Source organism: Juglans regia, chromosome 10 (genome assembly GCF_001411555.2).
Source record: "Juglans regia cultivar Chandler chromosome 10, Walnut 2.0, whole genome shotgun sequence".
Classification (NCBI taxonomy): domain Eukaryota; kingdom Viridiplantae; phylum Streptophyta; class Magnoliopsida; order Fagales; family Juglandaceae; genus Juglans; species Juglans regia.
In genome coordinates, this window is record NC_049910.1 from 19,279,151 (window position 1) to 19,351,239 (window position 72,089).

General features: G+C 37.7%; 3 protein-coding genes across 3 annotated transcripts in view; 2 read left to right on the plus strand and 1 right to left on the minus strand.

Annotated features, from left to right (window-relative positions):
• Positions 1-29,259: 29,259 nt before the first annotated feature.
• Positions 29,260-33,118, plus strand: LOC108996647 (60S ribosomal protein L11-like). Its single transcript, XM_018972657.2, has 5 exons — positions 29,260-29,439; positions 29,553-29,660; positions 29,810-29,852; positions 30,732-30,927; positions 32,625-33,118. The coding sequence occupies exons 1-5, from the start codon at positions 29,437-29,439 to the stop codon at positions 32,818-32,820; spliced, it is 546 nt and encodes a 181-aa protein (XP_018828202.1). The 5' UTR covers positions 29,260-29,436; the 3' UTR covers positions 32,821-33,118.
• A 17,643-nt stretch (positions 33,119-50,761) lies between these two features.
• LOC108996646 (aspartate aminotransferase, mitochondrial-like) lies at positions 50,762-57,277 on the plus strand. The gene is made up of 10 exons (XM_018972654.2): positions 50,762-51,052; positions 51,646-51,731; positions 52,990-53,196; positions 53,294-53,399; positions 54,038-54,142; positions 54,241-54,413; positions 55,870-56,029; positions 56,457-56,552; positions 56,668-56,762; positions 56,855-57,277. Exons 1-10 carry the CDS (start codon positions 50,879-50,881, stop codon positions 56,925-56,927), a joined length of 1,275 nt encoding a protein of 424 aa, XP_018828199.1. The 5' UTR covers positions 50,762-50,878; the 3' UTR covers positions 56,928-57,277.
• A 9,422-nt stretch (positions 57,278-66,699) lies between these two features.
• LOC108996645 (shaggy-related protein kinase zeta) overlaps positions 66,700-72,089 on the minus strand; it is a 6,645-nt gene continuing 1,255 nt past the window's right edge. Inside the window, exons 2-12 of the mRNA XM_018972652.2 lie at positions 71,603-71,695; positions 71,231-71,290; positions 70,871-71,143; positions 70,674-70,748; positions 70,541-70,597; positions 69,166-69,306; positions 68,996-69,046; positions 68,820-68,915; positions 68,461-68,544; positions 68,078-68,179; positions 66,700-67,198 (exon numbers count right to left, since the gene is read on the minus strand). Of these exons, the coding sequence (XP_018828197.2) occupies positions 67,103-67,198; positions 68,078-68,179; positions 68,461-68,544; positions 68,820-68,915; positions 68,996-69,046; positions 69,166-69,306; positions 70,541-70,597; positions 70,674-70,748; positions 70,871-71,143; positions 71,231-71,290; positions 71,603-71,695 (1,128 nt within the window). The 3' untranslated portion in view covers positions 66,700-67,102. The remainder of the gene's footprint in view (positions 67,199-68,077; positions 68,180-68,460; positions 68,545-68,819; positions 68,916-68,995; positions 69,047-69,165; positions 69,307-70,540; positions 70,598-70,673; positions 70,749-70,870; positions 71,144-71,230; positions 71,291-71,602; positions 71,696-72,089) is intronic.

A 72,089-nucleotide genomic window follows, 5' to 3' on the forward strand; every position in this document is an offset into this window, starting at 1 on the left:
GAATTTTATTGGTTTTTATAGTGTGTTATTTGAGCATCGGATATGATTTTTTTATGTTGCATATTTTGGTTTTAAGCATAAGAAATGAGGTTTGATAGAATTGCAATAAAAATAAAGTGGTTTGGCTTATACATGTTTTGGCTTAAGCCTGTTTGAACTAGGTGTGATGTGTTTTAAATTTTTTTAATTAGATATTTGAATTTATGACAAAATTTACATTCTTCTTGTAAATTATGGTGAGTTCTTGAATTAGGATGTGAAATCCTTAAATTAGGAGTAAAATTATCATTTTCCCATGTAGAGGGGTAAAATGATAATTTTATTCTAAGTTGGTATTTTTATGTTTCTAAGATGTTAGTAAGGAGTTTCTACTATATAGAACTCTCCTCTTACAATTTCCTGTAATGCACGAGTTTAATTCATCACGCTACGATCACTGTAAGTTAGCTTCTAACTTACTGTCATAATAGTGTATGTGTGTTGGTAAGAGAATAATTGTTCATGTTCTTATATATGCCATGATATGTCATATCACTACATGTATGTCTGTTACACGTTATCTTATGTCAAGAAATGTTTATTTGTTACGCATTATATCATGTCACTAAATGTTTATCAATTGCACTTTATATTATGCCATGAAATGTTTATTTATGACATATTATGCCATGTCATGAAATGTTCATCTGGCATATGTTATATCATGTCACGAAATGTTATCTGTCACACACTACTTCATCTCACGAAATGTTCATCTATTTCATGTTATGCCTTGACATTCATCTCACGTATATGGCATGTTACAATACGTCAGCTCCTCTGTGCTTTCATTTCATGTCACATTATATCTCAAGTACATAGTGTGTCTCGAAAATAGTTTTTCTAAGTCAAGTAAAGTCTGTTCACGACCCGAAGTGCTAGGATAGGGTAATATCCTAGTAGAACTCTTTTGTTCACATTAGCGTATCTAAATTAGTGTGAAATTCTCTTGGTTAATAAAAGTACCATAACAAAACTTCAAATGAGGCCTAATTAACTGGTCACCGGAGTGAACTAAGACACCAACGCCAAAGTGCCACCCACACATTCAATTTCATGTTATACGTACTCGTGCGGGTGCGGATACCTATCACCGGATATGTACATTACATTTTTCATAGCAGGTGCAGATACTTATGAGCTAATATGTATATTACGCACTCACATCTGGTGTAGATACTTGTGTTGGGATGCGGTATCGGCAGGGGCACATGGCTCAATGGGAATTTTGTAGCAGCCATATGTTCACGTTTATTAATCATGTTTAATTATTAAACAAGATTCCAAGTTCATGTCATTTCATGTTCAATTTCAAGTTCAAGTTTATGTCATTTCATGTTCAGTTTCAAGTTCAAGTACATGTTCATGTTCATGTCATTCCAAGTCCAATTTTAAGTTCAGTCCATGTTCAAGTTCAGTTTATCTCACGCCAGTTCAAATCATGTCAGTGCATGCTATGTTATTCATCAAGTCATGTCAAGTCCCAAATACCATTCCCCTTAGAATGGTAGACCATGTGTCAGGACCAAGAGACGAACCGGAGGCTGACCAACTGGAGACGGTTGATTAGGCAACAAACGCATGATGCGGAGCTCATAACGCATCCATGCTTTGATTTATAGATAGTATTATGGCACCCTTGGCAGAGTTGCGCGAGCTACTCAACGGATTAGCTAATAGATATTTTCATTTACGCTTGTACTTAAGGAGCCCTAATCTCGTACACTTATGATTACAGATCTTTTGGACTTATGATGTAATCTTGAGTGTTTATCACTTTAAGTTTATGATTTTTATGTTTTGATGTTTTGGGATATATCTTGTTTGGTGCATAGTATTACTCAAAGAAAAAAATTATCTGCTGCGAATATTGCATATTGCTAGATGCATGCTGCGTACATTTCATCTTTAATAGTCATAAAGGGGCAAGTAACCTTGTGTTGCATATCCCGACACTTTAGAGTATGTCCAATCCCAAGCAGAAATCTGGGGGAGTCACACTTTTCATGAGTGATGACGTTCCAATGTTTGATGGGCTTCAGGCTATGAATAATTTTATTTGAATGTCTTTAGACTATATATCATTTACGTGGCATAATTTCATTTGGAAGATAAATTTTAAAATTTGAATCTTACGAATCAAATTATGCCATGTGAGTAGTGTGTGGTGTAAACGCCTTCAATTAATAGTTCACCAGCAAAAAGCAACCATGAAGCACTAGGAGCATGAGATCAGTAGTTAATAGTTAGGGACAATTTTCTAGTAGCAGTGAAGATACTGGCAAAAGATTTTTGAAAGCTTTGGGGTCTAGTAGGAAGATATTTTCCTTGCAGATGTATGAGAAGAGCAGAAAATCCTTGTGTTACCACTGTGATGAAAAGTGGAACCCAAGCCATGTTTGTAAAGACTCGAATGTGTACCTGTTACAGGTAGATGAAGGGGGTGATGGGGAGGAGTTAATTTTTTATAGTGTAGTCAGTGAGTCAGTGTTGCAAGAAGAAGAAGTAGAGGCGCCTGAAGATAAATTACATATTTCAACTCATGCAATTTCTAGTTCACCAAGTCCTAATACTATGAGATTAATGGGGATGAGTGGAGTTCATCCTATAGTGATTCTGGTTGATTCAAGAGGTACACATAACTTCGTAGATCCAAGGGTGGCACATTTAGCAAGATTGAAAATTGAAGAGACTAACAGGTTGCAAGTAAAAGTTGCAAGTGGTGAAAAGTTGTTGAGTACAGGTAGGTGTGAGAATATTGTTGTTAAAATTAGGGAAATAATTTGGAAAGAAGAATGGCAAAAAAGGGTAGCCAAGTAGTGATCGAGGTACTAGTGAAATGGTTGGGTACTTCATCAGGGGACAGCACTTGGAAAAGTCTATGTTGAGGGACATTTACCCACACCTTAAGGGCAAAGTTCTTTAAGGAGGGAGGGTTCAGAATGTCATGATGGCCTATGAATCTGTAGCTAGAGGAGTCTCAGGAAGGTTATCAAGTAAGGGAAAGGAAGTATAGAGGCAAGCAAGGAAGAGTAGAAGAGTTCATAGCCACTACCTTGTGGATAAGGCTCTTGTAAGCAGGGGAGAATTGTCATCGGTGCGGCTGAAGTAACAGAAATTTAAAGAGTTAAAAACGTGAATTGAGTTTAGTTAAACGGTGCGTTGTGGAATGTTGTATCTGATGTAATTGTAATTAGTGAAAGAAAAATGCTACTCGAAATCGCCTTGGGGAACCCCCACTGCATCGTGCAACGTCGTTTGCACTCTGTCTTCGTTCCCATTTCACCCCCATCCCCACGAATGCTACTCTTCACTCTGTCTCTATTTTTTCATCTTCTACATCCACACGAAGCCCCATCGTCCTCCACGAAGTCGCCGCCCCATGAAGTCGAAGCCCGCCGCAACCCAATCTTCGTCTTCTCCACAGTCAATTATCGTGTTCTCCACAAACCAATGAACCCACGAAACCCACGCGAACACCTGAAGTCACTGTCTTCGTCTCCTCCTGTGTCCCCAATCTTTTATTTCTCTATTTTTTTTGGTCCTTTTTTTTGTTGGGTGTAATCTTTTGTAATTGTCAAGGTGAACCAAGAGGTTAATGTCTATTAATATTTATGTAGTGTAAATTTTCTACCCTGCCTCCCGAAGAAATACTCCCTTCGTCTTCCCATAGAAGAACACCAATGACCTTAGTTCAAGATTAAGAATTAGAAAATGAAAAAACCCCATTAAAAAAAAAATACCAAGAAATGAAGAAACCCCATTAAAAAGAAAATCGGGACCTACAGTTACAATATGATTTACGATGTGGAAAATGATGCTTAGGAGGAGATGCTAGCAGGATGGAGAGAACCAGTGGCAGCCATGGATGAGGAGGTGATGTACGCGTTGGATGAGGCCAAAGGTGCTCTAAGAGAGGGATGTGTGGGACAACATATGGGAATCCAAGAGTTTTTTATTTTTTTTAGTGAATTTTGGACTCAAACAACGAGTTTCAATCGGTTTCTGTTGAATTTTCAATTTTTTTTTTAATTTTTGACAGATGCTAACATCACGGTTACACAACGGTTCTGCACGCCGGTTGCACGTAGCAATGCTGTTAGTGAAATGGTGAGTTTAGCAGCCATAAGTGAAACGGTGAGTTTAGATGTAATTCGAACATTGGTAGAAATGGGGTGTTTTATGTGTAAACCTTGTAGACATACTGAAGTATAAAAGCGTAAGTCTAAAGCTAGGAGGTATCGAATTCGTTGTTTGTTAATTCCTTTGGAGGTGGGATTTACCTCGAATAAATTCATTTTCTCTCCAAGATTTCAGTTCTTGGATTCTTGAATTCTTATTCTTCTGGTTTTGGTTTCCGGTGGTACTTCCAAATTTGTTCTGAGTTACTAGTTGAGCCCTAATAGAAGACAACGGAGCAAAGGGAGAGAGATGCATGTGGCTTACCGAGAAAGAAACAGTGCGACGAAGCTAATAGCTGAACCAAGGACTACGATGGTGACTATATGTCTGTGCACGGTGGCAAAATGTTGAGAGAGAAGAATATATGATGCCTTAAACCAAGAAAACAAGGAGAAGGAAAAGAGAAAAGGAAATGGACATAGGCTCACAGGAATTGTGCGAGGATGAAGGGAAACTTGCAGTCGACTGATTTTGGGTGATGGTTTGGCTGGGAGGTTAATGGGTGTCTTGGTTCTCACTGTTTTGCTAGGCTGGTGGCTGATTCATAGTTGTGGGTGCTCTGTTTTTTTTACAAGGAACTAAGGTTGAAGTGATGGTGGAGGCCGGAGCAAGGAAAACTCGTAGATCTTCGCAAATCTCTTACCAAAGCATATAACATGCAACAAATCCTCATCAAACTTGTATATTAGCATGTTAGCTATAACCCAAAAAACAATCAGACCAAGATATTGTCAATAGTTTAGTCAAAATCATCAAAATATCACACATTGTCCAAACTATCGCCTAAAATGACCTCTTCAAGCTTAAACCAACTTTTCACCCATCAAATTACCATGAGAATTAACACAAAATATACCAACAGAAACTAGACTTGAATAGGAACACTTTATGTGAATGGTACTTTGTAAGAAAACACTTACAACAGTTTCAAACAATTAGAGCAAGGTAAGCTAGAAAAACTGTCCGAGAGCTCCTTTGATTTTCTCTCAAAAGAAAAGGGTTGGAAAGTAACCAAATGCAAGGGGAATAGATATGGAAAACTTTTAAACATCTGGAGGGGTGATAGGAGGTGTTTGAGACACCCTTTGAGTGATGGAGTGTCAGCCAAAACTTGGGGCAAAACCAGCCCATGGTTTTCTACCAACAACTGCCATGTGAGAGGGAGGGGTGAGGTCGCTCTTGGCCTTCCCATCAAGCACTGTTTGGGGCTGCTTTGCATAGTGATAGGACTGCCATGGCAAGGGGGAAACTTCCTCCACAAGCCTTGACTTGGTGGCTCAATTTCGTGGGTCTTAATCGAATGAGCTTCTATTTAGGGTTTCAATGGGTTTTGGTTGGGGTTTGGGTTATTAACAAGCCCAAATCCAATCTTTCTTGGGCCAATAAAATTACTAAGATTTAAAAGAATAAATAAGGATGTAATAACACGAGTTTAAGTGGTTAATAGAATGTATAAGTGATTTAATTAAGTGATTAAACACTAGGCCAAAACCGAGTTCAATTAGGGCTGGAGGCAAACTTTGGGATTTTGGGAAACCATTTAGGGTTTCGATTTTCGCCAAGTTTTTAGGTTTTCAATTGGATTCTAAGTGTTTAGGATTTCTCTAGGATTGAAACCCTTTTTGGTTTGACACAAATTAGATTGTTGGATGGAATAGGGTTTTACTTAGGTGGCATGATCACAAAACTTGATTTTATTCACATTTTTCATCTCATCGTTCCTCTTGGTTCCAAGTGTCTAATACTATTCACAAAGTGTAGCTAAGATCTTGCCAAGTGTCCAAATAAAACTTTTCTAACCTAATTTAGACATTCCATACTGTAATTTTGAAAACACTGATCTAGCTGCTAATATCTTAAGCCTACTATTCACTCTTAAAAAGGTGAAAATAACTTTACACCACAAAATCCTAAATACTCATATGAAATAAGAGCGTACTTCATTTCACGAAAATCAACTCATAAGTGTCTCAAACAATTCAAAAGGCATTTTCAAACAAGCGTTATTTCGAAAATCGAAAATATTTTATTGCACCATAAAATCCTAAATATTCTTATGAGTTTAATGCCTTAGACCGTTTCTCATTCTAACGCTTCTAGGTATCTCAAATAAATAAAATCACGTTTTGTGCACCATAGTGAGTAGCAAAATTGATTGTAATGACAGACTAAAGCTACACGATTGATTGACTCGTGAAGCCTATTCGGAGTTTTCATGAGATTCTTAAAATCTAAAGAAATTCATCCGTTGAATTTATGGCAGGCTGTTACAAAAACCAGTGTCGCCATAGCTATTTGTAGACATGGGAGGATGTGCAGGACAAGAACCATGAGCACCAAAGTGAGAAGCATTGCAAGGGGACATCCAAGCCAACGGGACAACAAGGATTCGAGAAGAGGAAAAACAGTCGCAGCAGAAAAATGCAACAGGAAACGAAGAAGCAATGCGTAGGGAAGAGGTGTAAAGGTTTGAAGGAGGACAATGGCAATTGAGAAACAATGGCTTGATCCAAAGGGAAAAACAACTCATGTTGCCCATAGCAAGGGTAAATCACACGCATCCTGTGAAACACATTAAGTGAAGGGACGTGAAGGAAATGAATCAACGGGTGTTGCCATGCACGAGTAAACCAATTATGACATGGGAAACATTAAAACTTGACAAGCGAACATATGTTAAAAAAAGAATAAGGAGAAAAAATAGGAGGGAAAGAAGGAGGAAGGAGTGAAATTCTCATTGCACATGGAAATTTGCAGGGTAACTGTTAGGCCCAATCTCCACCTTAGAAAGTGGGTTGAACCCTGTTGGGCCAACTAATCCATACAAGCACCGACTGAGTTAGGGGCAATATGCACAAAAGGGCAACAACTGGTAGACTCGGAGGCCCTTTTCTCCCAAGGTAAAGATCGGCCCATCGGGGAGAGACTAGTGGACCGACATTCCCATTCAGCCATGTCCCAGCGGGTTACAACCTGTGAGAACCAACACCATCAAGATAGGCCAACGCATCACTATTGACTTGGATAATGATTAAGTCAAGTCAGACTGGCTCCCGTTACCTCATACCCAAGAGAGGTTACCACATAAATGCACCAAAGTATCCTCTCAAGAGATATGCCCGTGTCATGCCATGTTGGTTAGAGATATGTTTTATACTATATTATAGATATTTTATGCTAAATTACTAATTAATATAAAATAAAATTTTAATTTTATTATCCATGCCTATTAATCTTATAACATAAAACTAATATAACATTTTATATAAGATAAAATTAATCTTATAATTTTTAATATAACATATAAAATTTTAATCTTATAGCATAAAATTAATATAACATGAAATTGTATCTCAAACATGAACATTAATATTAAGTTATTAATATAAGCTTACTTTATATATTTATATATATATCAAGATATTAATACATTTTTCTCATAATGAATTATAATATATATATTCCTCTTGGAGATACATTTTTACATATTTGATCATATGTACTCATATAAAAAGTTTAGCTTATATAGATTATAGTTAAATTCAATATAGAATGTATTAATTATTATAAAATAATGTATTTATATTATTATATGAATAGAATGGTAGTTTAGTACGTGTAAAATATAGATAAATCTAAAAGGACCAAGACGAAGAGAAGATTGGAGCTGTAAGTCCGGACGCGCATGAATGAATGTGATGTCAAAGGAGTACCCACCTACCTCTCAAATGCATTACATATGAAGATGTCTAGGGGTGTAAATTTAAACTGGGAAATCAGAAAACCGATCAGGACCGGATCGAACCGGACCGATTGGTCCGGTTTTAAACTAGTCTGGTCCTGAATCGGTTCCTATTTTATGAAAATCGGTCGGATCCAGTCTGGTTTCGGTTCCGTAGCTTCCGGGACTGGACCGGTTGGAAAAAAATATATATATATAAAAATTAATTTTATATATTATACAAAATATTTATATATATAATATATAATTATATATTAAATTTTTATATATAATATATATAACTATATATATCATATATGAAATAATTTTATATTATAATTTATAAATTATAACATAAAATGTTAATCTTAAATATGAACATTTGTAATTTGTTTAATCATATGTTATTAATATAATTATATATAAGATAATGTTGTTATAATTTATAAAAGAAAAGTTTAATCTTAAATATGAAAATTTAATTGATCATATGCTTTAAACATATATATATTAATTTATAAATAACATTTTATCATAAGAAGTAACACTTTATTATATTTTTTTTACATTTAAAAAAAACTAGAAAACCGACCCTACCGGACCGGACCGGAAACCAGTAAAACCGGAGGTACCGATTTAGGAGGGTAATCGGGGTGTAATCGGTTTTGAAAAATGCAAAACCGGTAAATACCGGTTCAGTCCTAGATTTTGTCCAAAATCGGATCGAACCGGACCGGTTACACCCCTAGAGATGCCCAACAAATTACCTAAAATCCAATGGCCAGAAACAAGCCAAGCAACAACAATACCAGAGCATGCCAGCAATAATAACGCTTGGATTCGTGTAAAAGACTTTGAGCAACACCGAATGGGTCAGCTAAACCAAACTGTGACTACACGTACGCAGCATAAGAAGAGAGGTGAAAAAAAATAGAATAGAATTTTTTTTTTGGGAAAATATAAAATAAAATAGAAAATGAAATATTATATAGAATTGTGCTTGGTGTTAGTCAAGGGCTCTGATACTATGTAGAAAATAAAAATAAAATAAAATATAGAAAAGAGAAGGGATAGGGAGAATGAGGAGAGACTTTTAGGACTACATCTGTGTTATTCTGAAATTTTTTGAATATATAAAATATGTCCCTATTTATAGGAGAATGAGGTTAGAGAAATAATAAAAATACAATCAAACAATGATCCTAATTAATAGTAATTAATTATTAGAAAAATAAGTCATATTTCCATATGCGAGGTCAAGAGCACGTGCACCTAGTTGGGTAAAATAGGTTTTTTACAAAAATAATATGGTTTGTTAAAAAAAAAAACTTGATTAATGAATAATTTAAAGCATAGAAACTAAAAAACAAACTTTAGCAAATATCTTTAGATAATAATAGGTCGATAAGTATAATAATTACATATTTGGATACATTAGAAAACAAAAGGAATAGAGGTACACTACACAATAAACAAAACACAAGGCCCAGCCTAAAAAAAAGTCTAGCCTATTTGCAAGTGGGAGGGCAACCTTAGGGTTTCATCTCTAACTTAATTGTCGCCACCCTTCTTCAATTTTCTTTTTCCTTTTTTTCTATTTTCTATTTTGTTTCTTCTCTTTTCTTTTCTTCATCCTCCATCGCCCGAAACTCTTCCTTCTTTGCCCGATCTTCTTCTGTCACCCATCCTCCGTGCAAGCTTCAGCATCCTCCACCTAGGCTTCGAAAATAGCTTCCTCCACTGTCCCTCTCACCCAGCCCCGACTTTGTCCACCCATCGTACGAACAAAGGCCGTACGAGCACCCATCGGAAAAAAACAACCACACATCGTATGAGCATGAACGCATGGCATCCACACACCTTCACGATGCAAATCGCACCTTCACACGGCACATATGCACCTTTGCACGACATCGCACCGCACATGGCACAAATTGCACCATCGCACGACATAAGACCTTCCCACCTCACCATTGGACTAGTGCACAGCAACGCACGGCACCATTGCACGAGCACCATCCCTGTACCATCTCATGCGGGTTTCTGCAACCCTAGCATCGGCGGCACCATGAGAGGATACACAGAAATGAAAGAGACAGATGGAGCTAAGAGAGAAAATAAATCTAAAACGAAAAGAAATAGAGATTGAAAGAAAGAACTGAGACTGGGGAAACCGGAATGTGTTCTGCTTTTATTAGATCTAATAAAACACAAAAGGAAAACGAAACCAAAAAAACTCAAAACGGGGAGGGGGTGAAGGGGTGGGAGTGTTGGCTCCTCCCCCTCAGCTCCCTCAACCTAATTTCGAAAGTGAGAAGTTGCTAGAGAGAAGTTGGAGCTTCTCTCTCTATAGAAGTATACAAGTAACGGAGTTCATTACAATATAAACGGGAAAACAAGAAAACTAACGGAAAAACAACAAAAATTCTTGTAGCAGTTAGATAGTCACTTATTATAATAGAATAGATAATAGAATATTATGAATATCTAACATATTCTAACACTAACTAACCTTTCATTTGTGAAACTTGCATCCGATCTTACATTACTCGAGCTGAACTTATCTCCTTGAATCCTAAGTACTGACTACTCTCCAATGAATGCCTAACCCATCCATTTGTCTCTCCATTTGTATCCCACCTCTTTCATTCTCTTACTACTCGAGAATCTCATTAAAATCACTGAGGCAAAACCATGCATATCGGACTAATCCCTCAACAGCTGATCTAGTAAGTTCCACATGCAACTCTAATCTTCTATTTACCTTAGGTCTACCATAGAATTCTATCAGGGACCATACCTCCAGGCCTCAGCAACCTTGAATTTTTGCATATATATATATATATATATATATGAATATTTAGCGTGTAATTGCATGCCTACAGTAAGACCAATACCCTCGTTCCATAACACAACCAGACGACCACTATACCCAATAGGATCAACGGTATGGAAAACATCATTCATACCCGAACTACACTGTTAAATAATCCTACTTTTCTTTTCGGGCCCATTTGGATACAGAAACGGTTTCATCTCATCATTACAACTTTTCCAAATTCTCACAAAAAATATAACAAACAATTCAACTTTTTCAAATTCTAAAACAATAATAATATTAAAAAATAATATTCTAACAATATTTTATTTAACTTTCAATTTTCATCTAAAACCATTTTATCTCATCTCATTATCCAAGCAGGTCTAATCTTCATTTCCAATAAGAAAACTATTATGGGTTTCTTTACTTTTACCAAATTGTGAACGTATCCAATTGTTCAAGGGTTCCAATCTCCCAAAAGTTTCACCTTAGTAGAATCATGGCTGGTAACGGGGCTCATAACCAGCCTCCACTTGCTCATCTTCATGTCCTAATACCTGTGACATTGACCCCGTTCCTTACTTTGACCCTTTCCGTTGCACCTTTGCATCCTTCATTGAAATCCCCTTTCTCTTCTTAGTACTCATGCAAGCCTCAGTCTTTACTACTTGCTTGTTCCTGACACTCCTAGACATTCTTCTCCATCTATGTCAGCCTTGTTTGCCCTTTCAGACTATAAGTTGTGTATCTTCATTCCTTATTTCATTGCTTAGGCCTGTTTCATTTCCACCATTTCCATTAGTAAATTAATCCCCTAGCCTCTTCCTATTGGACCATTTTTGCACTACTCTAAAACACATCATAGGCTTCGTCCACCACCATTATTACCATTAATGTGGGAACCCTCGGGTTGTTCTTCCACTTCTTTTCCATCTGCATGGCAGCCCATTTACCACTTGACCCCTCTTTAGTTATTCTTTTGGAAAGATTTTCTTCCAGGAATATATATTAGAACCATGGTATACAATATTTTACCATCCAGCAACTCATTAGTTTTTTTTTTTTTTTTTGAAAGGAAATCTTCTCTCACATTTCATTAAAACAAAGTTGACATACATGGAGGTGCCTCCTCCATTATTACAATGAAATTTGAAATGAAAAGAGCATTTTTTTTGCTAACAAGTGTGCTATGATATTACCATTTCTCCTAACATGAGAAATTCCACACTTAGCAAAACATCTTAATAAAACTCTAGCCTCACTCACAAACATGCTTGCACTGGACCAAGCCTCTGCAGTGACCTTAAGATCATTTATAACCTGCATTGAGTCCCCTTCGATGACCACCTATCCAAGGCCTAAGTCAAGACCGAATTTAACTGCCTGCAATGCACCATAAGACTCAGCTAGCAATAGATCAAGAAAAAGTTGTTTATTAAGCCTCAAAGTAGCAATAATCAGACCTTTACAGTCCCTAACACACATGCCAATGCCAATCAAACCTTTAAGTTTATCAATAGCCCCATCCCAGTTGATTTTATACTAGTTGGAAGGAGGAGGTGACCAGACCTCTGCTGATGAGCACATTGGTATGACTCTGCTGCCAGTTCCCTGCTCTTCCTCTCTAATCAGTTATAGGATTTGCTTGGCCTCCTTAACCAAAGAATTAGGATGATTAAATACTTTGTTAAAAACAAAGTTGTTTCTTCTCCACCAGATCCTTTTAGCTACTACCATAAACTCTTGTAACACACAATGATCCATAGAGACTGTAATGGCTTCGAAAAGTTGCAGCATTGAAACCTGAGGCAGATAACACTTTTGAAGCTTTTTTGAACACTGACTCCAAACATCCCTTACAGCTCCACACCTCCAAAGAACATGAACCACAGTTTCCTCTTCCAAGTTGCAGATGGGGCATAAAGGGTGATCAACAATTTTTTTTTTTTGAATAAACTTGATTGAGTGGGAAGTGCTTCAAGACAAACCCTCCACATAAAGACCTTTTCACCATGGGCACATTTGAGGGCCAAATCTACTGCCATACCCCCTTTAATTGGTCATTATTTGATGACTAACCCTGATCTGGAGTTTCTCTCTCCTTCACCATGTGATAAGCACTACTCACAGAAAAACAGCCATTATGAGTGCCCTTCCATATCAATCTATCATTGCTATTCAAAGAGCTTATTGGGGTTCATAGAATAGCTTCTGCCTCACCATTATAAAAAATCTGTTGCACAAGGTCTCTCTTCCAGACTTTAGTGTTTGGGTCAATTAGTTCTTCTACTGTGGCTTTTCTATCCAAGACTTTGACAGCACTGAGTACATTTTTATGTTGGGAAGCATTCAACCATTTATCTTGCCAAATGTGGATAATTTCACCTGTGGCCACCCTCCAAACTGAACCCTCAAAGATGACTAGTCTTGCTGTAATGAAGCTCCTCCATATAAAAGATGGACTAGACCTTTGCTGCTTGGAAGTCAAAATGCTTGAGATATTTTGCTTTCAACACCTTGGCTACTAAGGAGTTTGGAGTTTAAATTAATCTCCAACATTGCTTTGCAAGCATAGTTTTGTTGAAGCATTCAAGATCCCTATAACCCATGCTACTTGTAGTTTTAGCCTTTCTCATTCGACTCCAAGAAATCCAATGGATTCTGTTTTCCTTTTCATGTTGCCCCCACCACAATTTTTGTATAACACTATTAATGTGTTTCAAGAGTGAATTAGGGAGCTTAATGACACTCATAGTATAAGTAGGTAGTGCTTGAACAACTACTTTGATAAAGATCTCTCTTTCTGCTTGGGATAATGTCTTCACCATATGAATGCTCAATCTCATTCTAACTTTATCTAAAATGCCCATGAAAGCATTATGTTTTGCTGTACCAACAACTAATGGTAATCCAAGATAGTTTTCATAAGGCATAGCTGATCTCATGCCTGCAATATCGAGGATATATGATTGAGTCACCTTTGAAGTGTTCTTGCTGAATATGATAGAGGTTTTCTCAATGTTAAGTCTTTGACCAGAAGCATCTTCATATACTTTAAGCAATCCAAAGAGCCCGTTCCATTCAATAGCATTTTCCTTACAGAAAATGAGACTATCATCTGCAAAGAAAAGGTGAGAGACCCTCATCTGACCTCTGACCTCTAGCCACTGGAACCCCATGAATCAGCCCCCTCTCTTCTGCTTTTCCAATTAAATTGCTCAAGGCCTCAGCACATAAAATGAATAAATAGGGTGAGAGAGGGTCTCATTGCCTTATGCCTCTAGATGGATGCAAACCTCTTAAGGAAAACCATTTACTAGTATAGCATAAGAGACAGTTTCAACACATCCCATCACCAAATCTATCCATTGAGAACTGAACCCCAGTTTGCATAAAACAGCTCGTAGGAAGCTCCACTCGATTTTATCATAAGCCTTGCTCATTTCTAGTTTCAGTGCCATGTAGCCTTCTTTGCCTATCAATTTACATTCCATGGTATGCAATGCCTCAAAAGCTACAATTACATTATCAATAATTAGTCTTTCAGGAATAAAAGCTGACTGATGTTGAGAAATAATGAGTGGCAGAATCTTCTTAAGTCTATTGGATATAGCTTTTGAAATGACCTTTTACAACACATTACAAAGAGAGATAGACCTAAAATCAGACACTTTTAAGGGGGATTTCTTTTTTGGAATAAGGGTAATAAAAGTACTATTAACCTCAGCAATATTACCCTTGGAATTGAGCACAAACAAAGCAGCTTCGCAAGCCTGAGATCCAACTATTGACCAGGGTTTTTGATAGAAACAACAGGGTATCCATATCGGCCAGTGAGCTTAAACCATTCATCTGGAAAAGTGCTTCCTCCACCTCCTTATGAGAATAAGGCTTGGTCAGCATAGAATTCATGTCACCAATTACTGGAGGGGCCGAATTCTCTAGACAGACATCAATGCTTGTTGGCTGAGAATAAGAAAAGAGCTACTGGAAGTATGTTTGGAATAGAAAGCTAATACCTTCCCTCAAATTCTTCAAACAACAACTCATTAGTTGTCGTTATATCTTCTCATCCCACATATAATAGAATTTCTTCCCCTTTAATTTTTCTGGTCTTTCCATTTGTAGTAGTACTGAACTTGTATCCAAACTCTCTTTCTAGTTGGTTGTCCATCACCAATGAATGTCGATTCTTCTCCTCCTTGCTTCTACCATACTGAAACCAGTTTTTACTCTTATTTCTTCCCTTTTGTTGACACAGCTTCTGTCAACAGAGGCACAATTCCTGAATTTCTTATCTTATTAAAGCATGAACATGGGTCCTTTTTATACACAACTATAAGGGAATCTAATCTGTTACAAGGAGAATAATAAAAGAATAAAATCTGAGTATAGAAAAATACTAAGTGTCCAAGTGTCCCTAGTGTATTTACAACAGAATGATCTAGGTTAATACGCCCCCGGGAGTCCATTGGGGTATCACCAACAGTGAGACTCGAACGAAAACTTGAGAATTTGTTTGAAACCAAGGGTTTAGTAAATATATCAGCAATCTGGTCGTTTGAGCTACAAAATGATACTTGCAAAATCTTGGCCGCAACTCTGTCCCCCACAAAGTGATAATCAACATCCATGTGTTTGGTTCTTTAGTGAAAAATAGGATTAGCTGAGAGGTAGGTAGCCCTTATGTTGTCACACCATAAGATAGGGGGCTTGGGAACAAAAATGCCTAGCTCTCGAAGCATGGTTTGAAGCTAGATTAATTCAGCAATCGTGTGAGAGAGGGCTTTGTATTCAGCTTCAGTGCTGGATCTTGCCATAGTTTTCTGCTTTTTGGAGCTCCATGAGATGAGATGGTGACCATGGAATACACAGAAACCACCAGTGGACCATCTGTCACCTGGACAGCCAGCCTAGTTTCCGTCCGAGTATGCTTGCAGAGTCAAAGAGGATAAGTACTTAAAAAAAATCCATAATTGGTAGTGGATTTAAGATACCGTAGTATCCTTTTAACCGTAGACCAATGGAAAAGTTTGGGACAGTGCATGAACTGACATACTCTATTTACTTCAAAAGATATGTCAGGTCGTGTAAATGACAAGTATTGCAGTCCCCCAATAATACTCCGAAAAAGTGTGCTGTCATCAAAGGATGGAGAATCAAATCGAGAAAGTTTTAGAGAAGCTGCCATGAAGGATGACATAGGTTTTGCTTGCAACATGTTACTTCTCATAAGCAAATCTTTAATATATTTGCATTGAGACACAGAAGTATTCCAGCAGTAGAGTAATCAATTTCCAGACCCAAAAAATAGGATAAACGACCAAGATCCTTAATTGGAAAAGTCGTGCCCAAGTCATGAATAAAATAATCAATAGTATTCGGTTTTGATTATGTGACGACCATGTCATTAATGTAAATCAATTCAAAAATATGGAGATCACCATTGTGTAAAATAAATAGAGAAGGATCAGATTGGGAGGCAGAGAAACCATAACCATTTAGCCATGAAGATAATTGGGCAAACCAAGCCCTCGATGCTTGCTTTAGGCCATAAATGGCCTTGTGCAATTTGCACACATACTAGAGAAATTTTGCATCAATAAAATCTTGTGGTTGCTGCATATACACAGTGTCAAATAATTCCCCATGCAAAAATGCATTATGGACATCTAATTGGCGCAAAGGCCAGCCACAGTTAACAGCAACAGAAATAATCAATCTGATAGTAGATGGCTTGACTACAAGACTAAAAGTTTCATTGTAGTCCAAGCTAGATTGTTGATGGTAGCCTTTGGCTACCAACCTGACTTTTCTACTTCCAAAAGTACCACCAGAATTAAATTTGGTACGGTAAACCCAACGACAGCCAAGTATATTAAAAGAGGGATGAGGGGGTACTAGACTCTAGGTTCAGTTCTGAAGCAAGGCATTGTGCTCGGTGCTCATGGTTGCACGCCACTCAGGGAACTTGGATGCGACTGAGTAACTTGAAGGCTCATCGGGTACAATACTTGTGGTGAGAAGATAGTGTCATCTCGGATAAGGAATGGTGTCATCAATAGGAACGTGAGGTCGAGAAGAATGGGTGTGGCTACGAGTGATGAGGGGGGATCGTGGAGGCTGAAGAGTAGTGGGGGAGGGGGACGATGGAGGGTGAGGCGGAACAAAGGAACTAGGTTGAGAAGGATATATGGGAGCTGAAGATCGAGAGGAATTAGGGTTAGAGGTAGAAGACAGAGGTGGGCCAGGTAAATTGGAAGGTGATTGTGGGCCGAATGAGGGAGAAGATAATTGTGGGCCTGGACTTGGGTCGAGGATAGAAGGAGAAAAGAGAGGAAGTGAGACCGTTGGAGACAAAGGAGAGGAGGAAGGAGTATTAGGCTTCGGGTTATGAAAAGGGAAAGAGGCCTTATTAAAGAGGACATCTCGTGAAATGTAAAGTTTGTTGGACTTTAAGTCGAGACACTTGTAACCCTTGTGGACTTGGCTATAACCAAGAAATAAGCAAGAAATGGACCTAGGAAGGAATTTATGCTTGTTATAGGGCCTGAGATTGTGCCAAAATTTACACCCGAAGACCTTGAAAAAATTAAAATTAGGCTCACAATTATGGACCAAAGAATAGGGAGATTTATTGTGAAGTGTTTTGGAGGGAAGACGGTTAATTAGATAAACTGTGGTTTCAAACGCTTCAGGACAAAACTTATGGGGAAGAGAGGAATGGGCTAGAAGTGCAAACCCAGTCTCAACTATATGATGGTGTTTGCGTTCAACCATGCCATTTTGTTAGTGTATGGGGACACAAAAAATGATAAGTAATACCAATTTTCAACATTAAGAGGTAAGAGGTGTAAATAAAAGGAGGAAGAGTTTTAGAGAAGAGTGGAGTCACCGAGATGTTGAATGGCTAGGCATGCTCCATCCCCAACACGAATTGCCTCACTACCTTGGTACTGGTTTGATGATAAGTTCAAGTTACTCAAATCATTTGTGACATGGTGAGTGGCGGCAAAGTCAGGGTACCAGGAGGTGTCGGTGAGAGTGGTGGGGGTGGTGTAGTTGGCTGTGGGTGGGATATATGTGGGAGAAAAAGATCTGGGAGGGTCACGTTGATATGAGTGGTCGAAACGGTGCCTGCATTGGAGAGCCATATGCGCAGTTTTATTGCATACTTGGCATGTGGGGTGAGGGCTACACTAGATGGTTGTGAAAATGCCCCTGAGGAAACATACATTGCGACCATTACGCCCAGAAAAACGTCCCCTACCCCTGCGTTGTCTACCACCACAAAATAGAGTTCGCCCACACTGATTTCGACCTCCACTGGCACTATAATTGACAAAAGGTTCAAAGATAGTTTTGGAGGAGTGGGAGATGCGACTCTCATGGATGAGAAGGAGCTGATAGAGTTCATGTGAGGTAAGGGGATCAGATCTAGTGGTCACCGAGGTTACAAATGACTCATAAGCTGGACCTAAACCAGTAAGCAAGTAACGAACTCCTTATCTGGAAGAGGATTTCCAGTAGCTACTAAGACATCAGCGAGTGACTAAACCTTGCCAAAATAGACAGAAATGGACTGATCTCCACGAGAGAGATTGGTGAGTTAAAATCCAACTTGAAATTCTTTGGCTTGGGAGTGTGAAGCAAACATGGAGGCTAGAGAAAGCCATAGTTCTCTAGCCATGACTAAGGATAAAACATGCCTAATAACAGAGTCAGAAAGAGAAGAAAAAAGCACACTAAGAACTAGTTGATCAGTTCTAGTCCAAGAAAGAAATTCAGGATTTGGTTTAGGTGACCCATCGGAAGCTGAGTCAAGAAATTGAGTAGGACAAGGAAGAGTACCATCAACATAATAATAGAGATCTTGGCCTCTAAGGTATGTTGTGGTTTGAACTTTCCATAGAAGAAAGTTATATGGTGTTAACTTGATAGTGATGACATGAAAAAATGAGGAAACTATAGAGGAGTGAGGTTGAGAAGCGGAAGCTGGGTGCGTAGCCATGGATCAGTGAGACTGTTAGTCAAGCAACTCCGATACCATGTCAACAGAGGCACAATTCCTAAATTTCTTATCTTATTAATGCATGAACAATGGTCTCTTTTATACACAACTATAAGGGAATCTATTTTGTTGCAAGGAGAATAATAAAAGAATAAAATCTGAGTATAGAAAAATACTAAATTGTTCCTAGTGTATTTACAACAAAATGATCTAGGTTAATAGCCTCCATCTCTACTCCTCTTCTCATTTAGTTTTTGCATTGATCTAACCTTAATTATGATTGAGCTCCTTACTAACTTCCAAATTGTTCCTCAACCTCACTCTTATAGTATTGACGAAGCATGGTATGCTCACATTGTTTCTCCCAATGAGCAATCACTCCACACGTAAAACATAGCCTTAGGAGCATCTCATATTTGAATGATACCTGGAGAGTCATTGAACTCGTTTTAGATGGGCCCAGTGACACAGTAAAAGGCCAATATAATGGGCACAACAAGTCCAAAAACTTGCGGGAACAATATACACTCACTGCCACAGGATCCTATCACCTCTTGATAAGATTAGTATGGTAACTAATACTAATAGTGGGTATATACCGTCAAGTAAACGATGAGATATTCGTGGTACTAGTCCCTGATATGTCAACTCATTCCTCATACGATCATATCCCGAGAATATGGCAATCAGGACCCTGAGATTTGGTGAAAATAAACTATCCTTGTCAGCAAGCAGCTCACACCTATATAAGGGACCAACACCAGTAATCCTAGGTACGATTTCAGACCCCTCTTATCGAGCAATACACTCATATTTTTTACTTAGGCATCAAAGGTGTATCAAGCACACCAGGCCACTCTTTTTCCTTGTTGCAGGTTTGGAGTCATGATCAGTTTGCGGTGAAACACGTCCTCAATCATGGCACCGTCTGTGGGATCATTATAGATTCCTTAAACACCATTCAGCGTGATTTTCACATGTTTACTATTACACACTCCTAAACAACCTGTGACCAGGATACTGCCTCTGCGAATATGGAGGCGCAACTTATAGGGATGGTGGAGCAGCTAAAGAGTATGAGCGAGACCATGGACGCCCTTTAACAAGAGAATGAGAGCCTGGAACAAAAACAAATCAAGCTTATAGCGAGGGCGTTGTGCCAAAAGGAGAGGCACTTGGCGTAGGCAAAGCAAACACTGAGGAAACAAAAAAAAAAAGAAGCTGCATGATGAGTTGCACATCCTCGTCAACAAATATAAGTAGATGGCCAGGAAGATTTGGGGGGAGGGGGGGGATCATCCTTAATCGACCAATTGCTTAACTGCACAGACCTACCATACAGCTCAGAGGTGATGGTTGTGGCGCTCCCACCAAAGTTCAAGGTCCTACAGATGGAGCTGTATGATGGATTGCGAGATCTAGTGGACCACTTGGAAAACTTCAAAGCACATATGGCATTCGCCCTCCACGGGTTCCCAGGAGAGGTGGAATGCCAGGACTTCCCTCTAACTTTGAAGGGCGTGGTGAGAAGTTGGTTCGGGGACCTAAAACCAGGATCGATTGGTTGTTTTGAGGAATTGGCCAAACAATTCCTAACATAGTTCATAGCCAACAGGAGATGAAGATGATCTGTGGCATACCTCCTTATCATCAAATAGAAAGAAGGAGAAAGGCTAAAGGCATGCCTCACCCAACTCAATAAACAGTGATTAACTATCGACAACAAAGATGAGAAAACCACATTGGCGGCTCTTCTAAGAGGAGTATGGCCCCAAAGTCCGTTTATGGCAAAACTTGCACGATGGACTCCGTCATCATTAAGAGAATTCATGGATAACACCGATGACTTCGTCAATGCTGAAGACACATTACAAGCCTTAATCGTGCTTGAGATGAGTTTCTGCCTCATACTGATGGAGTCGAAGACTAGGTGAAGTTTAGAAAAGATGGGGAGACCCAACAACTGCCGGTTGGGGTAGGTACAAGCTTGCTTTTTCACAAGCTTATCCCCAAAAACAAATTTGATTATATAACGCTAGAGCTTTGTGTTCTTTCTATTCCATCCCATTTCATTTTGGGAGAGGTAGCTAATACTGATCTATAAGTGAAGTAGTTGTCGTCTGACCAATTGGCTCGGACACTAGACCGCTTGTGCCCACCCATTATGTCTAGCCCTAAATGGAATGGTTCTCTTAGTTACATTGCACCCTGACACGAGTCCCAATGTCCACTCTTCTTCACCCACTACCTAAGAAGTTGGCTTTGTCAACACAACATTAGGGCTGTCCCCTTCATTCTATGTTGACCCCGGCTCGGACCTGACTTTTTGGGAAGCCCATTTCTACCATGCTCATGGCCCGGCGGGCCTACCAATGATAGTGGGGACTTTCCCGTTCCCTAGTCAAAGACTTGGTTGGGTGCGAGGTCTACTCCACGAGGAGAGGTATAGACATAGATGATATCATCACGACCTCTCTTTCCATACAGCTAGGGATGCTTAAGGCACTTCGCCAACTGGCATTACCTGGGCTTTCGTGTCTCGCAGTGTGGTCAGCACTAGGTGTTTTCGAGCAACGAGGCTTACACCCATCGCATTAATTAATCCAAAGTTCCTTACCCTTATGCATGAATTATTTAATAAGCCATTTTCCTATCAAGTCTAAGGAGTAGACTAAGTATCTCAGCGGCGAGATTGAATACCCAAATCGAATCAAAGTTCAAGCCACCCTCCCTTAGCAAGTAAGAGGTGTGGGCCAAAGATCGCACATAAGCTTCCAAGTCCCACGACAGAAGAACACCCAACATACAAATGCACACTCCCCCATGTGAAATATTCATCTTTATTAGAGCTTTTTGGTAGTAGTCATGACCAACAACCATCAACTGTCGGCTCGTTGGTAAGGCGAGAGCTTCAAGCTTGATTTCTGGTGGCACACCCCCCACACAAGCACCACCCAACAAAAGGGGGACGAGGATAGCTATAGGCCCAATAAGGATCCGACCCAAAAGGAGAGACAATAACTCAGTTTGACAAACTACTTACCGAGGAGAGGAAGTCCCTTAATTGGGAAGCCATGGCATGAATAGAGTCATCTCTCTCCAAGGACCCCGCCATGTTTAGGGCTTGGGATGGACCAACATTCTCCTTGCCTTGGGGCAGAGGCACTATGCCAAGGAAAGACCCCAGAAGGTAAAGGCTGGGATTGCCCTCAAGGGGCCCCACCCCTGCCATGACAATAGGCGAAGATGAACCTACTGTAGTGGGGTCAATAGGCTGCAATTGCACCACATCCTTACCCACCACATTTTCATCTGCTCGAACAGGCAAAGATGAAACCCTCTTAGCGACGGGAGGTGAAGAAGTTCCCTCCTCGCCTCCCAAAGAGGCATTGAAGGGTGATGAGAGATTAAAAAATTGGAAATTCAAACCCAGAACCTTCAAAGTAGTCGAGGGGAAACACTGAGTTTCTCCTCCAAAGATAGCCTAGGGAAGGGAGCCAGAGTAGGCTCCCTTTCCCCGGCCTCCAATTGAGAGCCAATATCGACTTGAGCCTCGTCAATCGGGCCTCTAAACTTGACTCTTCCCATCAAAATCACTTCACAGTGGCCTACAGCAAAATCCGTACGGCCACAAGCAAAAGAGGAGTCGATGTCTGCATCCCCTTCATCGACCAACTCCAAAACGACTAGTGGGGTTGAAGGTAAAGCATAGTTGGGTGATCGAATGAAGTTGAGTCCCCACAAAGGGAACTAAAAATCAAGGGCAATAGCTAGGTCTGAGAAGGCCTACCCCATTAAGTTACCCAGACCATCAGAGTCCAAGGAACCCTCTTGGATAGGAGACTCATGAGACTATGGCTTAGTCACTCCCTCGGCCTCACGGCGAGACCGCTTCCATCCTTTCTCCAGCAAGGTAGCAGTGGGCCTCTTCTTACCTTGGGAGGCATCAGAATTCTTCGGCAAATAGAGACCGATGATGCGAGAGCGGTCAGGCATCACCAAGAACCTATCAATGTGGGCCCTTATCAGTAGGGCCTATGTCCAAATAGACTCCTGGTTGTGTTCAACCCAAGAGTAAATTCCTTCCACATGGGCTTGCTCCCTTTGGTAAAGGGTAACAACCACGACTTTGTCACCGGGGACTTTTTCCCAAATGGTGTAGACTAGGAATTCAACCTTATCAGCTTCTCTACCAAGGAATTCCCATCCCTGCCCAAAAACAAAGAAAAACTTCTTCTACCACTGCTTGGTATTCGAGTGGCAACCCTCGAAACCAGCAAGGCAATAGCAAGGGCAAAAGTGAAAGCTACCATTGTTTCATTCCAGTGCCCTACTAAGTGGGTAGCCAAAAACTTACGGGTCATCAAATCGGGGTAAAAAATACGGAAGGGTTCTAAAACCATGCTCCATGCGACACATCAACACATGACAATTCTCCAGGCATTTGAGCAGAGCTGAGTCGGCGCCAGCTTGAAGTAGTCGAGAATGTTGCGCACTGGGCGACAAAAAGAGACGTCGCAACCCATGAGAGAAGGAGCAAACAGTAAGGGCCACCTTCTCAACAAAGCCCTCTTTGTTGACAACCCCCTAAGGGGGGACCTCGAGAGCCACAAAATATGGGATTCCATGTGAATCCCTCAGCTTTCAAAGGTCAGCCTCGATTAGGCTCGACGTCAAGTCATAACCCTCATAATAAGGAACATCGCGAGCAAAAGAGGACTTTGGAGGGGGAGAGCTACTAGAAGAAGGGCGAGAAGAACTCTAACAAGCCATGGAATCAAAGAAGAATCTTGGAGAAAAGAAAATGGGTCTCGATGAAGAACACAGACAATAAGGAAGGGGAATGCGCAAAACTAAAAGAGGTAACAGTGAAACAAAGGGGACCATTTATAACCAAGGGTGCAATGGTGGAAATGCCCTAGGAACAATACGGGCAGTCTGATAGCACAATCGCCGCAAGCAAATCCCACGATCTAGTGATGTGATTGAGGGTAGACGTGAGGCCATTGCAACCCCTCTAGCACAAAAGCACAAATGATCAATTTCGATAAATGATGTGGCGAGCCAGAACTCTTCATAATCTTTAAATCTCTGTCATGCCGACGTGGCAAGAATTTGCGGGGTAACTAGAGAGTCATTTGAATCACTATTAGAATAGCCCAGTGACACAAAGTAAAAGGCCCATATAATGGGTCTAGCGGGTCCAGAAATTTTCATGAACACCATACACTCGGTGCCACAGGATTGTATCACCTCCGGATAAGATTACTATGGTAACTAACACTACTAACGGTTATATACCCTCAAGGAAACGACAAGATATTCGCAGTACTAGTCTCTGGTATGTTAACCCATTCCTTATGCGATCATATCTCATATCTCGAGAATATGGCAATAATGACCCTGAGATTTGGAGAAAATAAATTATCCTTATCAGCAAGCAGTTCATCGCTATATAAGGGACCAACTCCAGTAAACCCAAGTACGATTTTAAACCCCTCTTAGCAAGCAATACACTCATACTTTTTACTTAAGCATCGAAGGTGTATTAGCCACACCAGGCCACCCTTTTTCCTTGTTGCGGGTTTGAAGTCATGATCAGTTGGCGATCAAACACGTCCTCAACGGTACCCTTACACTTCTATCCTCCAGCCTAACATATCTTCCTCTAACCAAGGGTCTCCTAAGATCAATTTCGACCTTCACCAATAGAAAGTTCCCCTACCAGCATGTACCATCCTCTCAAACATCATCTACATCCACTACCAACCTCACATTCATGCAAGACAAAGGGAGCCTGTGCAATTGGATACGGAAATTAAACTTCTAAATCGAATCGTATTTGATGTACCGTCTCAACAATGAATGGTTTTAGTACCATAGAGTTTGGTCAAATAACCACGGCCTCCCACTCTTCACCTTCTCCTTATGTCTAATGTCATTGAACTCAACTAAGAAAACATTGCTGCCAATTTCAAAAAGAAAACTTCTTTGTTCAGTTTCCAGACTTTCAACATGTAACACCCCCTTCCCGTAGGCTAGGTGTGTCACGTATTTTTCATGAAAAATAAACCCGGCAAGCGATTCTCTAATTTCACAATTGAAAAATAAACTGAAGTAATTTATTATGAAATAAAAGGTCTAATAAAAATGTCTTCCCAAAAACATTAAAGAAATAACTGAATAAATTCGTCATAAGAGACACATTTTATTTTAAAAAGTCTGAACAAAACTAAAATGCTCCTTCTACTCCTGGCCTGCCTGCTCGTAATCATCATCTTCACCTGGGTAATTAAAAACATGAAAATAAACTAAAATGAGTCGATGACTCAGTAAGAAATCTATCATAACGAAAACATAATAAACATAAAATTTTATAAGAACTTTCATGCTGAACTTAAAATTCATGACTGTTCATGCTAATGCTTATGCTATGTATGACTGAATTATCTGAATTAACTGACTGATTTATCTTACTTATCTGACTGGCCAACACACTTAACCATGTGTGTAAGGTTGTGCACCAGCCCTACATCCCGCTGCAGCAAGGGGAACTGCTGATAGTATTCTAGCATACTATGGTGGACCACGACTGAGTTCGTGGCTTGCACACCACCCTGAAACTGAACTGCATTGGTACCATGCATCTGAATGGCCATCTTATTAACTGATCTGATATTATCTTACACTTGAACTTAAGATGGCTTATGTGTCTTATACACATGAGATGCATGACATACTACAGACATAATCATAAGTTCTGAATTTAAACATGATGCGGAATGACATGGTCATATGCTATGCTAGATGACATGCTTGCATATGACATGAGCGGTTCATAAATAGTGGCTGTCAAAGAACTGGCTTGAATAATACATACATATAAGCTAACTGTGATGATCCTAATTTATGATCAAATTTACTTACCTCGCTGCGTTTCTTCTTGAATAATACTTCGTAACTTGTGACCTATATTCAATAAATAACTATCACTAAATTGTTTGGAAATAAATAAATACTAATATCTTACTTAACTAAATTCAGAATTCTAAAAGATAGTCAAACAAATATTTGTTTAACACTAAAATCAATAATTCATAGTATTTAAATTACTTAAATACAAATAACATATTAAAACTTAGTAGAAATACTTGAGCTATTTTAAATACGTCATAAAACTTAAATTCTTAAAATAACTTTCATTTATTAACATAATTATTAAATAATATGAGAAATCTAGTATATTAATATCATTTAATAAATTGTTCAAAATAAATTAACAACTCTTACTGCTGAAATATGATATCTAATCTTTCAAATATAATTTAACTGTATATATATATATACACATATATATATATATAATTCTAAAATAATTGGTGGAAACATTCGATTTAATAAAAATAGACTTAATCATAATATTATTCAACACTCATAATTTATTCCTTAATTTATTTTTAAAATATAACATAATAATTTTATTAAAATCCGACTAAATAGACTAACTAAAATAATAGGCTTCATAATGTACTTCAAAACACATTTTAAATTCCTTAAACAATTTCTTAATAAAAAGAGCATTTGACTAATATATTTACTTAACAAAATTAAACTCAACTTGAAATATTAAACTCAACTTTAATTAAAAAGACATAACAATATTCATAATTAACCTATACTTAAACGTAAGGTTATAAATATAATTATACTTAAAAACACTGCTTCAAGATACTATATTAGAAAGGGCATACTTGTAATTTCATCTACTAACACTTAGTAAACTGAAACCTAAAGCAAAATACGTATGTATATGTTCTGCAGAAAAACAGAGAGCTCGGGAGAGAGAGGCGCGCGAAGCAAGGGCTCACCGAGAGATAAGCTGACGTGCGGCGGTTCTGGGTTGCTGGCGGGGGTCACGGCGGCGCGACTGGGGGCTCGACTGTGGTGGTGCGACGCCGAAGGAAAAGAACCATGCGGCAGTGCAACCGAGAGAGAGGGAGGCGCACGTACAGAGCTGGGTGGCTGAGGGTCGAAGGCCAACCGGGATGGAGTAGATGCCATGGGGAAGAGCTGGTCGGCGGTTTCTGGCACCGTGGGTGGTGCTCCGATGTCTTCTGGGGTGGACTCCGGCAAAACAGTGGTTCGGTTGCTCTGTTTCGGAAGTGCAAAACAGAGGTGCGTCCGATGAATTCTATGGTGGCCGGTGGTGGCTTCGGCGTGATCTGGGCAGCTTGGAGTCGCCGTGGTTGATGGTGGTTCCGTCGTCGACTAGTGGCCTTTCCGGTTGCTGCGTCTCACTGAGTGGTGCCCGGTGCTATGGCATGGGCTTGCTCTGTTTCGTGAGTGTTAGACAGAGGTGAGTCCGTGTGAGTCCGTGTGGTCGTTACCGTGGAAGAGAAGCAGAGGCTTCTCCACGTCCGTTGCTGTTGCGGCGTGCCTTGGCCGTGAGGATGGTCTGCTGTCTTCTGTGGTGGCGTCGAGTTGTCGCGGCTGGTTTCTGGACAGGGAGGCATGGTGGTTGCCGTGTGGGTGGCCAGGTTTGGGGAAGGAGGCCATTGCTGTCGTGCAGATGATTTGCATGCAGTGGCTGCGGCAACCCTAACTCTAGGTTGAAGACATTTACGTCTATAATGAACGAGTTCTCTATATAGACCCATGAAACCCTAATGAATAAGAAGAAAAGACGTACGTGCATCCGACGAAAATGGAACGAGTCTAACGTGGAAACTGATTCCTGACTTCATGGGCTTGGATGCCATAAAAAAAATATTTCACTTAATCCAATAATATAAATAATAATCCTATTAAAAATAGCAAACGTAAAATCTGATAATAATAATAACAATAATAATAACCTAATTATCAAACCTAATAAAATATCCGTGAAATTGTCTCTAATGATATAGGATCGGGATGTTACACAACATGGTTAAATGAGCAAGGCTTTTCTTCCAGTAGTTCATTCTGTCTCAATTTAACCCACCAAGCAATTCTCTGATCCCTTGCTTCTGATCGTATCAACTATATATCATGATATCCTAGATGGATCTCTATGACAACACTTTCTTCCTCAATCAAAGAGATCTTATTCCATACATTTGCCAATTGTGTCCACAGTCTATTCTCAATCCTCTCAAACACAACCACACCTTCACCTCTAGTTCTTCCTCACGAATGGGAGAAGTTGAAGCAGAAGACTCTTTTCAAGTTTCCTATTGGTGTGTTTAATTTAGATTAGGTTTGGATAGTGAGTTAAGATGATATAAGTTAAGATAAGATTTGAAAGTTAAATAAAATATTATTTTTTAATATTATTATTGTTTTGAGATTAGAAAAAATTGAATTGTTTATTATATTTTGTGTGAAAACTTGAAAAAATTGTAATGATTAGATGAGATAAGTTAAGATCAACTCAAACCTTAGTGTAGCCTTTACTAACCAATTATTTTATGTATTTTAATAGTTTGGCTAGTTGACCTAATGCTCTAACACTTCAAATGGCGTTAAACTCGTTTTTTCTTAACTTTGCTGTGTTCTAACCTTTAGATTTTATTTTTGAGTGTTGCTATGGTGATGCCTAGGGGTGTACAAAAACCGTTAAAACTGACTGTAATTGCCTCAGACCGGTTGCCAGAGCATGGAACCTACCAAAATCGGTGTAGAATCGGTCAGCCGGTGATAGAATTATGTCAAAATCGTCGTAGGTCGGTTCGATCCCGATTTGAAGATGGATTGGACTGCTAAACCGACCGATTATATAAATTATAATTTTTTTTATATATTTTTTAAATAAAACGACGCCATTTCACTTATACACATACTGGTTAGAAAAAAAAAAATAGAATGAAACGATGCAGCTCAATTTAAGTTTAATCCCCCCCGCCTCTTCTCTTCTTCTTCTCCCAATTTTCTCTCTCTCTCTCTCTCTCTCTCTCCTCTCTTACGTGTTACACAGCGGCGCATCTCTCTCTCTCCCCCCACCGTCTGCCGCATATCGTTCTCTCACTCTCATCACACGAGCCATCTCTCTCTCATCATGATTCGCATGTCCAATTCTCCATTTTTTAGTTTCTCACCATTCGTGATGCTGAAGGGATATCTACAATCAACCGGGATCACGCCAAAACCAACAACTCCAGTTTCCTCCTCCTTTACTGGCCGGTTTCGGCCAATTCTATCCATGTGTAGTAGTTATCGATTCGCCGAAACCATCAGTTTTCACCCCTAGTGACAACCATAGGCCAAAAAAAAAAAATTTAATTTTTTATTCATCCTTTTAATATTTTAAAAAAAATTTTAAAAATATAAAAAAAAATAACAATATATTAATAATCACTTTCTTAATCTGTAAATAAAAAAAATGTAAAAAAATAAATTAAATGTATCAACAATCAAAATTAGGGGACAAGTTAGAACGGCATAGTAACATTTTTCTTTATTTTTTGCCACGTGTTCTATATCCGCGTAAAACCCGGTTCATATGCCATTACGATAGATCAGCAGAGCGGCGGCCCGCAATGGTTTTTTCAGACCCAAATGAAACAGGCGCACGAAGAACCCTAGCTTACATTTTAGGCTTCCTTTCCCACGCTAAAGTCTAAACCCTCTCGGCTGCAGCAGACCTTCTCCGTCCTCCCCCCGACACCCCTCCGACATACTCAAATGGTCTCCCTCCCTCTACCTAGTTGTTTCCAATATTCTCTGTCTCTGAATTTTGTGCTGATTTCTAACTCTGTTTTTTGTTTTTGTTTCCTATGAAAAACGAAAAACGAAAGCAGGCTTCGGAGAAGAAACTGAGTAATCCAATGAGGGAAATCAAAGTACAGAAGCTCGTTCTCAACATCTCTGTCGGTGAGAGCGGTGACCGTCTCACCAGGGCCGCCAAGGTATTTTTCTTGTGTCTTTTATTTTTGCATGTCTTCGTTTGTATCCTCGTTCGCGGTTCCTTGTAATTCCCATGCTGTCCACCTCTATTCTTGTATATATAAATTCTAGTTTTTTTTTGTTTGGGATCTCATGTTTGGTTCATATGTAGGTGTTGGAGCAGCTCAGTGGCCAAAATCCAGTTTTCTCCAAAGGTAATTTTTTTTTTGGGTGGGGGATGGGTTTGTCGTTGTTTGGTATGTGCAAAATTACGGTTTAATGATTATCGCTGGAATATATAGACGGTTCAAATTTGTATACTTTGATTTGGATGATAAATTTTAGTATTATTGTTATTTCAGGTCTCTCTGAAATCAAATGTGGTTGTATTTTTTTGCTTCTTATAAAGGGCTGTAAACGGGAAAATATCTGTCGTAGTTTTTTCATCAGAGTTTTAGTTATGATCCAAGAATGTTAAATTACGGATAGAGTAAATGGTGCTTAATGGGACTAACTTTGTCTTAGTGGATTTGGGCTTTCCAATTTTGGAAGCTCGAAACAGTAAATTAAATAGTTCTGAGTTTTGATTTTATCATGTTTTTTTCTCTTTGTTGATTTTATCTGGAATCGTAGTGATTGTTGTTTTCTGAATAACTACTATCTGATATTTCCTAAGCTAGATAAAACTCTGGTTGAAAATATTGCTAAAGAATAACTACTGCTTTAACATTTTCAATGCCAAACAATTGCCACAAAAATTTGATGTCAAAGACTTGGAAAAATGATATGAAAAAATGGCGTATTCTGTGACCCTTTTCTTGCAACATAAACAATTTCTAGATTTTGAGTATTAAAGTTTTTGTTTGAACTAGAAAGTGTCTACTGCTGTTTGGAAGTATTACATAGTGGGACTTGAGAATTGATATATTTTTGTGCAAGAGAACTTCAAAATGTTATGTATAATAACACTTATGAAGTGATGACTTTTCATTTTACTACTCTACTAGCTGCAACCAAGTATGTGGGTTATGATATCTTTTCTTGATTCTGTTCTGAAAAGTTATTCTCCCTGCCTCCTAAACACCAATTGGCAGCAAGGTACACTGTGCGTTCCTTTGGTATTAGACGTAATGAAAAAATTGCATGCTATGTCACTGTTAGGGGTGACAAGGCAATGCAGCTTTTGGAGAGCAGTTTGAAGGTGAAGGAATATGAGTTGCTGAGGAGGAACTTCAGTGATACTGGATGTTTTGGCTTTGGTATTCAGGAGCACATTGACCTGGGAATCAAGTAAGCTAATATGCCCTTGAAACTAGAGATATGCCCTTTTCTATAATAGGTCGGACTTCTATTTATTAGTTTGTTATCAACTTGGAGTGAATTTTTGTGATTTGGAAATTGCTTACGCTAACTTGATTTGGTACTACATAATGGTCCTCTCTCAATATTTTGCTGTTGATTAAAAGCTTGAAAAGATTTTTTTTTTTTTTTTTTATCAGTAATCAAGAAATTTTATTCATGAGAATAGGGCAAAGCCCAAGTACATAGGGAGAAAGCTTGAAAAGAAAAATGAAGTTTGTCCATTGATTGTTGTCTGTGGTCTTAAAGATGAACAGCAATATCAGAAAATTTATTTATCATATTGCAGGCAATTTTCCTTTTTAGTCTCTGCTCTTAGAGGAGTCTATAATTTTCAACTAAGCTCAAGCACCGATTTTGCAATTCCTTGTGGTTTTTTCGATGAATCATACTTGCCAAAAAGTTCTTTCAATGCATCATTGTGCTCCATAATTGATGTAATTAAATTGATGGTGCCCAAGTGGATCTCTAGCCCTGTCACCTATCTTGCTGTGTGACTGCCTATTACGTTTAAGGTGTTGTAGCATGTGAAGGGTTGTCAAGAACAAAATGACATGGCAGAGAATATGGCATTCAACCTCATGATTTACACTGTCAGGATGATTATTGCTTCAATCAGGATTAGATGGGACATGAATTGGTTTTCGGTTGGATTTGGAATGGGATGGATGGTCAAATAACTAATCAGTTCTATATTGATGTAGCGTATGGTTTATTCTTTCCCTTCACAAAAGTTTATCCGTTATGTTTTTTTTTTAACTTTGTGATAAGTAATAACAATTTAATTAAAAAGTGCCAAAGGTGCAATCCAAGTATACAAGATGTGTACATGAAAGATACCCATCAATAAACCGAAATCGATACAAAAAAATCATGTAAACTCCCTTGGATCATCACATTGCTTATCCATGTATCCATGTATGCAAGTATGTTGTTGTTTATTCTGTATATGGTGTCATACCTTTCGATTGCCTTGCTTGTTTAATTATTTTGGAGAAGTACGCCTTGCACCCACAAAGTATCAGTAATTTTGCACTTTGCACTCCCAACTATCAAATGGAAATATTATAGCATCCAATTGCTTAAGATTTACGAGCAGCACCATTGTCCAATCTAGCCTTTAAGATTGATGAAAAATAGGTGACATGGCACAATCTTGCCTTTTAAATCTTAACGCAAGTTGTCCATTGCCAATTTTAGTAGTTTGAGGGTGAAATATGTACGCTTTAGCAGTTTGTGGTGCAAATTTCAAAATCCTTGGCAATTTGATGTTGCAATGTATATTGAGTAATGATAACATACAATCCTTATTTTAACCTTTTTCAAATTCATGTTGTAAAAATGAGGATATTGTTGTAAAATGATGATACTTCTATAATTGTTTTATGAGTTAGTTTACAAAAATGCCCTCATTTTACTTATGACGGCCTTGACTTAAAACATGGTTGGGAAAATGATTGTGAAAAGAGTTGTGTGTTTATCATTTTCCATGTATATTTGTCCATTTTTCCGAGTTTGCTGCAATATTGTGAATTGTGCATGATGTCCCATGTTTGAAGGATACCAAGATTTGGTTTTCGGGCATATAAATCAATTTTTGTTATTTTTTTATAATCATATTCTTTCAGGTATGATCCTTCAACTGGAATTTATGGAATGGACTTCTTTGTTGTTTTGGAGCGCCCTGGTTACCGTGTTGGCCGTCGTCGCCGATGCAAGTCTCGTGTTGGGATCCAGCACAGGGTCACAAAGGAGGATGCCATGAAGTGGTTCCAGGTCAAATATGAAGGTGTCATTCTAAACAAGTCTCAGAATATCACTTAAGCCTGGAACATTGCCACAGTTTTGAGTGAGGCTGGACCGCTGGTGTTATGTAGACGGTAGACCAGCGTCCTATACTGTTATCTTCTTTGAAGTTTTGGGAGAGCTTGCGATGTGTTTTCTGGGCCAGAATCTGTTTATTTATTGCACGATATGCTTTCAGCGGCACTACTAACTCAGGTGATAGATTTAGGCCCTGTTTGGCCAGTGTGTCCTCTCATCTCATTATTATAAATTTTTTAATTTTTTACATAAAATTTAATAAACAATTTAATTTTTTTAAATTTTAAAACAAGAATAATATTAAAAAATAATATTTTAACAATATTTTATTTAATTTTTAACTTTGATCTCAATTTACGAATGTCACCTTAAACAATAATAACGAATGTTTGAAATGCATCAAGCACGTGCCTCAGCATTATTTCATAATTTTCTGCAAGCCCGTAGCCATTATGTTATGTAATTGTGGAGCTTTAAGGATACTATTATGGCTGACCATATAGGTTTGCCATGGATCAATCAGGTAATCTGTCTGCCAATTAAAAAAAAATTATAGGGGGGGACAGGGAATTATGCATGTCAATTATGCCGTTAATTTTTTAATGGTAAAATTAGCGAGGTACTAAATTATAAGTTTTAGACATTATTATTATTATTATTATTATTATTATTAAGTGTTCAGTGTTAATTTTGTAAGAGTTGAAAGACTTTCCTAAATAATGCTCGCATGTAAGTAGGCTTATATTAACAAGAGAACTCAATCAGCCTTTTCTAGCTAGTCTAGCCAATTCTATCTTTTTTTTTTTATGTAGGCTTGTCTATCATATCATTTCAATGAATTAGAAACACCATCATCGTTATTTTAAGTTATACAAGAAAATGAAGAATAATCTAAACGCAATAAATAAATCATTAGTAAGAAAGCATACAATGTCTCATCCAACTAAAAGACCAACTAAGGACCATCAAAGTGAAAAGTAAAAACAAAGCTCTAACATTAGAAATAATTGAAAATATAAAACAAGATGTATAAAATATATCAAGTATTAAGCACCTTAGACGTATTTTGAGTTGGTAGGTGTCAACTTTAAGCACTAACTTCCGTGTTATCCAATGTAACATACTTTTTGTTAGCTAGAATTCTTCTATAACTACAAACCCAACTCAATCTTGAGCTACATATTTGGTTTCTCCATTGTTTACAATCCATTATGTGATTGAGTGAATAAACATGTATTAAGAGAGTCATGTCTATTGTCTAGTGGATACATTCTTTGTCTCAATGCACTCAAGAGCAAAGTGTTTCATTTTCCACAGTTATAACACTTCCATTTGGACTTGTTCTTGCCAATAAGTTTGCCTTTGCGGCGCTTTACAACCTTCTCATCTCTTCTCCCAAGACTATTTTCTGCTCCAACGTGTTTCTCATGTTGATTATACTTAGGCCTAAATATCTTGCGATTCCTAGCTTGGGCAACAAGAAGAATACTACTGTGCACTTCATCTCTACCTTCAAGTGGCAAGATATATCAGTAAAAGTCTTGATATTCTCACTGTGTCAAAACGATATTCATTTGTCTCCATGTTGACTTGAGCAAAAATCGTATCACAGCGGTAATTTGCAATTCATTAGTGAGAATATTGTCATCATCATTTAGATCATGAACCAAGGCAAATATCGATATGAAATGCTCAGTCATGGTTTTTGGATCTATAACATACTGCTCAAATCTTGAAGTAAGAGCACGGAACCTAGTAGTTAATGTCTCTCCATAGCAATTTTCAATTGGTTCCACACGGCAATTGGATAGTTCTCAAACTTTCAAATAAGATCATTGTGTATGCTGCTAAGTTTTTTTTTTTTTTTTTTTATCGATAAATACTTTAACCACATGCTGCTAAGAATGTTAAAGCACATGCACCAATCTTTCTTTAAACACATAACAATAATTAATTTAAAGAAAGCACTTCAAAAATAATTTTCGTAAACTAAAAATAATAAAAATAATCTAATTAAAAATCCAATAATTTTAAAATAAGAGAATAAATTTTTGAATCCATAAAAATAATTCCTTCAGTAAAAATACACTAAAATACGGGGTGTTACATTCTCCCCCCCTTAAATAAAATTTCGTCCTCGAAATTGGCAAGGTCAACATTAAAACTAAGACAGGAATAAGATTCAACTAAGAGCAGACTTAAGAACATACCGCCAAAATAGTCCGGTAAGGCCACTCTATAAGCAACAAGCCCAATCTTCTCTATGATCTGAAAAAGGGTCAACAGATCTTGGGTTAAGTTTTCCTTTCTTACCAAAGCGCTTAACGCCTTTCATAGGAGAGACTTTGAAATAAACCCAGTCACCTACTTCAAAGGATAAGTCTTTTCTTCTCGTATCTGCATAACTCTTATGGCGACTTTGCGCTTCCACCATTTTAGTCCTTATAAACTGAACTTGATCATTCATTTCTTGAATTATCTCAGGCCCAAACAATTTGCTCTTGCCAACTTCATCCCAACACAAGGGCGATCTACACTTCCTTCCATACCAAACTTCATATGGGGCCATCTGAATGGAGGAATGAAAATTGTCATTATAAGCAAACTCAAATAGCAGCAGATGATTCTCCCAACTTCCATGAATTTCCATGACACAAGACCGCAACATAACCTCAAGAGCTTGAATAGTATGCTCTGATTAACCGTCTGTTTGAGGGTGATACGCAGTACTAAACTTCAACTTAGTGCCTAAGGCTGCCTGCAAACTCTTCCAAAATTGGGACGTAAACCGCGGGTCCCGATCCAACACGATACTCTTGGGTACTCCATGCAAACGCATTATCTCCTTGCCATATAACCGAGTCAACTTACCCAAAGAGTCAGTATTATTAATGGGCAAGAAATGAGCACTCTTGATCAACCGAGTCAACTTACCCAAAGAGTCAGTATTATTAATGGGCAAGAAATGAGCACTCTTGATCAACCGATCAACAATCACCCAAATTGAGTTCTTCCCACTAGGAGTCCTCGGCAAACCCACAACAAAATCCATAGAAATATCACCCCACTTCCACTCAGGAATAGGGAGAGGTTGAGGTCTACCTTGATGCTCAGCCTTAACTTGACGGCACGTGACACATTCCTCAATGAACATGGCATTATCCAACATACTCATTTTAGTCCCCCAATGACACATCACGACCAGTATTCCTAGAGTGACTGCTATCCAAAATCTCATTTCCTTGAGAACCTTAATACAACATCCAGTAAATTCCAATGATCAATAGCCTTTACAATACTATGTGCCAACCTCAATCAACTCCTATGCTACAATTTCTAAACCTCCATTGAATTCTACTTTTGGTAACCTAATAGCCACTTCCAATGTTAACCATCAGTAACAGATTTTGCACAACCAAATGATTAATCTCCAATTACAAGTATCTTCTCAAAATTCAAGTCACCACTAATTCCTCAAAATCAACGCAATTTGAACTCCTGACTACAACAAAAATACCACGCTTCTGCTGCGCACTCTGATATTTGCCACATGCATAAAACTTATGTCCTCATAAAACTAACACCATCGAGTACAAGGTGGCTCCATTCCTACTAACCAAAACTCTTATCACAATTTGGTAGAAAAATAGTCTCTCTCCCAAAACCACGAGTTATAACTCAAATTCCTCAATTAACTCCTGCTGCCTTGATCAAAATCAAATTCCATAAAATACATTCATGATCATTGACAGAAAACCAATATCTACCAACCTCAGCATCCCAAATTGAAAATAAGCAACATCAACCCAAAATACATCCATCTCACCTACAATAAGGAGCATACCTTAAAAGGCTCGATTCCAACCCAACCAACCAATAAGAGCGCCTATAAACTTCTACCTGACAACCTAAACCCCAAAGCTCATCACCTACATTCTGAACATCTAATCTAGCGGTGACTAAACTCACTACGAACCACCATTGACTACACCAAAACATTATCAAAACCTTCTTGGTAACTCGCCCACCTATTTCTACTCCTATAAGCTAGCATTAACACGACTAGTTCCTTCAATAGCATTTCACTATTTAAACCTCAATGCAAGCCATACTGCTTAAATATTCAATCTACCAAAAGCCATTGCACAACACCCATGAATCTTAAGGATTTATTAACTCACATACCTGATTATAATACTCACTGCTAATGCCTAAACTTCAACTTCCAAGAACTCATCATACACTATACACGGCGACCCATCAATCTCTCTTCAAGTTAAATAACAATGTCCGTAATTTAACCAAATGGATGCTCAATCTCTAAAGGTAAGTATAGCCTCAAGATAAAAAATAAAATAAAAATGAAATACCTAAGTAACCTCAAGTCATAATTAATTCCTGAAAATAATCACAATAACTATTGTCAACCATGATTCCATTAAGTAACCCATTCAACTACCCACTTCGATCAACTCACCAAAAATTCTAAGCCAAGGTCTCTTGAATTAGTACTATTGTGTCGACTCATCTTCAACACTCACCAAAGTCACTTTCTCCAAACTAAAATAAGACTATGACCTATACCTTCCGAAATGCGAACACACACCATTTCTACGCATCAATCTCATGCACCTCAGCCAAAACCAATAATCCTCCAAACGTGCAAGTGATCATCCTTACCATTTCCATCACTAGACCTATATCCTCGAAATCAGCAAAAATCATTTCCTAAATCCGCACCATCTATTTTCCTTAAAATTTAATATGGATTAAATCATTAACATGTCACTGTAACACCAAGCTAAAAATAATTATTTAACCAACTAGATCAACATCTTCAATCCCCAGAAAATAAACAAACTAGATCATTACCTTCCATCTCCAAGAAAATTCTCGCCTGAAAAAAATTCTCATATCAGTAACTCAACTCTCATCAATCCTATTTTAATTCAGCCCTTCAACTCTGCAATTCTAAAACCTTAACCCAGATAAAAATCATTTCCTGAAATCCTCAAGATCGATGATCTTAAATCTAAAACATTCGCCTTATAAAACTTGTAAATTCTAAAACCCCAAATGTTATCAGATTGCTTATCAAGGTTGGCAAGATAAAAAACTTCTAATCTAAGTAATCCCTTAATTGCTTGTTGAACCTACCAGCTTAAATGTCATTAACTTATTTCCTAAAAACTATGGGGCCACAAACCTTAGATGAACTTTTCATAAATCTAACATTGACATTCGTTGAACTTACAACCTCCTACCCATAGACTCACTACATAAATTCTACAGAACCTAAAACCTCAATTATTCTAAGCACTTAAAAACTATTCCCCTCCTTAGCAGCAACTTGAGTACCTAATCCAAAGAGTTCACCTAGACCCTAATGTTCGAGCCTCGATATTAAAACAACCAATCACCAAGAGTTCAGGCCTACTACACCAAATGTTTAAGCCTAACAATGGCCTTCTCAGTCGTACCATCTTCTTGTCATAGCATAACCCTTAACCCGCCTTTCAATTTCGAACAAAACAAAATAAAATAAAATTTCATAAATAAAATAACATACGAAAAAATGCATAAAACCAATGAAGTAATTAAAACAATAAAATAATCCGCCATAAAATAAAACAAATAAAATAAAATGACATACAATAAAATAAATAAACAACAAAATTATTATACAATAAAATAAATAAACAACAAAATTATTATACAATAAAATAAATAAAGCCAATAAAACCATACTCTAAATTAAACAATTTCAATTACAACTTAGAAAAATTTCTAGTACCTCACCATTTTCATGTTAAGAGCAATCCTCAACCCTGCTTAAATCTCGGACAATTCAAACACGATCCAAAAGCAACATAATAAAAATATAATAACATAAATACGTTCAGTTAACACAAAATAAAATAATCATAAACTCATAATATAAAATAAACAATTTAACTTACAACCTTTAAAAATTATTTTTAAAATAGAAAATAGATTCTGGTACCCCTAAGGGACATATGGTTTTACCCAGAGCCGAACTGCTCTGATACCACCTTTGGCGCCCCCAATCCCCCTTATATAAAAACATGGGGATCGAGACGCCAGGATGGTGAAAACACGGTCACACATCTCAACGAAGTGCCAGTGTGTGTACATGCAACGGTGTACAAAAAAAAAATAACGCAGCAGATAGTCAACTAAGTACCAGAATTTATTTACAATCAAAACATCAGTAAAATTTAAGTAGTAGTTATACAGTCATCCATAATAAAATATAATACAATAATTTCAAATAACTAAGCGAGTGATCCCAGATCACTCCTCGGGCGGAGTCGTCTCCTCAGGCTCGCCCTCCTCCTCCTTATCTGCATCAAAATCTGCGTTACCACAAAATGATATCGCAGGTAAGTATAACCCAAAATAACCACGTAATATAAAATGCATTAAACGCAACTAACATGCATGCACATGAAGAAATATGCATTTTTTCTCAACACATCATTTTCTCCGAAAATGATTATTTTCAACACACGTAAAAATCTCATTTTGGCCCAAAATATTCATAAAACATTTTTCTAGAAAATATTTTACACAGAAATCCAACTCACACTATTTTCCCAGAAAATAGTTCATTAATTCCATATGCACCATGGCCTCCCCTATGGACCATCCGCAAGTCCTGGCTTCGTAGCGGTGCTCAGTTCCGTGCCCGACGCGTACATGGCCAAGCACCCACACTACGCAACGAGAGATGCCCAGTTCCGCGTCCAGCGTGTACGTGGCCAGACATCCACTAATCCCCACCAGCAGAAAGACCACGGAGTCGGCACGAGACCATCTCGTCTGATCCCATTGTCGCCCGGCGACAATCCAGGGGATGTTACTCAGTATATTCTGCTCCCGAGTAACCAGAGGAGCTCCACCGAGATAATACCCCATCTCGACTTGGGGTCGTGATACACAAGCACCCACAATCCAATTTCACATGAAATCACAATTTTTCCAAATCATGCATGAACATGAATGCAATACATGAAAACCTAGTTTTTTTTACAAACATGAATGTGCATGAAATAATGAGATGTACATGTACCAACACTGATCCATAACCATCAATAACCAATAACCAATTCAATCAAACCAACCAAAGAACTCCAATCACAAATCCATCCAACCCCCGAACTCCTCGGACTCAGTCCAGCATGTCAAACAAATACAGTGAAATGAGTTAGTGCAAAAATACATTTAAATTACGAAAGTTCTTTGAAGAAATACTTACAGTGCAATATAGCAATTTCCGAAGGATCACGAAGTTGCAAGAGGTGACGTCTGAGCAACGCAACAGTGTAAAATACACTATGGCCGTGGGTCTCAAAGACCCACTTTTCAACGGTGACAAACGAAGACCCAAATTTGATAGAGTAGGGCCTAGGGAGGTCGGTGAAGCTAGTGGTTGTGGTGGTTAGCCGTGGGTGGCGGCGCAAAGAGTGGTTTAAGGCCAAAAATACCCAAAACGGAAATGTAGATGGTGGAGCTTCACCGGTGGCAGAACGGAGCTGGGGTTGGGTCCATTGGGTTGCTAAGGGGTCGGGGATGAAGTGGTGAATAAATGGTGGCCGGTGGTGGCGCGCGAGCGCAAGGAACATCGCGGCTTCAAGCCGTGCGTGGAGGAGAATGCTGGCGAGCTAGGGGCTGGAAACTGGAAGGGGAGGTCGCCGGTGGGTGGGGGAGCGGAGGAGCCGGGCGGTGTCGACCACCGCTGGGGCACAGCGGCGGGCTGGGGGAGAGAAGGAACGGAAAGAAAAAGAAAGAAAAAGAAAAGAAAGAAGAAGAAAAGAAAAGGAAAGAAAAAGAAAAAAAGAAAAAGAAAAATGTAGGGAAAGAAATGAGGTCTAATCCTCACATATTGGGTAACAAAAATGATCCAACGGAAACGATTTTAAAACAGCTAGTGAAATAAAATATTTCAAACGCAGTGATTAACGTGAAAATAAATAATTAATCCCAATAATAAGTTAATTTAATTCGAGAAGAAATTTAAACACATAACAATAATTAATTTAAAGAAAGCACTTCAATAATAATTTTCGTAAACTAAAAATCATAAAAATGATCCAATTAAAAATCCAATAATTTTAAAATAAGAGAATAAATTTTTGAATCCATAAAAATAATTCCTTCAGTAAAAATACACTAAAATACGGGGTGTTACACATTTTGATCTCTGATTTTGGTGTTTGACTACATTAGTGGAGAAGATTTCTGAAAATTGGACTTATGGGGTTAAGTTTGGAGAGAATTCTTTTGGTTTCAGTTGTTCTACTTTTATCTGAATTTGCAGGTGGTTTGGAGTTGAATTGACTATTTCACACACAAACTCAGGGTCTTAGCTTTAGGTTGAAATAAACGTTTTACTCTTGCTTGACTAATTGCTAAATTTTTTATTGATTTTTCTGCTATCCTTGATGTTAAAAGAGTAAGATACTAGTGATGAAATTTGCATTCAGATCATGGCTTGGTGAATGATAAAACTTCTATATGGGATCTAGTTGATAGTCTATAGTGGTCTTTTATTTTATTTTATTTTTGTTTGAGGACAAACAAAGTTTTAAGTTTGGGGGTGTTTGATGACTTACATAATTTCTTAAATTTTATCACTTCTTAACTTTAAATTTTAGTCTAATTTTATTTATTTTTGTTAATTTTAGACTTCATTATTGTCATTAAATTTTATTTCAGATTTGAAGAAAAAGACGATCTAAATTTTAAAAGCTTATCATCTAAGGACTCTCAGATTTAAATGAAAATTTATTTGAATAAAAGAGACGTGAATCAGCTAGAGTGATTGGACCTTGGATGAGCGGGACTAAGGGAAGATTTCATTTTAGCTTTAGAAGCTGGCATGCAAAGTAGGTGCTTCTTGGTTTTTACGGATAAAAATATTTGAAGGAGTTTTAGCATGGCATTTGTGCTTTTAAACACTATACGCAACACATTATTTTGGCTTGGTTAAGAGTTCACGCGGGGCCCATATTTTGATTTGGGATAAAGATGCATGATGCGGCAAGATGAGGGACGTGCGAGACACAAGCTTGGAGTCTTTTGGTTTGACTTGGTCCTTAGGAAGATTTGCTTTATCTTGTGCAAGCTGGAACAGATTGGAGGGGATTCAAAATTCAATTTGGTTTTTGCACGCTGATGCAAGCTCAATTTACACGCACGGACGAAGAGGGTTTTTTTTTTTTTTTTTGGTTGGAAGAGGCTGCGAGCTCTCTTTCCTTCTTTGATGATGCGACTGAGGAACGAATTGAGAGGAGTATTTCTCCAGTATTCATTTTTTTTCCATTCTTCTCATAAAAATTATAGTGAATTCATTTATGTTAAATTTAATTTTTAGCATGAACTAAATTTTCTTTATTATGAGAAAATAATGTAATCTAGTTCCGATCTATGATTGCTTTTCTATGCTTATTTGAAGAAATTCTCTTCTATGTTTGTCTGATTTATTCTGAGCTTATTACTTCTAATTAACTGGCTATTAATTAAATGATTTTAATCTTGTAATTTGCTGTCGAAAGAGGGTGTTAGAGGATAGATCTTGGATATTTCGACATAGGTAAATATAGAGATCGAAAGACTTGTATGGACCTATGTAGTATTAAAATCATTGGTCTATTGCTTTCTTGCTTTATTAATTTGCATACTCTTGTGTAAAATGATGAACAAGAATAATTTTCAATTGACTATCGAAAGAGGCTTTTGGATGTTTGTGGAGATTTGCTAACAAACAGAGAGAATTAAATTTAATTAGTTATATGAGTAAAGCATAGTGAGAAATTAGGTGAAATCGGTTTCCTAGAAGTTTTGTTTCTCATTGATTTGATCTTCGAACAACATCTCTATTTTCCATTAAGTATTTTCTTTGAATTAATTTTATTTTAATTTGAAATTACAAAAATCTTAGTGACTTTTCTAAATAAAGTCAAAATTAGTATAATTTCAGTATTTATCCAAAGTAAGTTACCAATTCCTGAAGACGATACTCTTCTTATCACTTCATTAAAAAATTACGATACTGTGCACTTACAATTTTGCACCGATCACATGTAGAATGTCATAGGAGCATCCACCGAAGGAGAATGTATTGTTATCTCTTCCATGTGCAACCTTTCGAGATTGGACTTGTGTGAAAATAAACTGTTCTTATTCTTAATAATGTTCACCATAGGTTGGTTAGGATCCAACTCAAAGCCCGTTGCATTGGGCTTTGTATCAGTTGTGATAAGGGCCCATCATCCGATTCCCAAGTCCATAACTTCTCCTATAGTTTAGCCTCGTTTGAAAACTAACTGATGTTGGTTATTGTCTTCTTCATAAATAACTACGTATTTTTTCACATGAACTACAATTGTTATCAATGATATGAAATTGCGGGAATGAAATTCCTTGAACCCACAATTAATTTGAAAACTCTCCAAGAAAGGCAAAATCAAGTCAATGGATGGAGAACCTAGACCTAATGAGAACTCGTTTCAAGAACCTAGATTATATTAAAATCTAGACCCGTTGAAAAACCCATCTCAAGAACCCAGATTACAAAGGAGGAATGCCACAAATGTTGTGATTTACCTTTGATAAGTTCAAAAGTTCAATTAAGAACAAGAGGAGTAAAACTCAACTCACAATGAATAAATTCATCAAATTTCATAAACTTCTTAACATGAGGCAACAAAGAGTATTTAAACAAAAACCTAATTAGAACCCTAGCCAAAATAATGCCCAATCTTTCAAAAATACCCCTGAGTGAACAGTGCCACGGCTACAGTATGCGCTACAGTAACTCGGCTACAGTAACCTCATGAAACCCTAGTTCCTAAAATGTAACTTTCCAAATAAGCCCTTGGTCAAAATACAAGGCCTTCCCAAAAATCCTAGTTTATAAGAAATAATAATTTTTCCAACTTGCCCTTGAATAGGTGTCCCCCTTAAGTCTTTCTCATAATAAATTTTATTATTATAAACTAATAAAATAAGTCATTTAAATTAATTAAACAAGTTGGGCTCTTGCTAGACTCGTTCCAAGTGGATTGTATCGCCTTATTGATCTTCTTGGCTCTTGATCTTGTGATTGACCAATCTGGAACTTGGAAAAGATCTTTAAGACTAGGCCTATTTTGGTTCCCTTCAGTTATCTCCTCTTAGGGAAAGGTAATCATTTAGCCCTCATCCATGAGCCATAAGAGAATCGTTCTATCAAATAAAAAACATAATCACAATCAACATGCATGTCCAATGCACCCATAACAGTAACAAAAGTTAAAAAGTTGTTCATACTTAAACTAGACCCAGACTCCCTAGTCACTTCATGTTAAGTTCTTCTTACCCAAGAGGTTTCATTACATCTAGTTGTACATCGATTATTGAAAATTCCCCCCAACCAGAGAGTTATCTTCATCCATATCCTTCAACGTTGCCCATAGTTTCCACCAATTGTTTTGAACAAATTTTGCATGCATAACACCAAGAACGTGATCACATAAGCGAATCCAAAAAGAGGGTAGTTGGATTTATTTGGAGTTTTGATACCTGAACTTCGCCATCATAATCTACGTTAAAACCAATTATTTATCAAATGGCCACCAACAATTATGGTCCAGTATACCTTTATCCATCTTACAAACTTGGATAGAAATAGATGGTCACTCAGGTTACTAAACCGTATATGGCTAGAAGGTACTTGTAAAGGACATGTTTCACACCACCAATCATATGGATGACTCTACAGCAATGAAGAGAAGGCTCTTGTCGCCCTGTGTAAACTCTAATGCTTAAGTTAGTGACAATATAAGAATAAGTGTATATATATAATATGAAGATGAAACTATTTGTTACCTCTACCGAGTTATTTATAGAAGGATGTGGCGTGATGATGATTAACTCTGATCACAAGTCCTGTGTGCTTATCTTTCATGATCCCTTATTAATTGGAGAAGATATCTCCTGTTTTATAGGAGTTATCTTACTAGGGATATTTATGTCCAATTGCGAGCCTCATCTCCAATTCTTCGGGGTTATCTTATTCCGTGATTGTGGTTTCGAGCCCTTTGATCTATGGGGCTCCTAACTTTAAGCTCTCAATAAGTCTTCTTGAACTTATGGATGGGCTCGAAGCCTAGGGGTCCAAATGTTCTCTCCAGTTACCCCGCTAATTTCCTGGTACAAAGGAAATTAAACCAATATTTTGTTTTCTTTTTTATTACTTACCCCGCTAGTCTGTAAACATTTATTTATTCTTTTCCTTCTTTTGGCTATAGCCCATGCTAGGTGGCGTGCACCAGCTTCCACCCTTTCTTTTTTAGGAAAGACGTGGCTTGCGTCAGCCATAACCGTTCCCGCTCATTTAATAGGTTTTAGGAAAGACCTACCCTTCGGATTCCCAAGAACCCTCATGATTACCTTCTCGGATGTGCTTCACACGACATTTGCCTCTTGTAGCCATTTTCTTTACCCTTCTTTGCTCTTTCGTCTTCCTCATTCTTCTTCATATTTCCCTCTACTTCTCTCTTGTTTCTTCGTTCTTCTTTTACTAGGATAGCTGAGACGGCTTGAGGGGATACTACTAAGTACACATACAAAATATCCCCTTGATTAGCCGCTTCAATAGGGGTGGGCTGGCTAAATATTTTTTCAGTTCTTGAAAGACATGGTCACACTCTTCGTTCCAAAGGTGTACCTTCTTTAGAACTCGGAAAAAAAGGAGGCATTTGTCCGTGGACCATGATACGAACCTGTTCAAAGTCGCTACTTTTCTTGCTAGGCGCTAAGTATCATTGATGGTTTGGGGCGGCGCCATTTTCAAAATTGCTTCTATCTTCTCAGTGTTGGTTTCTATTCCTCTTTGTGAGAATATGAATCCCAAAAATTTGTTAGAATTTACCATGAACATGCACTTGGCTGGGTTCAATTTCATTTTGTACTTTCATAATACCGCGAAGGACTCTTTACAATCTATTAGGTGTTGGGCGGCTTCCTTACCTTTCACCATAGATCGTCTACGTATACCTCCATAGTCTTTCCAATCTAGTGTTTGAACATCTAGTTGACCAGCCTTTTATATGTTGCTCTAGCATTCTTCAAATCGAAAGGCATTACCTGGTAGCAGTAGAGTCTTCTGTCGTCATGTTCTGTCGTCATCTTACAAACGTCGTCTTCTCCTCATCCGCCTTGTTCATCATGATTTGATTGTATCCAGAGTAGGCGTCTATAAAACTCAAGGTAGTGGAAAACTACCTTTGGGGCAACTTTTATTAAGGTCGGTGAAGTCTATGCACATCCTCCATTTGCCATGGGCTTTCTTGACGAGTACCACGTTGGAGAGCCATTTTGGATAGTGTGCCTCCCGTATGAAGCCCACTGCTAGAAGTCTGTCGATTTCCTCTACTATGGTCGTGCATTTTGGATCAACGCAGAGGTTGTGCTCTAATATTGAATTATCAATCCTGGGCATTTCTTCATGGCTCTAGGAAAATACATCTCTATGTTCGATCAACAGTTGTTCCAAGGCTTGCGGATACTTCGGCGGGAGCTTGGAGCCAACCACCCTTGTCGTGGTGGTTGGGCGTTTTGGATGTAGCTTTACTACATGCAAGGGCTCATTGGCTTTGGTTTGTAACAGACTACTTTCATTCCTAGTTTCTATGTCTTGTCCTTCTTCCGATTAAGGTGGTGGCAGCAGCTGTTCTTTTGAGTTGTCTATTGAACATACCGTCTGTGCTCCCATCTTCATCTCCTGGACATAACACTATTGAGCCAATATCTGCTCACCTCAGACTTCGCCTACTCCCACTTTTGTCAGAATTTCATTTTAAGGTGGTATGTGTAGGTAACCACCTTTAAGTTTTTTAGGGTTGGGCGTCCCAATATGGCATTGTAAGACGACGAAGCTTTGACCACTAAAAAATCTATCATGCTGGTAACTGTGTTAGCGCCTTGCCCTGCTGTTATCGGAAGCGTGATGGCACCGATGGATTGAATAGCTTCTCCTGAGAACCTTTTCAGCGGAGAGGGAGATGGTCGCAATTTGTCAATAGGGATCCCAATTCTAACAAAAGCTTCCCAAAAAAGCATGTCAGTAGAGCTCCCATTGTCAACCAAGACTCATCTGGACGTGTAGTTGGCTATTAGTAGCGTAACAACCAAGGTGTCATCATGAGGGTATATAACCCTTTCGCAATCCTCGTCCCCGAATGAGATGGTTCAGGTTGATTCTGTCCTAGGGTACTTATATGGCCTATCTGCCATGTATACCTCGCTTGCTCAGCGTGCGTGCGCCCTTCTGTCAGATGATGTGGCTTTGCCCCCAGCAAATCCGCCTGCCATAGTGCGAATTTCGCCTAGGGGGCCTGTTCTTGGTCTCTCCTGGGTCACGGAGAATTATTTCTCCTTTTCTCTTCTTATTTTTGGCGCTTAGGACTTCTGCCCCGTCTATCACGATTTTCCTCCCTTTGTGGCTTTATGTAATCAGCCAGCATCCTTTCTAGTTTCCCAATTCTAGTCATTTCTTCAATCTGCTTTTTTAGGGTGATGCAATCTTCGGTCCAATGGGAGTAGCTTTGGTGGTTTGTGCAATGGCGTTGGCCTTTGTCAACGACAAATTCTTCCCTTCTTAAGTTTTTACCATTTTCTTGTACATTGTGGTTGTTATGTACAAGTCGGCGCCAATGATCTTGGTGGTTGGTGTATCGGTCTTGTCTGTCATCAGGGTGGCTTCGCCTGTTCGTTTTCCTATATTTGTCTTTAGAATTGTTCTGGTTTCTATTCTCTACTTTTGTCTCATGCTTTAGTGGTTCTAACAAAGCCTGTAAAGTATCTTCCGCATTGACAAAGTCATCTGCTTAGTCCATGAATTCCCTTAATGTGGATGGAGTTCATCTGTCCAGGTCAGCCATGAAGGAGCTTCAAGGCCAGATTCCTCCTAGTAGTGCGTTTAAGATTATTTTTTCATCCTGATCATCAGTGGTGAGCCTCTCTTTATTGAAGCGTGTTAGGTAGTTCTTCAAATTCTCCCCTTCCTTTTGTTTTAAGGTTAACAGATAGGCCGTCGGCTTGCAGCGCCTCCTGCTTGCCATAAATTGTGTAAGAAATTGTTTAGCTAACTCCTCAAAACTGCCAATCGATCTGGTTCGAAGAGTCCCAAACCACCCCCATGCTACTCCTTTTAGAGTCAATGGGAAGGCGTGGCAAGCCATCTCTCCGGGGAAATCGTGGATAGTCATGTGTGCTTTGAAATTCTTGAGGTGATCAATAGGATCTTTGGATCCATCGTATAGATCGATCTGTGGTACCTTGAATTTAGAAGGTAGAAGGTCCGCCATGACTTCCTCGCTGTACGGGAGGTTCGTGCGTCTAAGGAGCTGCTCCACGGAAGAGGAACCGTCCATCCTCTTCGCCATCTCCTCATATTTATCCATAAGACTTTGCAGCTTGTCACGCATTGTTTTCTTTTCTATCTCTTCACTATTGACCCCATCTCCTTCGTTCTAGGCTAGAGGATTGCCCCTCTGTTGTTTTAATTCTTCGTTTCCTTTGTATAGTTGTTCAACAACCACCATTACTTGTTTCAGCCTTTCCTTTATTTTTGCTAACCTCACTTCTGCCTCTGTCATACTCGGTCCTGGATCTCGGTTGACTTGTGATCGCATGACGATTGGCATGTAAAAATCACGTTAAAGTTTGTAACAATCCCACAGATGGCGCCACTGTAAAGGACGTATTTCACACCACTAATCGTATGGATGACTCTGCAACAATAGAGAGACGGCGCTTGTCGCCCTGCGTAAGCTTCGATACTTAAGTCAGTGACAGTATAAGAATAAGTGTATATAAACTGAAGATGAAACTGTTTGTTACCTCTTGCAAGTTATTTATAGAAAGATGTGGCGTGATGACGATTAACTTTGATCACTAGTCCCATGTGCTTATCCTTCGTGATCCCTTATTAACTGGAGAAGATATCTCTTGTTTTGTAGGAGTTATCTTACTCAGTATATTTATGTCCAATCGTGGGCCTCATCTCCAGTTCTTCGGGGTTATCTTATTCATGATTGTGGTTACAAGCCGTCTGATCTATGGGGCTCCTAGCTTTAAGCTCTCAATAAGTTTTATTGAACTTATGGATGGGCTTGGCCTTAGAGATGGGCTTGAAGCCCAGGGGTCTAAATGTTCCCTCCAGTACTCATCATAGATTTAAGAAAAATTAATTGCTTGTAAATAACTTTTTTAATAGAATTCAACTCTTGTGGCACCAAGATCATTTAGATCAATTGGCAACACATTAGTTTCTCACTAAGAGAACTATGAATCTAGTTCCCCCTCTCCCATGTATAAAAAAAAAAAAAAAAACCTCTCGTGGCGGATTGCATGAGAGTCTTCCATATCTTCTTGAATACATTTCCCGATCCACTTCAAGCATTAGCAATGTTGTAGGTTATTAAAAAAAAAAAAAATGCATTAGCAATGGTGTAGGCAAAGGCAAAGGTAAGATTTGACTAAAATCACATATTTTGTCTTTTGCCTTTGCCTTTCAAGAGAGTTTCTCACACTAGATTATTCATCTATTAGCTAAAATAATAATAGAATATTATTTTTCAATAATAATAATTTTTTTCTATTCTTTTCATATTTTGCAATTATACTGACCATACGTTAATCAATAATTTAATTTTTAATTAAATTATTGTTTTACCTTCATTGAGAGAGAGAGAGAGCAAATGGGAGGAAAGAAAAATAAGTAATAAAATAATCAATAGATGGTAAACAATACCTATCCAAATATGTAGAAACACTGTAACTTGTAAGTAAAAAGTTTACATTTAACTCTTCCAATCCAGTAGATTTAATGGGATTGTTAGCTAAATATTGGTTTGCATTGGTGTTTGCCTACATCATTACTAGTGCTTAAGGACTGGAGGGGCATAAATTAATTCATCCGAAAGGGTTCAACGACATCTAGTATAAAAGTCTCATCATACCATATGTGATGAGACTTCGCGGGGTAATTGGAAGGGCTTTAATACCACCATAATCGAGGGGTGCCACCTTGGGCCTGGGTCATGAGGGCCCGACAAGTCACTCAAGGCTCAAACCCCTCTAGCCCAATAGAGCCCAGGTCAGTTCGTTAGAGACAGGAACGTTCGCCTGCTTATCCTGGGACTGTTAGGATATTCACTCATTCAAAATGAGTGAATAGCCCGAAGGCTTCGAGGTTCAAATTTCAAATAGTGGGTAAGGCAGTTAATCCGGGTGATCCTAAGAAGGCAAATCCTTTATTTAAATGATCAAGGTATGCTAATGAAATATCTCGAATAATGGCTCTAAGAATATTCATATTGTTACTAACTTAAGTATCGGAGGGGTCTTATTCAATCCCAAGCCATCTTACTCTTTAGTTGCAGGAGATCGAGAGTGCGTAGTAGTAAAACACGTCCTTTAACAAGGACGGACAACTTCTATCATTTCTTTAATAGATCAATATCATCATCCATTGGAATATTCCTGATAAATTAGATCGAATAAATTAAACTTACAAAAGAAATTACTCTCATACTCCACGGTGAAAACACTTTCACGAAGATAAGGGAGCGTGAGAGGAAAAAACAGTGTATTTGTTTCTTGTTTTTTGAAACAACTGAACATTGCATTAATCAGGTAAAATACAACATTTATCCTTCAATACAATCCTCCATCCATATTGTCTCTTCTTGCAACGACAAAGCCAACTTTAGAGAGAATCATTTTTATGTTTTGACAAAGCGAGAATATTTAACTTTGTCAACTACAATATTACTTACATAAATAAGCTTTACGCGCGTCAAAGGTTCCAGGATGTCGCAAAATCAAAAAAGAACACGTAACGTAATTGCATAAAGCCAACACAGCGTCATGACGCAGTTGAAGACCGTTGATACAAAATTTCTCATTTTTTCCTTTTTGTCTCGTTAAGCTCTGCACTGCAAAAGTTTCAGCTCTCTCCCTACACACGCACGCACATAGAGAAACGATGACGTTTAGGGCGGTGATGTGGGGTCGGGCCAGGAGGTCGAGCTCCTATTTGGGAGCGAGGTGGATGTCTTCATGGTGGCAGAGCGTGGAGCCGGCACCCAAGGATCCGATACTCGGCGTTACGGAGGCTTTCCTGGCCGATCACAGCCCGAACAAAGTCAATGTCGGAGTTGTAAGTTCCTTTCTGTTTGTTTGGACGATAGTAGCGAAACTGTTTTATTCGTCTCAATATCCGAAGATTTTAGACTGAAATCGCAGGTTCAAGTGCTTCGGGGCCGTCGTCATGTAAAGATCCTAACGGAAAGAATGCTCTATTTCTTGTGTTTCTTCCGTTTCAAATTCTTTTCTTCCAAAGAGATCGACTGATTGAAATTCGCTTGCGGTTGTTAATCTTTCTAGGCTCTCCGTTTTGGGTTATTTAGAGAACTCTGTATAAAATATCGAAAATTAAGGATATATTTTTGGTTTTCGTTTGCTATTTTTTTTTTCTTTGTATTTTGATTGTTTTTGTTATTTCCGCTTGCTCGTTCTTTTTATTTTGCTTGTTTTATGTTATTTCCAAAGATATGAAATAAATTTAAATTTATGGTTTCGTCTGTTGTGTGAAGAAGATCTGAGCTTCCTCGGTCCCCGGAGATAAAATTTCATTCTCTTATTTGTCTGCAACGGAATAGAGTATCAATAACTTTGATCAAGTTGTGTTATTTAGTGGATTCACCTTCTAATTCTCTACTTTTGTTGTCCGTATTATGTATAAACTAAAAGGGTGCTTACCGAGACGACAACGGAAAGCCAGTTGTTCTTGAATGCGTTAGAGAAGCAGAGCAAAGGATCGCTGGAAACTTAAACATGTGAGTGTGTTATTTTCTTATCAACCGACGCAATTTGATATATTCGTACGCTTGAATTTCCTGTCAATTATTATGTTTTATAAATTTACACTCTGTACTTCGTAATCCACAATGCCATTCCCTGTTAATGCGGTATTGTAGTTGTATGATTAGTATTTTCATGTGTTGATCTATGTGAGGGAATTGTGAGATTTATGTTTCTTACAACTTGCAACTTTTATGGTGGTCCGTGAGCTTTAGCATTTTATCCTCCACTAACCAATTTGATTCTCTTCTTTTTCTTTTTTCAGTTTTTGCTAGTGGCTATAGATTCTCTTTCTTTGTTTATTTTTTGTTGTATCTTTTTGTTGTAGTGGTCATGATGTATTCCATCTAGCACCCGTGAAATTTACAATTGTATGGAACCGGTAAAACTAGCAAATTATACATAACATTTTTTGGTAATTAATCTGGTATTTTTTGTTCATTGAATTTAGTAGGTGTTAACAACGGGCAGCAATGGTAGATGATAATAAGCTGTTAAGATTTGAAAGCAGATGCTACTGAGCCTGGCCATGATGATAGATCTTTATTTGCTGTCAGATAGCATCAATATGTACTGACTTTCCTGTTGCTGGATTTGGTTTAGAATTTTCTATATCGTGGGATCTAAAATAGTATTCAACCATGCACCACCAAACAAAATTTATTATAGTGCCCAAGATCCTTTTGATAGTGCCCACAAGATGGCAAGATTTTTATAAATGATTTCTTTTACTCTACTGGATTTTGTCGGGTATAGGAATTTCATCCTCTGCAGTTTATTTCCCTAAACCTAAAACTTTACCTTTTTGGTTTAGTTTCAAATTAATGTTTCTGCCCGGAGATCTGGGAAGTGAAAATCGTTTCAAGTATATGAAACGTTTGAGTAGACTTTGAACCCCAATGGGATTTAAACGCAGTCATATAGGACCATAGCATTATTTATGTATTAGGAAACTAAATTACTGTGAAATGATTCTTGGAAATAGTGACTTATAAATGTCACTTTTTCTATAAACCAAACTTCTGCCGATAACCATCACATTCTAATGCCATATTATATACATGAATATGTACACTCATAAATATATTCGGAGACTTGTATGTGAAGGTTGTGCTAGTTATCAAAATGTTCTTACATTGTCAGCCACAGCTAGATTTTCTTTTTCTGGGTCCACTTGAAAATCATCAAATAGTTTACCTGCTTCATGCTCAATATCAACTTTCTTTCAACTAGGGAGTATCTTCCAATGGGAGGGAGCGTGAAGATGGTGGAAGAAACATTGAAACTGGCCTATGGGGAGGATTCTGAGTTTATCAAAGATAAAAGGATAGCAGCAGTACAATCTCTCTCTGGCACTGGTGCATGCCGACTTTTTGCAGACTTTCAAAAGCGTTTTCGTCCTGACTCACAAATTTACATACCAATCCCTACCTGGGCCAAGTGAGTGTCATGGGTCATATTTTGAAGTTTATGTCCTGTTCCCTTTCATTTTTTATTAGTTGTGTTCTATGGGCCTCTAATGAGAGACTTTTCACAGCCACCATAACATTTGGAGAGATGCTCAGGTACCTCAGAGGACCTTCCATTACTATCACCCGGAGTCACGAGGGTTAGATTTCGCTGCATTGATGGACGATATAAAGGTAATCATGAAAAATCTATTTTCACAACTACCTTATGCTTGTTTGGATAAGTAAAATTTTGAGAATGTTGATATTTTTTGAAAAAAAGTTTTGAGATGATTTTTTATTGTTTCTGTGAAAGTAGATAGGAAATTTTGGATAAAAGATTTTTGAAATATGTTTTGTATTGTGGTTTGTGAAAGTGAATACGTAGATTTAAAATGTTATTTGAATGTAGTTTTTTAAGGTTATTTTCTAAGGAATGTTGTTTTGGTTTTTGTGTTTTTTATTTTGTTCAGAAACTTTGGCAAATGAATGGACCAAAAGTGTTTTGGAGGGATAGAGTTTTTTTTTTTCCTGAGATTTAAAGATGTTTGGATTGAAGTTGAAAACATTTTTGGGTACAAAGACATGTTCAAGAATTTTCAAAATGTTTCAAACAGGTTTTCCACTGATTTTTATATGTTAGAAAAAAGAAGTTGAATTTTTTTTTTTTTTTTCAATATCTTGAAGAGTTTTGAACATTTCTTTGTACCCAAAATTGCACTAAGTAATTTGTAACCCATTGCCATTCCATGTTTTTATTTCCCTGGCCATTGTTTTCATACCTTGATTGCTGACGAACGGCCTTATTTGTTGTCCTTTAAAAATGGATGTAGAATGCACCAAATGGCTCATTCTTCCTACTTCATGCTTGTGCTCATAATCCTACTGGAGTGGATCCTTCAGAGGATCAATGGAGAGAGATCTCATACCAGTTCAAGGTAAGCATTTCATTGTCATATTAGTAATAAGGTGTCCTTCGGATTCCTAAATTTTCAGTATTCCTTTGTTGCTTACTGAGCATTACGATCATTTTCAGGCAAAGGGTCATTTTCCCTTCTTTGACATGGCGTATCAAGGTTTTGCTAGTGGTGATCCAGAGAGAGATGCAAAGTCCATCAGGATTTTTCTTGAGGATGGACATCTAATTGGAATTGCTCAATCCTATGCAAAAAATATGGGACTCTATGGCCAGCGAGTAGGATGCCTAAGGTAATCATCATTTATTTTCTGAATGCAGGTTTATTTATTGCTCCTACTTTTAGCAATTTACATGGTTTAACATAGAGCATGGACATGATTCATCCATATTACTATAGTTTGATGACCTGCAGGTTAGTTATTGATGTTTAAAATGATTAGATTTTTTCATCATGTGCATAAATTTGATAATTGGTGTTAAGCATGAATTTTGGGGCAAAATGGATGGTAAAATTAGAATTTTATGTCTTCCGTATTGTGCACTGATCCAATTGTTTTAGAAGTTGAGCCTTCCCCTCAAAAGTTAGCTTAATTGCTTCATTTAGAATTATCGGCAAACTGGATGAGTTAATCTCGATTATCACTTTGAATTAAGTTTGGAAAGTTTATTGGACATCTGGTATTACCTCTTTTACTGGAATTGCAAGAAATTATATGCTCTATTGTCATTTACTGGCAAAAAACCTGGAGCTCTAATTTGGTCACCATTAAAGGGAAATGTGGGGTCTTGAGTTTTCCACAATCCACAAGATGTTCTGAAGATGAGCGTATAGAGAACTTCAAATTCCTGATGCTTTGATGGTGAAAGACTACCATTCTGACTATTACAATGCAAAGTCATAAAAAATCTCATCTAAAATAACAGAATTGCATAACAAAGATGGTAGAAATAGGCAGAGATTAAATGATATGGAAATGTTGGTTGAATCTTTTTTCTCTTCATGTGCACTTATGTTGGATTTTACTTTTCGTCTCACCTGGCCTGTTCAATGATATAAATGGCATCAAAAACTAATGAAATTGTTTTAGTGAGTGCTCGGCATTTTGAACCTTTTGATATATGAAATTATTGTTTGTAATTTTCAATATTGGTCATGCATCTGGCCCAAGCAGCAGTGCTAGACCGCCCTAGGCTTCATATCTTTAACAATAGCCACATGAATATGTAGATTGGAGACTTTCTTTTCTGGCACTTGGGCACTAAATACTAGTTTGGTCCCTATCATCTGCTTGTGAGAAAAAAGATTTCAGACTCAGAGGTTTACAGAGGTAGGAGATGTTGGGTTTAATATTTATGAAACGTGTAATATTATGACCAAGTGTAGCTTATAATGGATTTTTCTTCAGCAATCTTTTAAACCTACGAATAAAAAATAAAAATGAAAATGTAAGGAAATAAGAAAATACTTATATAAGGCGAATCTTGGTCCTTGCCAAGGGCATGTGCACCTTTCAGAATTAGTCGGGATTTTGTCCTTGGACACCTGATGCCAATAAAAAAAAAAATGAGAGATAAGAATTTTTTATTTCATTTATTCTGCCATGTCCATTGTTTTCGAATTAGCATATTGGACATTACTTCTGTTGTTAACTAGGTAATCTATGCAACATATCCACAGATTTCTCGGTTGTTTTTGAAGTGAATTCAGAAAGGAAGAAATCTCTCATACTTTACTATGCTTTGCAGTGTGCTTTGTGAAGACGAAAAGCAAGCTGTAGCTGTGAAAAGTCAGTTGCAGCTGCTGGCCAGACCCATGTATAGCAACCCTCCTCTTCACGGTGCGCTAATAGTTTCAACTATTCTTAGTGATCCAGAGTTGAAGAAGTTATGGCTCAAAGAAGTTAAGGTAAATTACTGCAGTACAATTCTTCGCCTTTCTATTGGTTTATTTAGTTTCTTCTTTTTATATCTCATAGAATAATAGTGCACTGTTGTTTTCAAGGTTGCATGTAAAACCGCTGATGTACAATAAATAGAGATGTCATTACTGAAATTTTGGGCTTCTTGGTCTACCAAAATTCCTTTATAATTTAATAGCAATCTGTGCGTGTTGGCTTCTGATTTTTTTTTCTGTTTGTTTTTTTTTTTAATTTTTTTAAAAAAAGAAACTCAAACAAAATAATATGAACTATTTACCACAAGACCATCTTGTTTGATCATATTTGGAAAAAATTCCATCATGGACATTTTTCTGCAGATTATGTAGATTAAACCACCAGGATTATTTCTTATATGTATTTCATTATCATTCTCATTTTTTCCTCTTTTTCCAGGTTATGGCAGATCGCATCATTGGAATGCGATCAGCTCTACGAGAAAATCTTGAGAAGTTGGGGTCACCCTTATCATGGGAGCACATCACTAATCAGGTACTAAAATTTGTCAGATTTGAAATCAATCTATGTTGCCTGTCCATTTTTTTCTCTCCAGTTTGACCCATTTGCTGAAGTTATTATATCTAATAATTCAAGTCCTTGTAAACAGATTGGTATGTTCTGTTATAGTGGGATGACACCAGAACAAGTTGATCGTTTGACGGAAGAGTTTCATATCTACATGACTCGAAATGGTCGTATAAGGTAATGCGTCCTACAATCAACTTTCTTGTACAGAATAGCTCAAAAATGGGACTTTGCTAACACGTGAACAATACATACACTTTTGTACGCAGTATGGCTGGTGTTACTACCGGAAATGTTGGGTATTTGGCTAATGCCATCCACGAGATCACCAAATCTGCTTAGTCACTTGTTACAGGAGTGGAATTCTTCAGGGGGTACCTTTGATGTACCGAGGCAAAACACACGCCATTGTGTTTTGTGCAACCTCCTTTCCCATCTCTTTATGAAGTAGGAAAGGACGAAATAAAAGAAACATTATTGCGTTCTCTTCCAAATTTTTTCCTCTTTCATGTAATGGTTACGGGAGCTCCAATGTTGGAGAGAATCCATCTTGTAAAACATGAACCATTGAAAAGAGTCGCATCTATTTTAATCATATATCTTGTAGAAACCCATCGGTTCCAACTAAAATGTGCTGGGGCCGGTACTTTGCTTTCCGGTATTTGATAAATAAAGACAGCCATAGTCCATGACATCTCAATGCAGGTTAATTCGATCGGAAAATTGAAGAGAATAAGAATCTAATGTTTTGTGCTTCCCTCGGTGCCCATTATTGGCAAAGACACACTGACAACTTCCAATCACAGGCTAGCAACCACATAGAACTCATTGTCAGGAATATGCGACATGGTGGGAAGAACCCTCGACGATGGGCTGCCGGCATTGAGACCACCGATGGTGTTAGAAGCCAAGAATGGATATCGGGCATTGGAAGAGGGCCAGTAGTAGATGCTCACACAAAACCCATTGTAGGGAGCAGGCAACACGGTGGGTGGGTCTTTGGACGACAGCTTGCCAGAGTTGACGTCACCGCCGACGTTAGAAGCCAAGAAAGCTCATTTCCGACATGAGAGTGGCTCTCGGGCAAAGGAATAGAGGCATAATGAGATGGCGACCTTCTTTGCCATAGTGGGAAGTCCTATTGCTACTCTGTCTGCACGGGAACCTCAAAGGGTCACTGAAATGTTGATGGAGAGGACAATATTGAGACATTGGGAATTCAGGATACCCAAACCTAGGCTGGCACTTTGGTAATATTCATGCCTAGAGTCTATGAAGACAATAACAAGGAGGTGGCGGTAGTAGATGGTATAAATATTGAATTTAAGGATTGGGATGTGCCTACCCCTTTGAAGTCAATCATCCTGCTGAAAGACCAGACTCTAGTGCTTCAGATTGGGTTCTACTTAAAGTCAAGGACATTCAAATGTGTGTAGGACTCCCATGCATTGGTTTTGAAGATTAGTTTTTGGCTCTACATGCTGCTATAGAAGCTGGATGGTCCAATCCGGCCATGAAATGCAACTCAAACAAAAAGAAGGCAAGGGAATTGAATAGGCATGGACAAAACTTTTGGCGACTTCGACTCTGGCCTACACCTGCTACAACTCCGACTGGGTTGAAAAATTCGGAGTTCAAAGTCGTAGTTGGAGTTTCTCTGAAAAAATTGTCAGAGTTGGAGTTGGAGCCAGTATTGGCTCTAACTTCCGAACTCTATCTCTGATAATTTTTTCTTTTTGCATTCTAAACTTCGACATTGTGTTGTTGCTACTTTATGCCATCTTAGACAACCTATGCTGTCTTTTCGTATTCCGAAGTCCGAATTCTTGTGATGCACAAATCTGTTGCTACTTTAATTTGTTTATAGGCTAGTTTCTCTCTCTCTCTCTCTCTCGGTTTCCTATGATTTCTAATTTTCATAGGCCTAGCTTTATTTTATAGGTATGTTGTTGTACCATCAAAACTTTCGCCCACCCTAATCAAAAGTCTGTACATATCTTACTCTTTTCCTTCCACCAGCCTGGCCTCTTCTCTCTCTCTCTCTCTCTCTCAGTTTAGCTCCTCCTGCCCGCAAGATGCCATCAACATAACAGTGCACCTCTTCCACTGCACACCACTGCGAGTCAACCACTCTAAGGAAGCCCAACTCCAACTAAAGCTCCAACCTCTGACTCCGACTTCGGAGCTTTAGTTGGAGCCGGACTTCGCTCTTGAACGGAGTCAAAGTCATAGCTCAAGTTGGCCTTTGACTTTGGTCTGAGTTAGAGCTTAGAGTTGGGCTTTCTAACTCCATTAGAGTCGAAGCCCAGCCCTAGAATTGAAGCGACTCACTTGTTCGGCGAATTACAAAGGAAGTGCAAGTTGTGGCGGGATGAATGGTAGGGCTAAATCGGTGCTTTTATGAAGCTCAAGATAGTCTCGCGGAATATAAGGAGGCTGAACGAGATAGAGTGGCACACCAAAGTAAAAAAAAAAAATCAGCTTTGTGGTTGGAAAGTGGATGTGGTATGCTTACTAGAGACAAAAAAAATAGAACTAATCTCCCTTACCATAATACGAAGTTTGTGGAATTGTTGTCATGTGGAGTGGTAGTATTTTCCATCTAAGGGGAATTTGGGAGGTATTTTGGTAATGTGGGATAAAAGGGTGGTGGAAAATATGGATAAGTGTGTGGGGGAATATACAGTGGCTATTTCTTTCAAGAATTTTGAAGATGGTTATCAATGGTCTTTCACCAGTTTTTATGGTTCTAATTCTAATATCGCGATAAGAGAGTTGTGGGATGAATTGGCTGGACTTTGTAGCCTATGGAGATTTCCTTGGTGTATTGGGAAAGATTTTAATGTCACACACTTCCCAAGCAAACGAGTGGAGGTCCTAAGTTGTAGCAATGGCTGATTTTTCTGACTTTATCTATGAGCAAGACCTCCTAAACATCCCTCTAGTTTGTGGCAATTTCACATGGTCCAGCAATAGAAAATATCTAGCTTAGTCAGATTCCTCATTGCACACGAGTGGGAAGCACATTTTTCAAAGCTAATCTAGAAATGGCTCCCAAGGTTGTCAGATCACTTGCCCATTCTCATTGATTGTGGAGGCATTCAGGAGATCAAATATATTTTAAGTTTGAAAACATGTGGCTGAAATCAAAAGGACTTGTTGAGTGAGTTAGACAATGGTGGTCATCCTATCTTATACAGGGCAATCCTAGTTATGTGCTTGCCCGCAAGCTAAAAGCTCTCAAGGAGGACCTGAAAAAATGGAATGAAATTTTTTTTAGAAATGTGGAACACTGAAAAAAATCCCTCCTCAATGAATTACAAGTCTTGGAGGGCATGGAGGAGGAGAGGGGTCTCACAGAAGAAGAAAAGACTCACAAACAACATGTGACATTGGATATTGAAAGGATGGCTTTAATGGAAGAGACTTAATGCCGACAAAAACTCGAGGGCTTTATGGCTAAAATAAGGGAATAAATGCACCAAGTTCTTCCATCACATGGCTAACTCGCATATAGGAGATTACATTGCATTCGTTTGAGATCGCAGATCATATTACTAACTTCTATGAACAACTACTTTCGACTCTTGGAGACCACATATGGCTTGTCTTGTTTTTGAGTCGATCAATCATCATGAAGCAAGTTGGCTAGAGAGAGCATTTGAGGAGGTAGAGATTTGCAAGCTAGTGTGAAGTATGGTAGGTGATAAAGCTCCAAGTTTGGAAGAGTTCACTATAGCTTTATTTAAGGCATGTTGAGAAGTAGTTAAAGATGACATCATGAGCTTCTTTCACGAGTTTCATGAATGAGGTAATTTTGAAAAAAACCCTACTACTACTCTCTTATTCTAAAGAAGCCGAGAGTGGTGGAGATTAAGGATTTTTGTCCTATTAGCTCGGTGAGTGGAATGTACAAAATTCTTTCGAAGATTTTGGCTAATAGATTGAGTATGGGTATTGGAGAAGATCATTTCCAAGCCTTAGAATGCCTTCATACTATGTCTGCAAATCCTTGATTATATCCTCATTGTCAATGAATGCTTAGAGAGTCACATCAAGTCAGGTGTTCCAGGGTTATTATGAAAACTTGACATGGAGAAGGCATATGATTGGGTAAACTAAAACTTTTTGATACATGTTGAGAGGTGTGGACTTGGAGGTAGATGGTGCTCCTGGATTAAATTTTGTATATCCATTGTACGCTTTTCATTTTGGTGAACGGTACTCCAATGTGCTTATTCAGAAGCTCGGGGGGATTGAGACAAGGTGATCCCCTATCTCCACTACTGTTTCTTTTTCATAATGGAAGCTTTAAGTAAAATGACCGCAAATCTTGTGGAATGTGGATTTCTATCTGGCTTTGTAGTAGGGATGCAAGAATCGGCACACTTGAGATGACCCACCTCTTATATGCAGATGATGTTCTTGTATTCTGTGGTGCTAGTCACAATCACAATCACGCTTTGCGGGCTTTTCTACTTTGTTTTGAAGTGACATCAAGATTGAAAGTGAATCTCGCCAAGTCAGAATTAGTTCCAATTGGAAATGTTCCTAGTGTCTTGAGCTTCACCAACATTCTGGGGTGCAAATTCTCTACCTTGCCAATGAACTATCTCGATCTTCACTTGGGTGCCTCCTTCAAGTCACAATCCATTTAGGATAGGGTGTTGGAAAAAATAGAGTGGAAACTGGTGAGTTGGAAAATGATTTATTTATCCAAAGGTGGTAGAGTCACAATGATAAAAAGTATTTTTTACAATCTACCTACCTACTTCTCATCTCTATTTCCAACACCATTCAAGGTGGCATCGGCTAGAGAACAACGAGATTTCCTATGGGGGGAGTCGATGAAGAATTAAAGTTTCACTTGGTGAATTGGGCTACAATTTGTACCCCAATATATGAAGGCGGATTGGGAATTTGTTGATTTTCAACAAGGCTTTATTGGGTAAGTGGCTATGAAGATACCACGAGGAAGCTTTTTGGAGAGTTATTATAGATTTAAAATATGGTGGATCGTGGGGAGGATGGTGCTCAAATAAGGTGAGCATACCACTTGGGGTGGGGTTTTGGAAACACATTAGAAGGGTTGCACAAACATCCATTGATACACATGTTTTGTAGTTGGGGATGGATCTAGAATTAAATTTTGGACTAATCTATGGTGTGGAGATTGAGTCCTTAAGGAAGCTTATCCAACAATATACAACATCGCATGAGGACAGGAGGCTTCAGTAACAGAGCTCATGAATCTCTCTAGTAGCTCTCCCCAATGGAATATCACTTAGAGTTGCCCAAGACTGGGAAACTCACATTTACATATTTCTTCAATCTTGTGTATAATTGTAGAGTGAATGAAGGAGCTGATATGATTTTGTGGTCACTGTTTAAGAAGGGAAGATTTACTATATAGTCGTACTATAGTCCCTTATGAAACATTCTTCAAGAACATTCCTGTGAAAGAACATATGGAAAACTAAGGCCCTTTAAAACCTTCTCTTTTTGTATGGACAACTTCCTTGGGGAAGATTCTCACCTTAGATAATCTACAAAAATGTCGACTCATTGTGTTGGATTGATATTATATATGCAAGAACAATGGGGAATCTCTGTGGATCATTTAGTACAACATTGTGACGTAGCCATGAGTTTGTGGAACAATGTATTTGCTAGAGTAGGACTCCATTGGGTGATGCCACAAAGGGTTATGGATTTTTTGGTCGGTTGGCAAGGCATCCAAGGTACCACTCAAATTGCATCCATGTGGAAGATGATACCAATCTGTCAATAGTGGTGCATATGGATGGAAGGAATAGTCGAAGTTTTGAGAATCGTGAACTGATAATCGACAAGATTAGAACTTTAATTTTTTCATACTTTATTCCATTGGTTGTTGTAATAGACTTAAATGGCATGAACGTATATGATGTCCTTGTATTTTTAGATACTCTGCATAAGTGTTGCTCTTGTATATGTCATGTATACTTGGCTTCGCCTACTTTTAAAAAACTTTTATTTACTAATAAAAAAATGTTATGTGCTTCCATTTGTTCTTGGTTATCTATCAATATTATTATTTTACAACGAACTTACGAGAACTACCTCCCTCCCCCCCACCCCCACCCCCACCCCACCCCCTCTCTCTCTCTCTCTAGTTTTCATTCTAAACAATGGAACGATGTCACATAAGTTATATTGCCCTTAACAGTGCAATGTAGGTTGTTTAACCATTAACAACTGCATTATCATCCCTCATAACCACGAGATGTCATACTCACCACCATGTTCCTAGATGGGGGTGTATGAAAAAACAGAAAATTTGAATCAAACCAACTGGAAATGAACCAATCCAATTCGATTCACAGCCAGTTTGGTCGGTTTCCATTCCTAGGAATCGAAACTGATTGAAAACTAGTTCGGTCCCGATTTTCACGATTTAAAATGACTATTGTAAGTCTCACATTGCTTAAATATGACTATTGTATTATCTTGGCATCCCATATAAAGGTTGGTTTAGGAGGCCAAGACAATCCAGTAACTTGAATACAACTTCAACTTTTCAACAAATTGAATAGATCTATATTATATATACAATATATTTATTTAATAAATATTTAAATTTAATATTTTATATTAGGGGATGTGGGGCGGGGGGTGGGGGCCCTGCTAGGGTCAGCCCGCCCCCGCATGGGCTATGCGGGGTCGCCTCGCATGGGTCAATCCAATTTTTTGGACTAAGAAAAGTCTTATTCGTACATGTTTTGTATATGTGCATTTTTTTCCCATCATTCACAATGATCATTTAAGGTACAAAAGCAGGGGAAGACAATCTCATTACTGAAGCAGACCCTTAGGTGCTAAAGTTTGTCATCAAGATGAACCACCACTAATGCAAAACAAAACTAAAATGATAAAACACCTCTCTTGAATCTTTGAAGCTTTATATATTGCTGGATAGTTTGGGTTGGGCAAGTAGTTAGGTTTTTAACATATCTGTATGAATGGTTTTTGGCTATGGTTGCTTGTACATTTAATTGGTTGTTTGTACGTTTAAGTTGTTTGTCAAGTTGTATGGTTGTTTTGTTTAGTTTGTTAAGTTGGTATTTAAGTTGTTTAATTCCTTAAAATTATACCCTCTTTAAGGATGAACACACCATTTGATGAAAGATCTTTTCTTCATCACACTCTTACAAAGTGGTGGATAAGGTATTAACAACACCTCAATAGTTAGCATACATGGTAATGTTGTGCTCTAAGCATCACAACTCAAAGGTGAAAAAGGGTCATCCACCAAGAAATCTCAACGAGGCGAGTCTTTCACTATAGAGGAGGTCCACGCACAATTGTAAATCTACCTTGAAATACTCCAAATGCAAGCTCCACATCTCTCGTTGTTGACTCATAGGCGGTAACAAAATGTTCTCTCTTTTTTCCTTGTAGAGCAGAAATTATTTTCACTAATGTTGTCCAAGAAGGATATATACTATCAACAAGATAATATTACATTGTATACTCATGACCATTCCTGAAAACCCACGTTGTTGTCCAACATCTAGTAATCTTTCTATATTGATATTGTTTGGATACCTCAAGTACTCATTAGATAAAATTGTCACAATCACCTTAACAAATTTTTTCATACTCAACCGTGCGGTACTTTCTTTGATCCTCAAATATTCGACCATAAGATTTGTCGTTACTCCATATCCGAGCATCCTAATTGGTGCAGTCATCTTCTTAAGGGAAGACAATCCAAGCCTTCCACTCGTATCTCTTTTTTGGAGAAAATAATCATCATAAGCTTCTACTACAAAATGGATGCGTAAAAATATATCACGACCCATTCAGAATCTCCTCCTAAAAACATTGGATAGATATATTGGTGACTGAACAAAGCAATCATTCCAAAAGTGTTGATGGCCTTTCAATAGATCACATCAAATGAATGTATGATGTTGAGAAGGATGATGACGTGAACTAGATGCTCCCTCAGTAGCTCTTCACTCTTGTTCTACCGCTATTATTGCAATCATATCAAATTCATTATTAGAATAATTGTCATATACAATATGATCAATACTCCAAAATGGATCAATAGAGAATTGAGAATGGTGTAATTTCAAGAATTGCAAGAAGAAATATTGGAAACCTCAATAGGCCTTGTTTCAAATGAGTAGGAAGTAGTTAGAGGTTGATCTATTTATAGAATTTCAATGAAACTTTAGCTACAACAAAAAAGGTTGGAGAAGAAATGTTGGCAAAAGAAGGTAGTTGGTTTCAAAAATTGTAGATATGATTGTTGGATAGAATAAAGGTTGGCAAAACAAGATAATTGGATAGTAAATGTAGATATTCTATTGGTAAGTTAAGATATTTATATGGAATTTTAGATATTACCGTTAAATGACCATTATAAATAGAGTAAAAACAATAATTTAATTATAATATGATAACAAATTAACATATAATCGGTAGAATTACAAAATATGACAAAAATAAATTAGAAAAAAATGAAATTAATAATATTTTATTGTTTATAGAGCTTGGATGAATAATCCAATTTGAGTTTTGAGTGGAATAGACAAAAAGTAAAGTATGTGTGGTATTGGGCAAAATTTGACTAATAGAATAGCCAATCAAATGCTAACGCTCTTAACCACAAGAAGCCATATGGATACATGCTGGACTTGTTTTGCACCAATGAAATAATAAACAAGCATTGTAACTACTGTCGAAATAACCCTACCTATTTTGTTCATTCTAAGGAGAAGCTTGTAGAGTGAGATGTGATGATAATTTTGTGAATAGTAGTAAGATAGTTTGTAAATAGTAATTAGATAGTTTGAGTTAATGTTTTATGGGATTTTAGAAAATGGGAGAGAGAAAAAATATTATAAAAATATTATAAAGTTAAAATATTGTTAGAATATAATTTTTTAATATAATTTTTTTTAAAATTTAAAAAAGTTGAATTGTTTTTTATTTTTTATTTGAAAGTTTTGGAAAGTTGTAATAATTAATTTGAAAATATTTATATTTGAAAAAGAAATGACATCGATATAAGAATTTTGAGTTGGGAACATTTTCCAAACAAGCCCTAATAATCTGGCTTGAAAGAAATGTATTATTTGACAAAAGAGATAAAATGTAAAAGCTACAATTGCTAATTGGAAGTTAGAAAGTGTAGGCCATGTTGGTGCTAGGGAAAATCACCCAAATTTTTATTTTGGTTCTCAATAAATTTCAAAATTTTATTTCAAACATCCTTGAATCTAAAAAAAAAAAAAATACAATATTTCAACTTTTTGACTTGTCATATAATTATTTCATCTAAATACCAAAAACAAAACCAGTTTTACAAATGCCAAAATAGAAAACTCTTAGAAAATGATAATAAAATATTCTTTCGACTCTACCAATTCACTTCTACAAATCTCAATATAAAACTCTTTTTAAAAAATTATTCAAGATCTGTAAGGCCCAAATAACATCTCAACGAAATTCTTAACATTCTCAAAAAAAATTTAAAATTTTATAGCCAAGCCCTCTAACTAACGTTTTAAATAACGTACCGAAAGTCGTACTAATCAAGACACTAAAACGAAATATTTTAGTATTAGTACGTTTCAAGATAATCAATATATAAATATATAAATTATATTATAAAATAATAATCTATATATGAATAAATTATATATAAATACATATATACATAAATTATAAATAACATAGTTTGAATTGAAGGTAAAAAAATAAGCTTGTAGTTTAAAAATATAAAAAAAAAAAAAATTAAAAGTCGAAATATAAGTCGATACAGGCCGAAATTGAGACCAATACAAAATATATATGGTACAACAAATATTGGCCGTACCGGCTGATACGATACGAGATTAAAAACAGTGCTCCCACCCAACTGCAATGACTCCAGTTTTCCAATAGGAATGCCAGAGATGATCCAAGCTCGGGGAGGAAGAAATAAGATGGCCCCATAGGAAATGTGGTCAGAAATCCATACTAAATTGAAAAATCATCACAAACCTCCCTTTTTCTTTCCTATTGCAATTCTGTCAGCTGTAGTTTCCCATTATTTGTTTCCATTTTCAAAAGAAAAATGTAAGAACAATGGGAAGACTAATAAACGGTAACATTTGATGAAGAAATTCAGTTGGCCACCTACTGCCACAAGCGTCTATAGAAAAAACATGATTGATTTTTTTAAAAAAGAATAAGCAAGCCAGACTGATAATGAGCCTCTTAATCTTCTGCTCGGCATATGCAGCAGCTCGTACCTCTGGCTAGACATGAATATCATCACTTTCTATTCTCCTAATTCTGAAATCTTTAGGATCAAAACAATGTACATATATATATATATATATATATAAGCAAGAAAATACTCTCTTTTCTTTCCCTAAAATGACGTAGTATACATAAACCACAACAAAGGCCCTCCCCAGTTCGCCATCTTCGCTACCAACCTACTACAGTTGATTCCTCCATGCATCACGTCTTTAAATTTACATACCCGCTGGATGTGGGAAGCCGAGATCAGTCTGCCGCCGCACATGCTCTGGTATGAGCCTATTGATCAGCTCTGGTGACACTCCTTGTAGCTGTAGACAAATTGGAATTACCTGAGTTAATTGATCTATAGCAAGCATCATATACTGCAATCACAATAAATAAATAAACAAAACTATAGGAAAGCATCAGTGAGGATGTGCGAAATGTGATTTATGTCTCCAACAGTCTGCACAGGACCCTTGCACTTGCATAGCTACTCAAAGTAATGGACTGCCTCTACCTAACTATGAGAATGAAGAAAATTAAAGTAATCGGTTGCCTCTACCATCAAGATCTTCAAACTATGAGACCAGCCACATTAATGGCATGGCATCAATGAGTTTGTTAAACATAGGTACTTTGTCAGGTACATTAAAGCTTATTCCCACAGCAGGAGCAACAGACCTACAGGCACAGAAGAATAGAGCTGTTCCGCAACTAGGAATGACAATAATGAACAAACGACAATGTCTGCCAGTGCTAATGCAAAATATGAAAATTATTCTCGGCATTTTGTTAAGCTAGAATACCAAATATGTAACAATAAACCAAGAAAATAATTTAGGATTGATTATATAGTAGTAGGAAGAGAAGACAGAATCTCCAGGAGTACAATAACAGGAACAAACCAAAATCCAAGCAGCATATGACAGCCAAGCTGCCAGTAGTGAGTGCATTAGTATCTGATCTTGATGCATCAAAAAAACAAGAATCCTGATTGCTGATTCATGGATAGATAACTTTTGATTCTATCCTAAGGATAGGTTAACTGCTAAGAATCTAAGCATATGAACCCTGATAGTGTACCCCTCAACTTATGAGCCACGGTCACCAAAATCCACATTAAACAAGGGACATGCCACGCATATGAACCCTGCTAGAGTGATTCAAGATTTTGTTTTTTTCTTCAAATGGAAGAGGCTACATACTTCCTGCTTAAAGTTGAAAAGAGGAGGCAATGGGCGGCCATTTGGAAGACGGGCATTGGGCTCACGTAGCTCATCAAAGAAAGGGTGCGCACATGCTTCTAACTGCAATATCAAAAACCAACAAGAGGGAAAATGATAGGTCAGATACACATAGGATGACTATAAGTTATATTACCAAAGAATATTGTAAGGAATGGACAGAATGGAACTCTGAATTGTATCAGCAAACAGTAGAAGTTGCAGCTCACACAACAGAAGACAGCAAACCAACGGGGCTTAATTAAACTTTTTTTCCAAAAGCAGATGAAATGAGATTATTTTTTATGTAATTGGGCTTTATCTCGATGCTAAAATTAATTTTCATTGAAGGATGTCCAACTCACCGCGGTGCACCGAAGGCTTGGTGAATATTGAAGAAGCCGTGAGGCAAGGTCAATTGCTTCAGGAGGCATTCGTTTGTGGAAAACCTGAACAGACCCCAAAGTCAGTCAGCATTGCATAAATGGATCAAATCCAAGTATAATAAACCCCATATTCAACAGCAATTGATGAATTTGCAAGAATGTGAACAGAACCTCTGATTGGTCCATTAGAAACAAGATGCTTTAAGAAAATAAAGTCAGGAGTTTTTAGAATGTAATCAAGTCTTAAGATTCAGGCAGCACCACTTATTTGCTTACCCAATCATATCTTGTAAACAATTGAAAAATTGCCATGTAGTTAAAGATGGACAAAAGTATACCTTGTGCCAAGGATGTGCTTTAATTTGAGGGAACCTAAAATCTGTATAATCTGGATTCATGCAACGAATTTCTTCTCGAGTTGGAGTACCAAGAACCTGCAAGCACTTAATGTATCATCACAAAATTACCAGAGTTGAATATCCCATAGTGACATTGATAGACAGCAAGGCTTCACCTTGATAATTTCAACAAGTTGGTCGACTGCATTTTCTCCAGGAAACAAAGGCTATCATAACATTGGAAATTATGAGAAACAATCATATATAACAGAAGATTAAATACAGCTTGAAGTTTGAGAAAAAAGTTTTTCACTTCACCCCATAATTTTCAACGGAATTGACTAACCTGACCCACAAGAAGCTCAGCAAGGACACAACCAGCTGACCAAATATCTATTGATGTTGTGTATTCTGTTGCACCAAATATCAGTTCAGGAGCCCGATAATAACGAGAGCAAATGTATGATATATTCGCTTCACCCTTGATCTGTGATAACAATAGAAAACCATGAAAGACCAAAACATTTGCGGGAAATAATCTGTTGGAAACCTAGACATCATGTTAGACAAAATGTATCTTGTATAAAGCAGCATGCTACTATAGAAGTCTGTATGAACAACCGCAAACATGCATTTTAAGACTCAATTCATATGTGAATCAGTATCAAATTTTCTCAAGAGACTACAGCATAATGCACTGTTCTTTCATTGTATAAGCAGACCAAATGAGCTCACCTTCTATGTAGCCACATGCCACAGTATGAATTCCATGATATGTAGAAAGCCTATTTTCTAGTATTTATTAGTTATTATTGGATTTGTTCTTTTTTCCTTTTTCTTCTTTGTTTTAAACAATACCGGCTTTCAAGACCAGAGCTATCAACCACTCAGCCACCTCTCTGTAAAGAAGACAATTTATATTTTATTTTTTGGTCTACCATTACTACCTATAGGAAGATATCTGGTTGGTGTGAATCTATGGGACTATATATTTACTGTATATATCTATCTATCTGTATATATAGATACACGATACAGCAGGCCCTTTTTGTTTGTGAAGTAAGAAAGAGCCCTTGATCTCATGCCTTAATTGAATGAAGTGGTAAAAGTCAAAGGTGGTACTAAGTCATATAGCATCAATAGATTCATGCTAAAATTCCCTCTACAATACATTTTATTAAATTTTTGGCTGATACAATCTTTTGGCCGATACCGATAAAGGGATGAAGTGGTATATAGTTCTTTTGTTGATAAATTGGAGGATTAGAAACATGACCATTGCTTTCCAATTTGCTTTTTTGCATTAATTGCTACTTCATCAACCTTACTAAGTAGTGTATCCATTGTATTTGCTTCTCCTGATGGTTGGTCAAGTAACCAAAATGTTGTATTTTTCAGTACATTATTACGGATTGGATTAGTCTTTCTAGTGGGTATCCTTAAGGCCTCGTTTGGATAGTAAGATGAAATGAGATGATCTGTGAATAGTAGTGAAATAATTTGTGAATAATAGTGAAATTTGGATCATATTTTGTGGCACTTGCATTGCAACTTTTTTTATGAGCACACTTGAGTTGCAATTGGCCATGGAGAAAAAGTTAAAAAGTTTTCCTGGATATATAGCACTGACTCAAACATAACAAATTACTTTGTAGCAGCTACCATTGTTGTAACAAGTATCTCAGTGAAATTAAAAAAAAAAAAAATGTGAAGACACATACAAGAACTTTAGCACTTCCGAAATCGCAAAGCTTAACCCGGTGGGTGAGAGGATCGACCTGCAGAATATATATAAAATACATTTGGATGAAACAGTCCTGCTTATTTAAGAAAAAAAAATGTTGGATAACATACCAAAAGATTCTGAGGCTTCACATCCCTATGGCAAACACCAGGAACAGTATGGATATATGCCAGCCCCCTAAAGATCTGAGATGCATTTTGCATTTATTACCAGAATTTTAAATAGCAAAAATAAGATTCAGGGAAAAAAAGTGATCTAAACGAACAAATATGATAATGCAAAAGAAAGAGAAAAAATAAACTCATACTTGATATGTATAAAGTTTAACATAGATGAGGGGCATCCTCTGGTTCATGTTGCTGTAATGCTTTAGAACCCGGTATATAGTCTCAGGAACGTATTCCATAACTAAATTCAGAAAAAGTTCATCTTTACTTGTCGTAGAGAAGAAACAATGCTTCAGAGAAACCACATTTGGGTGATCCATCAAGCGCATTAACTGCAGCTCACGATTTTTGTACCGCTTGTCCTGCAAGACCTTCTTTATGGCCACCGTCTCCCCAGTTTCTAAGCATTTTGCCTGAATAGTGTGATATCAATTGCTACAATGAATACAGGTTACCATGAAAAGCCAGTTGTTACAGTAAAAACACATATAGTTCTATACCTGAAAAACAATTCCAAATGATCCACTCCCTACAACACGCTCTGCCATGTAGCTGATAGTCTGTAAGCGGCATCACAACAAATATCCCAATATACAAGATAATAAGAGGGAAGAAAAATATAAGCTCCTTAGTTATCATCAGCAATTCAACATTCGGAATTACTAATCAATTGCTTAGAGCTAGATAGTAGCACTAATAGGGATCCAAGCACAATTTTCACAAGGCATTAGCATTAGTCATTTCTGATAATCATATATCTCTAACCAATAAAGAGACTGCATTTTTTCTATAAAATTTGGAGGAGCTGAAACATGTTACAACAACAGCAGCAATAACAATAACAATAACATTAAAAAAGCGCAGTTCCTAACCTGTTTGGGTTCACCATTTTTGCCTCCAATGGTGGTGGAAATGATGTGACCAGTGACTGCATCATTTGCCTCGACAACAGAGGATGACATTTCCTACAATACACGGTATGAAAAAGCTACAAATTATACACAAGCCTTGCCCACCCGTAACCAATGGCATTTGGGCTACAAAAAACCCAGTCTTAATGAACTATAAAATATGCATAAAAAATAAGGAACAATAAATTTCAGCACGAGTCAGCTTTACGTAGATGACAACATCAATTTGCAAACTCAACACATTTTTTCACAAATAGGGCCATATCTGCATAAGTACTTTTTTCCACATAAGTTCATTAGAGTGAGTCACCAAAAAAAAAAAAAATGCAAATGTTGCCCTATTTATCAACGATATTTTGTGGAATTGCCATGTTTAGGACCCCATGATTACGACAGCTGTTGGTTAAGCCAAACAATAACGAGGTGTTCTAAGCAGAACCAAAATCAT

Bases quoted from the DNA above. Each gene is read 5' to 3' on its own strand.
- LOC108996647 (XM_018972657.2), top strand. The intron at 29,661-29,809 runs GTATTTTTCTTG...GTTCATATGTAG, and splicing joins GTCTCACCAGGGCCGCCAAG to GTGTTGGAGCAGCTCAGTGG. The intron at 29,853-30,731 runs GTAATTTTTTTT...ACCAATTGGCAG, and splicing joins AAATCCAGTTTTCTCCAAAG to CAAGGTACACTGTGCGTTCC.
- LOC108996646 (XM_018972654.2), top strand. From the start codon at position 50,879: ATGACGTTTAGGGCGGTGATGTGGGGTCGGGCCAGGAGGTCGAGCTCC. The intron at 51,053-51,645 runs GTAAGTTCCTTT...ATAAACTAAAAG, and splicing joins ACAAAGTCAATGTCGGAGTT to GGTGCTTACCGAGACGACAA. The intron at 51,732-52,989 runs GTGAGTGTGTTA...TCTTTCAACTAG, and splicing joins ATCGCTGGAAACTTAAACAT to GGAGTATCTTCCAATGGGAG.